Source organism: Symsagittifera roscoffensis, chromosome 5 (genome assembly GCF_963678635.1).
Source record: "Symsagittifera roscoffensis chromosome 5, txSymRosc1.1, whole genome shotgun sequence".
Classification (NCBI taxonomy): domain Eukaryota; kingdom Metazoa; phylum Xenacoelomorpha; order Acoela; family Convolutidae; genus Symsagittifera; species Symsagittifera roscoffensis.
The window spans coordinates 19,672,887-19,744,975 of record NC_087066.1 but is presented as its reverse complement, the minus strand read 5'-3'; the positions used below and the strand labels follow the sequence as shown (position 1 = coordinate 19,744,975).

The 72,089-nt window shown below is 33.5% G+C and overlaps 2 protein-coding genes across 3 annotated transcripts in view; one reads left to right on the top strand and one right to left on the bottom strand.

The window, feature by feature from the left end:
- Positions 1-42,585: 42,585 nt before the first annotated feature.
- LOC134846028 (uncharacterized) lies at positions 42,586-47,713 on the top strand. Its single transcript, XM_063863197.1, has 4 exons — positions 42,586-42,761; positions 44,098-44,193; positions 45,687-46,506; positions 47,115-47,713. Exons 1-4 carry the CDS (start codon positions 42,690-42,692, stop codon positions 47,459-47,461), a joined length of 1,335 nt encoding a protein of 444 aa, XP_063719267.1. The 5' UTR covers positions 42,586-42,689; the 3' UTR covers positions 47,462-47,713.
- A 19,885-nt stretch (positions 47,714-67,598) lies between these two features.
- The window catches only part of LOC134846051 (striatin-interacting protein 1 homolog), a 20,897-nt gene continuing 16,406 nt past the window's right edge, over positions 67,599-72,089 (bottom strand). Inside the window, exons 10-16 of one of the 2 annotated variants that reach the window (XM_063863230.1) lie at positions 71,837-72,089; positions 71,532-71,632; positions 71,065-71,191; positions 70,490-70,672; positions 69,157-69,300; positions 68,788-68,944; positions 67,599-68,221 (exon numbers count right to left, since the gene is read on the bottom strand). The exon at positions 71,837-72,089 is cut by the window's right edge and continues 39 nt beyond it. In XM_063863230.1, the coding sequence (XP_063719300.1) occupies positions 67,938-68,221; positions 68,788-68,944; positions 69,157-69,300; positions 70,490-70,672; positions 71,065-71,191; positions 71,532-71,632; positions 71,837-72,089 (1,249 nt within the window). In that variant the 3' untranslated portion in view covers positions 67,599-67,937. The remainder of the gene's footprint in view (positions 68,222-68,787; positions 68,945-69,156; positions 69,301-70,489; positions 70,673-71,064; positions 71,192-71,531; positions 71,633-71,836) is intronic. The other variant, XM_063863231.1, reaches the window with a different exon arrangement.

Below are 72,089 nucleotides of genomic sequence, written 5' to 3'. Positions count from 1 at the left end.
GAGAGAATCTCATTAAAACAATAAGCCGAATCATGTTTTTTTGAAAATGCCAAAATTTTGTTAAAAAACTAACATCATGTACCGAAACAAAGTGAGGACTTCATTTTTCTAGTTTCTGTAGTTTTTGAGCGTTTTTGAAAATTTTTTCCTTTTATCAAAAAATACTTTTTATCAAAAAATTTTATCATGTTTGAATATGACGACTTTGGCTCTGCCGTAAAGTGAGTAGCAAAATTATTAGGTTTGTAATTTCGCGTTTTCTTGATTATTTTGTCTGTAAAGTTTTCTTCATACAATTATCAAAGAGCATTTACAACTCTCAAATTACAGGAAAAGCTCATTTTGAACCAATAATGCGGTAAAACTGTCAGAATTCAAAACAGAAACAGAAATTCAAGCAGTTTTATGCTTTCCTCTGCTTTCGAATGCTCCAATAGTTCTTGTTTGATACCATGAAAGCGTCAGAAATTCAAGCAGTTTTCTGCATTCCTCTGCTTTCAAACAGTCCAATAGTTCAGTTTTGTAGTTGCGCTAAAATTGAGATTCTAACAACAATGTGAAATGTTCTTTGACTACCAATTTAGGAAAATCCGACAAACTTTTCAGCCAAAACTTTTGACATTTTTTTAATCTTTATATTTTCTTTTCTCATTTTTTCACAACAATTTTTTTTTCAGTTTTTCAAAATTAAAACTTTTCTTGCCTCGTTGTTTAAGCAGCAAAAAACAAGTTTTGATAAAAATAAAATAATTTAAAACGTCGTGGACCAAAAAGGCAAGAAAAAATGTCCAAATTGTAACCCAAATAAAACCAGGACAAAAACTACCGAAAAAGAAAAAATTGTGAAAAAAATTCATTTTGTCTGAGACAATCTCAGTGAAACAGTTTTTTATTAAAAAATGAGTTCACCAAAATGAGAAGAAAAAATACCTAAACCCGATATACCAGAACAAAGAGAGCACTTCATTTCGATAGCTTTTGTAGTTTTTGATTGTTTTTGAACAATTTTCTCTGACATCTATCAAAAATTTTCAAAAAAGTCAATTGGGCAGGGAGTGACAAGCTCGGCTTTGCCCCCAAAGTGAGTACGGAAAATACCAAGTTTGCATTTTTGCGTTTTCTTGATTTTTTCTATAAGATTATCTTCAAACAACTGTCAATGGGTTTTTACAACCCTTAGGCTACAGGAAAAGCTCACTTTGAATCGTGAACGCGAGAAATAATGTACAAAGCGTAAGCTTTTTGATAAAGAATCAGATCATCAATTTATTTTATGCTTTTGTCTGTTTTCAATCACTCCAAAAATTCAGTTTTGTAGTTGCGTTAACAAATTGAGATGCTTAAGACAATGTGAATTGCTCTTTGGTTAACAAGTTTGGAAACGCCGACAGTTCAATCAAAACTCTTGGCAGTTTTTTTGGTGAAATTCACCTGTTTTAGAACAGTTCAAATTGTTTTCTTTTTTTTTCAGAACAGTTTTAAGTTTAAATTTCTGAAATCAACAAGCATTCTGGCCTCGACGCTCAAGTAGTAGGGAAATCAAGTTTTGAAAAAGATAGAAAGTTTCGTACGTTCAGCTTTTTAAAAATGAAACAGAAGTTCAAGTAGATTTATGCATTCCTCTGTATTCAATCGTTGCAATATTTCAGTTTTGTAAACTTGGTAACCTCAAGATTTCTAACAGATTTATTTAGTGTTCTTTTGCTGCCAAATTTGGAACAGTTGGCAGATTTTACGAATAAAAACATTGGCAGCTTTTCTTTTGAAATTGATCTTATGAGATTTCTATTTATTCAGATCAAATTGATTTTCAATTTCCAAAAAATCGTTCTTGCCTCGTTGTTCAAGCAGCAAGGAAACTTCAAGTTTGATAGAATTGAATGAAATATTTTTAAGAAAGAAATGTGTTTTCGAAACTGACTCAAAAATTCAAAAGTGTACAATTCTTATCTCAAAAACCTGTCATTTTATTGATTTCTATAAGTATCTAAAAAATCGAATTTGCTTACAACTAGATGTTGTATACTTTTACCTCTCAGTTGTGTATAATTGACAATTTTTTAAAAATAATAATCATGATTTTTTTTGAAAATTTTCTTTCGAATTTGATTTGTTACCTTTTCTCAATCAATCAAAACTTTTCTAACTTCAAAGCCAATTGCCATTACCAGCAAAGCATCAAACAAAAACTTGTCTTATAGTGAAACTGATATTTTTCTAGAAATCCACGGAGTGAAAATTGCATATCTATGAGTTCATCAGTTTCGAGAGAAATTTTTTAAAAACCAATTTCGTTATCGTTTTGTTTTTCATATAAAATTGACCTCTTGCGTGGTATGAGATTAGAAATTTCTTTTTGAAATCTTTTTGACTTGAAAAAAAAAACATTTTTAAACCCTAAAAAAAGAACTGAAAAAAAAACGTTTTTTTTTTTCAGAAGGTAAACTCTCAAAATCAATTTCAATCAGAATATCAAAAAGAAATAACCAATGTTCTGGTAAAATCCCTGAAATCACAAATTTTTTTTTGATCTTTCGAGAAACTTTGAGGTTTTGATCATTTACGTCTTCGATACGACGGAAAACAAAATCGATATTTTTTTGCTTTACACAGACAAAACCAGGACAAAACTATTAAATGAAAAAATCTTGAAAAAAAAATCATTTATTCTGAGAATCTCAATGAAACAGTTTTTTCGTTAAAAAATTCACCAAAATGAGGGAAAAAATTACCTACATTTGATATATCAGAACAAAAAAAGGACTTCATTTCACTAGTTTTTGTATTTTTGAGTGTTTTTGAACAATTATCTCTGACTTTTGTCAAAAATTTTTAGAAAAAAAAACAATTGGGCAGGGAGTGACAAGTTCGGTTCTGCCCTCACAGCAAGTACGGAAAACACCAAGTGGGCTTTTTTGCTTTTTCTTGATTTTTTTTCGACAAGGTTATCTGTCAATGGGTTTTTACAACACTTAAGCTTCAGGAAAAGCTCACTTTGAACCGTGAACGCGAGAAACAATGTACAGGGCGTAAACTTTTTGATAAAGAATCGGATTATCATTTTATTTTATGCATCCGTCTGCTTTCAATCACTCCAAAAGTTCAGTTTTGTGATTGCATTAGAAAATTGAGATGCTAGCAACATCGTGAATTGCTCTTTGGCTATTAATTTAGAAACGCCAACAGATTTTTCAATCAAATTTCATGGCAAGTTTTTTTGTTGAAATTGACCTGTTTTCTTTTATCATTTTTTCAGAATAGTTTTAAGTTTACATTTTTGAAAATAACAAGCATTCTGGCCTCGGCGCTCAAATAGTAAGGAAAACCAAGTGTTTACAAGGATAGCAAGTTTCGTACGTTCGTTGATCAGAAATGCAGGAAAAAATACGAATTGTAAGCTTTTTTAAAAATGAAACAGAAGTTCAAGAATCTTTATGCATTACTCTGCATTCAATCGTTTAAAAACTTTAGTTTTGTAATTTTGGTAGCCTCAAGAATTTTGGCAGTTTTATCGAGTGTTCTTTTGCTGCTAAATTTGGAACAGTTGACAGATTTTTCACACAAAAACTTTAGCAGTTTTTTCTTTTGAAATTGATCTATGAGTTTTCTTTTTATTCAAAACAATTAAGTTTTCAATTTCTGAAAAAACTGTTCTTGTCTCGCTGTTCAAGCAGCAATAAAAGTTAAACTACGACAGAACTAAACAAAATATTCCTAAGAAAGAAATATATTTTCGAATCTGATTCAAAAATTCAAAAGTTTATAATTCTTATCTCAAAAGCCTGTCATTTTTTGATTCCTATAAGTAGTTAAAAAACTGCATTGGCTTGCGACTAGTTTTTGTATAATTTTACTTCTTAGTTGTGTATAAATTACAATTTAAACAAATTATTAAATCTTTTTTAATTTTTTTTCGAGTTTGATCTGTTACCTATATCTTATTCAATTACAAATTTTGTTAACTTCGAAGCCAATTTCCATTGCAAGTAAGTCATCAGTAAAAATCTGTCTCATCCTGAAACTGATATATATTTTTTAAAATCCACGGAGTGAAATTCGCATATCTATGAGTGCAACAATTTCGAGAGAACTTTTATTAAAACGATTTCGATATCGTTTTTTTTTAAATTGACCTCTTGCGGGGTATGAGATTAAATTTTTGTTTTTGAAGAACTTTTTTTGATTTGAAAAAAATAATTTAACCATAGAAAATAGAACTGAAAAAAACGTATCAGCTTTTTCACAAGGTAAACTCCAAAAGCAATTTCAATCAGAATATCAAAAAGAAGTAACCGAAGTTCTTGTAAAATTCATGAAATCACAAATTTTTTTGATCTTTTGAGAAAGCTTGAGCTTTAATCTTTTCCGTCTTCGATACAAGGGAAACAAATCAATACTTTTTTGCTTTAGTACCGATTAAATGAAAAAATCTTTTTAAAAAACCATTTGTTCTGAGAATCTCAGTGAAACAGTTTTTTTCGTTAAAAAATTCACCAAAATGAGGGAAAAAATTACCTACATTTGATATATCAGAACAAAAAAAGGACTTCATTTCACTAGTTTTTGTATTTTTGAGTGTTTTTGAACAATTATCTCTGACTTTTGTCAAAAATTTTTAGAAAAAAAAACAATTGGGCAGGGAGTGACAAGTTCGGTTCTGCCCTCACAGCAAGTACGGAAAACACCAAGTGGGCTTTTTTGCTTTTTCTTGATTTTTTTTCGACAAGGTTATCTGTCAATGGGTTTTTACAACACTTAAGCTTCAGGAAAAGCTCACTTTGAAACCGTGAACGCGAGAAACAATGTACAGAGCGTAAGTTTTTTGATAAAGAACCAGATTATCATTTTATTTTATGCATCCGTCTGCTTTCAATCAGCCAAAAGTTCAGTTTTGTTGTTGCGAAAGAAAATTGAGATGCTACGAACAATGCGAATTGCTCTTTGGCTATTAAAATTGGAAAACGTTGACAGATTTTTCAATCAAATTTCTTGGCAGGTTTTTTGTTGAAATTGACCTATTTTTTAATTAATTTCTCAGACCAGTTTTAAGTTTACTTTTTTGAAAACAACAAGCATTCTTGCCTCGACACTCAAGTAGTAAGGACAATCAAGTTTTGACAGAGATGGAAAGTTTCATATAATCGTTGACCAGAAATGCAGGAAAAAAATACGAATTCCAAGCTTTTCAAAAATGAAACAGAAGTTCAAGTAGCTTTATACATTCCTCTGCATTCAATCGTTTAACATTTGAAACAATTGACAAATTTTTCAAAGAAAAGTATTGGCAGTTTTTTCTGTTGAAATTGATATTATGAGTTCTCTATTTAATCAGAACAATTTCGATTTTCAATTTCTAAAAAAAAACCGTTCTTGCCTCGTGTTTCAAGCATCAAGGAAAATTAAATTTTGACAGAATTCTTAAGAAAAAATACATATTTTCGAAACTGACACAAAAATTCAAAAGTGTACAATTTTTATGTCAAAAACCTGTCCTTTTATTGACTCCTATAAATAGCTAAAAAACCGAATTTTCTTGCGACTAATTTTTGTATAATTTTACTTCTTAGTTGTGTATAATTGACAAAATTTTTTGAAAACAATTAATGATTTTCATTTGAATTTTTTTCTTTCGAGTTCGATCTCTCACTTTTTTTGACTCAAAAAAAACTTTTTTAACGTTAAAGCCAATTTCCATTGCTAGTAAAACATCAAATACAAATCTCTTTTGTAATGAAACAGATGTTTTAAAAAAAAAGCCACGGAGTGAAAATCGCATATCTATGAGTGCAACATTTTCGAGAGAAATTTTTTCAAAATTGATTTCGATATCGTTTTTTTCTTATTTAAAATTAACCTCTTTCGTGGTGTGAGATTGGATTTTTGTTTTTGAAGAATGTTTTTTGCTTTGAAAAAAAAAAACATTTTTAAACCATAAGAAAAAACTGAAAAAGAACGTATCAGGTTTTTTCACTAGAACAATACCCACAAGCAATTTCAATCACAACATCAAGAATAAGCAACCGACGTTCCCAATGACGTTTTTTTGATCTTTCGAGAATGCTTCAAAATTTGATCATTTCCGACTCGATACGATGGAAAGAAATCAATACTTTTTTGTTTTACTCAATGCTTCAGAAAAGTTTCTCACCTAACCTGAGCAACTTGAGAGAGTTTGCAAGGTCCTCATCATCTCGGCACTACAACATTCTTGCGTGATTTTTAAGATTACAGCGGTTTCAGTTTCAAAAGTTTGCTGAGTTTAACGAAAATTCGTCCCACCGATTCAAACATATCGGCACTGTGCAGAAAGTCGTACTGAGGATTTTGCATCATAGTTTTTTGCTTTCTTGTTTTTTTAAATCTTTGGTTTTCTATGCAAAAATAGTGTCCATATATAGCACCATAATTGTTTCAACGTAAGATTTGCATGGTGAAAAAGGAAATTAAAATCTCATTAAAGCGTATCGTGTACTAAGGATACAATTTTAAAATTATTTTGTCAGTTAACCTCTACTTTCACGGTGCTTCAGAGAAAAAAAATGTGAAAAATAATTTTCATTCAAATCACCAAAAACAGTGCGGCAGATGATTTGCATGATGATATTTGCATGTTGAAATTCTGATTAGCAACAAAATGAATCATGATGCAGCATAGTTTTTTTAGCAATTTAAACCGTCAAAACCTGCTTTGAAGATTTTCGAATCAAGTGCATGTGCAGCGCTTTGCTTGATTAGACATTTTCCTAACAAAACATGCATGGATGGAGTTGGTTGCGTAATATTTTTTATGGTTGGCAACCGGGAACTTAGTTTAATAAAAAAACACGCTTTTCGGGGAAAGGAAGTCTCGAAAGGTTAGCGATATGTTTTATTATTTGAAATAATCGCGTTTTACATCAAAACGTTAACTTTAAAAATTTGCTTTGTATGTTCTTTGACTGGCAAGAAATTAGTCGGTAATAAGATTTGAGCAAAGATTTGACCCAATTCACGATTTTCGAAAAATGCCAATTTTTCTTCAAAAAAAATGTATCACAAAAACTGGAGCGATTTACCCTAGAAATAACAAAGCAAAACTACAATAATGGTCTAACTACAGCAAAAACAAACCATGAACATTTTTCCTGAACAACAGGAAACTAATAAAATCATGAAGCAAATCACAACTTTTCGAAAAATGCCTAATTTTCATCGAAAAAGAAAATTTGAATAAGTAGAAAAACTAAGCAATAAACCTTTGCGCTAAGCAAAGCTAAGATAAGGGTCTAGTGAGCGCAAAATAAAATTCGGTAAAAAACCTTAATGACAAGAAACTAGTGAAATCATGACCCTAATCACAATTTTTTGAAAAATGCCAAAATTTCTTCAAAATCACAATTTAACCGACAGAGATTTAACCAACACACGATATTGCAAAACAAATGCTACCATAGTTGTCTAACGATAGCAAAGTACAACTCTAGGGAAAGTTACCTCAAAGACAACATTACTAAAAAACTTTTGAAAACTATTCAAAAAAACTGAAGAGAATTACCCAACAGACAAAAGAGCAAAAAAAAACTTAAGAAAACGTACAATAATGTTTTAGCGACAGCAAAATAGCACTCTAGAAAAAATACTTTGATAACAGAAAATCGTTCATCACTTAACCGAATCACGATTTTGCAAAAAGGCCCCAATTTTGATAAAATTATAATCATCAAATCTGAAAAGAATTTAGAAGAAACCTAAATACTCAAATGAAACTAGGACAAAAAACTACGGATTAATTGAAAACATTTTGAAAAAAAAAATTGATGATTTTGAGAAAATCTCAGTAAAACATTACCCAAATCTTGGTTTTTTTTCGAAAATGCCAAAATTTCATTACAAAACTAGCATCTAACCTGATGTAACAGAACCAAGAGAGGACTTCAATTTACTAGTTTTTTTTGTTTTTTAGTATTTTTCAAACATTTTCTCTGACTTTTATCAAAATTTTCAAAAAAGTCCATTTTTGAAAATTGTTCCATTTTTATCGAAAAACTTTATCATGGTAGGAAATGTCGAACTCGGCTCTGCCATAAAGTGAGTAGGGAAATTACTAAGTTTGTAATTTTGCGTTTTCTTTACTTTTTTCTGTAAGGTTTTTTCACAATTATCAAGGAGCTTTTACAACTCTCAAAGTAGTGAAAAAGCTCTTTTTGAACCAATAATGCGATAACAATGTCATCTTCAAAAAACGCGTCAAAAATTCAAGCAGCTTTATGCATTCTTCTGCTTTCAATCAAGCAGTTTTTTTGTTGAAATTGATCTGTTTTTTTCTCATTTTTTTCAGAACAGTTTTAAATTCAAATTTCTGTAAGTAACAAGCATTCTTGCCTCGACACTCAAGTAGTAAGGACAATCAAGTTTTGACAGAGATAGAAAGTTTCGTATAATCGTTGACCAGAAATGCAGGAAAAAAATACGAATTCCAAGCTTTCAAAAATGAAACAGAAGTTCAAGTAGCTTTATGCATTCCTCTGCATTCAATCGTTTAACATTTGAAACAGTTGACAAATTTTTCAAACAAAAGTACTGGCAAATTTTTCTGTTGAAATTGATATTATGAACTCTATTTATTCAGAACAATTTCGATTTTCAATTTCTAAAAAAAAACGTTCTTGCCTCGTGTTTCAAGCATCAAGGAAAATTAAATTTTGACAGAGTTCAATGAACTGTTCTTAAGAAACAAAAAACATATTTTCGAAACTGACTCAAAAATTCAAAAGTTTAGAATTCATATTTCAAACACATGTCTTTTGATTCCTATGTGATTCCTATAAGTAGCTCAAATCGAATTTGCTGGCGACTAAACTTTGCATACTTTATCCTTTTTGAATTTTTTCTTTCGAATTTGATATGTTACCTTTTCTCATTCAATGAAAAACTTTGTCTAACTTTGAAGCCAATTTCCATGTTCCATTGCCAGTAAATTATCAAATGATAATTGGTTTTAAGATGAAACTGATATTTTTTTAAAAATAACTTTGGAGTGAAAATCGCATATCAATGAGTGCAACAATTCTGACAGAATTTTTTTAAAACGATTTTTAATTCGTTTTGTTCATTTAAAATTGACCTCTTTTGTGGTATGAAATTGGAACTTTTTTTTTAAAGAATGACTTTTGAACCAAAAAAAGAACCGAGAAAAATTGTATCAGCTTTTTTTACAAGGTCAATTCCCACAAGCAATTTTAATCACAAGATAAGCAATTAGTAATCGACGTTCTAGTGAAAACCGTGAAATCTCAAAAATTCTTTTTGATCTTTTGAAAGTGCATTAGATTTTGATCATTTTTGTCTTTGATACGATGGAAAGAGTTCATTACTTTTTTGTCTTTCACAATGCTTCAGAAGTGTTGCCCACGTAACCTAAACAACTTGACGGAGTTTTCAAAGTTTTTAACACCTCGGCAGTTTGACAAAACTCCTGCGTGCTGCGTAGAGTTTTAGTGACTAAGGCTTGCTCAACTTATGAAAGATTCGTCCTACCCATCCAAACACATCGGTACTGTGCAGAAAGACTGTGCAGAAAGTATCACTAAAATATTCCGAAACCTTTGCCTGAGTTGCTTTTAACTGAAATTTTTTATGAGATATCTCAACATTCCGGTACTAATGGAGAGTTTCACAAACAAGATTTTGTAATTGAGTTTTTTTGCTTGTTTGCAAATTGGTTTTTCCATAGAAAATAGTGTTCATAAGTAGCATCATATATGGTTGCTCTGGTGAAAAAAAATCTCGTAAAAACGTATCGTGTCCTAAGGATACGTTTTCTAAATCACTGTTGTCAATTAACCATTATTTTCACCGTGTTTTGGAGAAAAAAAATTGTGACAATTCTTTTTCGTGCATATCACCATATATGTTGCGACGTATGATTTGCTTGTTGAATTTTTTTTATAACTTACCAACATAATGATGACAAATCGTTTTATTACTTATTTAATCCGTCAAAAAGCTTTTTAAGGGTTTTCGAAACAAATTTATGTGCTTCGCATGATTAGTCATTTTCCATATAAATCATGCATGGATGTTAATAGTTGCGCATTATCTTCCATGGTGGGCAGCCCGGGAGTTAAGTTTTGAAAAAAAACACCCATTTTTTTGTGTGAAAGTTTCGAAAGGTTCGCGATATTTTTTCATTATTAGCAATAATCGTGTTTTGCATCGAAAGTTTAATCTTAAATGTTTGCTTTATATATGTTCCATGACTGTTTCAGCATCCTGTTTAGTTAAACAAATTCAACACGCTGTTATAACATTGATTGTTGTCTTTCGAAACCCAGTACAGATGACTTTTCTTCTGTGATGTGTCCTAACTAATAATTCTCTTTGTTGTTGCCAATGTGTAGCTAAGAAGAGTAAGCATAAACTAATATTTTCTCGATTTCAACTTGATAGAAATTATTTTGCTTATAATTTTCTCATAGAAAGGCATAGCGATAGCATGTTAGGCATTTTTGGCAAGTTTATTGCTGCAAAGTGATTAGGAGACAACTTTTGGTAGAAAATGGTTTCTGCTTGCTCCATCTGTTTATAAAATTTAGCTACTGCAGCTTTGTATTGATGTACAACTTGTCATTCGGGAAAGAACGAAGCTTCAAGTGTCGAGTTTCTCTGCGAAGACTGTTTGGTTCCGCATATCAGAAAGGGACATTCGGTAACTGATTCGAAAGGAGACGAACCACTTACCTGTAATGAAAATAGTTTGCTATGTCTTCAATACTGCAAATCAAGCAACATTCCATTTTGTTGCAAATGTCTTCAAATTCACAGTGAGCACAAGTTCCAATCAATGGACGGGAAGGCTTCAGAAGTAAGAGCAGAAGTGTTCGAAGTGCTGACGGAACTAGAATCGAAGGAAAAACCATTGAGAGTCAAACAGGAAACCTTGTCAAATGCTCTGCAGAAAAACATCGGTCTTATCGGTTATCACCCCTAAGCGAAAGAAGTTATATGATTGGAACTAGGTGAACAAGATCCCCCTACCCTTAATCCTTTTAAGGGGGGATAAAGTTTAATTCGGTTACTGGAGCAAATTGTTCCTTTTTGCGGTCTTAATCAGAAACGACCCTACTTAGCAATTCCCCTTTCAACAAGACAGGGGGAGATTGCTAAGTAGGTTAAGTTTGTCGAATTTTTGTCCAATTGGAATGCAGCAAAGTTAGAATTCTCAATCGGAAGCTCTCCCGGGTTGACCTCCATACACCGAAAATGCTTATCATACAATTCCATACAACAAAAATCTTTCGAACGCTGAAAATTCCTCTTTCTTTTGTATGGCGTGCTTATGTATGCCTTGATCAATGTCTGATAATTTGAAAACTCACTAATTTAAAATAATCATCATTGAAAAACTTTGCCAAAAATTAAAAGTTCGTTACTTTTGTTATATCATTTGTGAAAGACAGCTCGAAGACAATTCAGGTCGTTTTCTATGCATTGTAAATTCAAGACCGTCCAACCTTTGGTGCTTTGAGTAGCCAAAGTCTTTGTCACTTGTGTTCGGTTGCAAACACAACTGAAAATTTGTCAGAAAATAAATTTACGGACAAAAAACAACTTTTTGGTTTATGGAGAAAATATCTATTATACAATTTCCATTTATGGGAAAATACTTATCATAGAGTTTTCATACAATTTTCTGTACGTATGGAATTGTATGAAATTGTATGAAAAGAAATTTCCCATTTATGAGAATTTAATGATTAGCACTTTTGGTCAACCCGGGCTAATGCTAGAGTCTACTGTTTTTATTTAGAGGGGTGGATTTTCTTAAGTAGATGCCATTGGGGGAAAAATGTTAAGTAGATCCTCAGAAACAAAAAATTTGCGAAAAATTAAACGCGAAACTTTAGAAAACGAAGCCGATTTCGTGGTCTGAATTTTACATCCGTAATGGATTATAATCGATTATTTTTGTCTCGGAAATCCATTATAATCGATTAGAATCCATGGGCGCTCGGTGCGGGGAGGGTGGTGAGGGTTGTTTACATGGACCTAAATTTGGCTTAAATTACTCGACCATCCATTTTAATGAAATGAAATAACATAAAAGTGCAAGCTGAAGTCAGATGTAAGGCTACGAGGGGTAACCGAAAAGACCCAAAACTTAGATGACGGAAAAGATATGAGCGAATTCATTAGGAAAAAATGTAAACAGTTAGAAAAAAATCTAATATTGTTTGTCGAACAACAGTCGAAAATCAATGCTGAACCTAAAGAAGTGGTGGAAAAAACGAGCGAAAAACTAGTTCAAATGCAGAGCTCCGTTCGGAAATTACTGAGTCAGTCCGCACCAAAATTGATCCAGAACTACCCAGCCGTTTTGAGCGAGGTTGAAGATTATGACAAACTTCATGAAAAAGCTATGCTTGTTGATGAAGAGCGAGTTTCTGCGTGCTCATTGGACCTTTTCAGCCAAAAATTTGATCTGTTCTGCACAGGCTTGAAAAAAGTGATCGAAACTTTCCCGAAAGATGAGGCGGTTGGAGCGGTTGCAGCAAGGGATGGTCATATTTACCACGTTAGCAACATAAATTCTTCCGAAGTCAAAATATCGTGTTGTTCGCTAAATGGAGACGAAAACGACCTCGAATCGAAAAGCTATGTCTACAAGACAACATATAGTGTTTTTGCGACACACGTTTTCCCAGTTCGTAAAAATGTTCTTGTACTATTCAGTGACCGAAGTGCAAGATTGTATGGCAAGTCATACGATTACTACCCTACTCCTTGTAGGTACCCCGACCATGAATTTTTCCTATGGCCTTATTTTTATTACGATCATGATTTGCACTGGTCATTTTGGGATCCTACTCGAAGCAGCGTTTGTTTCACGCACAACAAAAGATTTGGTTTCAATTGTTTGGAATGTCCCAAGATAAAAATGAGCAGTTCCAAAGAACTTTTTTGTTTTATCCAAGAAAGTGAAATGAAGATCATTGTCGTCACAATTTACCCCGAAAAAACGTTCGAAATCGACAAAAGCGTTCATGAGTTAGATACAATCGACTGTATTTCGCAGGGAGAGCACACGACGCAAATCCTTTTGTGGTCTGTTCATGAAAAGTCAGTCTCTGTATTAGAACCAAATGGCTCAAAAGGCATTGGTCAGTTTTCATGCGTCCAGCGAACTTTGTGGCAAAATGAACTTGATTTATTCAAGCTTGAAATCACATGCAATGACAAGAAAGAAACCGCCGGCTCACTCTTATTGGCGGTCGAGAAGACTGACAGCGAGGACAAGTTCGTTCGAGAATACATTTTTGCATTTGCTCATACATTTGATGATGGTTATGATGATGAGGATGATGATGTTGATGATGATGATGATTGATAATCATCATCATCATCTTTTCACATAAAAATTTCATCGAACTAAACTTTTCCTCTATTGCATTAAATTTTTATCAAAACGTTTTGTTTGTTTTTCTATTTTTTTAATCTTAAATCCCTGATAAAACTATGCTAAGAAAATGTCAAATAGCTGACTAGTTCCAAATTCTTTTTGACTACAAGTATCAGTAGATTTCCCGGGTCGATATCCTGCTCAAAAACCGCTCAAGATTTGAACGGCTTGAGCGGTTTTCCAGCAAGATTTGAGCGGTTTGCGCGGTTTTTTTTTTGAAAAAAAAACATTCAAACCACTCAAAGCTTGCTGGAAAACCGCTCAAAGCTTGCTTTAAAAAACCAGTCAAAAGCCGCTCATTTTTTGCAGCGGTTTTTCACGCAAGATTTGAGTCGTTTAAAAAAAGCAGTAAAAATCTTCAAAAGGCCCGGAAAAGGAAATGTGACGCTAAGAAGCAGTTGAAGTACTTTCTACAACTTGAAAATATATGCTAGAACGTACTCGACCCGAGCAAGATCGAGCACAAAAAGTATGCAACCATTGCGACCCAAACTGGATATGTTGCGATCATTGTGACTCAAATAGATATGTGGCGTCTTTTCGCGACCCGAATAAAGGTATTTTGCGACCATTGCGACTCATAATGGGTATGTTGCGACTTGGTGAGACCTAAATATTTGCGCAAATTGGATATGTTGCGATTATACGCGACCCAAAAAAAAATTGCGCGACTTTACCCGACGAAAAATAAAACATTTTGCAATTTTGCTCAGCTCAAAAACAACATGTTTCACATCTGCAGCAAAGTTATTTGCGCGACTTTGGTTTGCAATTTACGTTTTAACCGATTCAGCCGAAAACAATGGTATATTCCGACTGTCTCGACCCAGGCTCGATATGTTTTGTCCGATTCTACTCAAGCTGTCTATGTTTCAACAAAGTGCGATCGATGAAGAATAATTCGACCGAGATTGACTGAGCAAAAACGTTTGGACCAAGTTCGATCAAAAGTTCGGAAAAGAGTGAAAGATGTTAGCACGCTCAATTAAAAAAAAATTAAAAAGAAGAAATCGAGGATTGCTGATTTCACAGCTAGCGATAGCATAGACTATGACTTCTATCTAGCTCAATTCACTTTTTAATCCATCTGTAGAAATGGCGATTCTACTGTATTACATGCTATAGTAACCTATGCGTAAGTTAAGTAGCCTGATTTATCATTAAGTTAAGTAGTACGGCAAACAAAGGGTCGAGTTCAAAATAATTCATTCTTCTATATATTGTCCCTCCTATGCAAGAAAATTAAATTTGACAAAATCGGCGAACATTCCTACCCCCCCAAATCGGGGGAAGCTAAGGAAGCTAATGTTGAAATTCAGAGGAGTGGTACCAGAGATGATTCGACCTTGACCCGGGCATACAAAAAACGGGAGCCCTCAGACCCTTGAGGGCAAGTGATCACGGTCCCCAGAAGTGTAAATGGCCCTATCAGAACTCGGAAACTAGCAGCGGTATTGAGCTCAAATTTTACTATGTTGTAAGCCTAGTTGAGGGAAGTTTAAGATTGGATCCCCAGACCCCTGAGACCCACAGTTTTAAGCCGTAAGTAAACAAACCCACCACTAGAGCAGAAGATGATAGCGCTATACATTGACATTGTAACCTTGGATTAGTAGAATTAATTCAAAATGGACTTGGTAATTATCGAGTTCAGTTTAGCTCGGCAAATGTTCTATTAGTAGCAACTCAACGAGACTAAAGTAGTCCCAGAGGAAATTGATAGCAATAGGACAGCAGCATGAGCGTTAGGTCTTCTAAAAACTATGGACGGACGGGGATTTTATTTGGCTCCCCGGAGGTGACTTTTTGGTTTAATTTGGCCCCTAATAGACCAGCTACGTTCCCCTGATAGCTTGAAGGTCGGGATTGGAATAGAGTACACATAAAAAATTTAGATGCCTGAGATGAATTAGCAACCCATGAAAAGGAGTTCAGATAAGTTTTGCATTTGAATCAATTGACAATTGGAGATTTATACAATTGTATTGAAGAGACAGCCCTGAGAACAATACACAGAAGGGCCACCAACATAACCCTTTAGGGATTGTAGATAGTAGTGAATCTCCGTCGCCCCGCTGAATTGACTGCCCACGGGACCACTTGGGAAGCAATCCCCTAAACCTACACCACCGCAAAATTTGGAATTAATGAGCTTCTAATTATTTAACAGTTGGTAAAAATTTAAATTGATTTTTTTTTACTTTATCAGGCCTGAAATCCACAAGTTTTGGTCTCTTCAAGAGTGGTTTTATACAAAAATAATGCGTTGATTTAAATAACGAATGTATCTTAACCGGAGATATTGGAAGCTTCTGAGGCTCTGCTTTCTTCTTATCGTCTGAATTACTTTGATTGACTTTTAAAGTGGACTACTGAAAAACTCCGTCAGCTGTTTATTCCTGCCTGAAGTTTGAGCTGACGAAATCGAGACCTGCGCAAAAAATTGTTGTCCTTCTTGCTCGTTTTTTTTCAGCAACCTCTGGCGGACCGAGTTTTACAAGCAACCCTAATAAGCAATTTAAATGAAGGATAGCCAGACTTCCCATCGAAAGCTTCCCGATTAATCACTACCATCTCCGGACATTGTAATAAATCGAATTCGAGTTTACTTGTGTCGGGAATGTCAATTCTTACTGTACTCTGAGGCGCAGTCTCCTTTGTCTTTAGACCTTCCTTAGGCTTTCCACGGCCTTCTCTCTGTCATTTTCCTCTGCGCTTTAGATCACTTTTAATGAGATGAATATCTTTTCTGGAGATTGCAGACACTCTTCGCCTTTGTCAAGTTCTTGAGTGTCCTAAAACTCGCATTTCTGATTCACTTTTCTTGATCTTTCATGGTACATCTCTACCAGCCCTGTCTTTCCTGACCTCTTTCATTCGTGTATTGGATTTGGATGATGCACGTATCCCTTCTGGCCTTGACTTGGCCTGTTCTTGTTTTTAATCTAATATTGCAGAATTTATTAACTGATCCCTCAACTTAGACATCTCCGGTTTGGCTTTTCTGCCATAGTGCATTTAAAAGTGAGACGTCGGAAAGATAGCATCCCGCGTTTTTACGAATGTCTTCTACATTAAATTTCACCTCTGATTGGACATTTTTGAATGCCGAGTTCAACATTGCAGTACCCACATTCTTCTTTATTCAAATGAATCTCTTGACTAGACAAATTTTTGATGGTCACCATCCGCATACCTCGCTTTAACTCCCCTCGTTTTAAGAAAACTTCGTACTTAAAATTTTTGATACTCTTTCTAACGCTGCGTTGACTTATATAACCGTTTAAAAATTTGTTAAATGTATCACTGCTTGACGAAATATTGACTACATAATAACATTTGATAGACATTTGTGAAATGAGTCAGACGCGACTATTATGAATCTTTTTACTCTCTGAATTGAAAAAGGACCTGTAATTCCAACTGGTGACTTCATTATGGCCGCCAAAATTTTGCAAAACGCTGCAGATGCAAAAGGTTTGAAAATTCTAACATTTACCATACGCAGAGCTTTCCTTCAGGTTTAAAATATTTCAGGATCTCCATATGCAACTCAAAGAACGAAAGGAACTCATCCGGAGATAGACTGGAAACCTCCGAGGCTCTGTCTTTTTCTAATTCTAGGATGAACTTTGGCTGAGTGGACGACCGAAAAGATCAGTTTGCTGTTTATTCCTGCCTGAAGATCGAGTTGACAAATAAATGTCTTCCCACTTGCTCGATTCATTCAACGACCTCTGGTATGACCGAATTTTACCAGCACTTGTTCTGAACTTTTTGTATTCGGCTCATCTCTGCGCACTGTACTTTTAGAAAATTACTCTGTCCGCGAAACTTGAACTTTCCCCCATCATAGTACTTTCCACCCATGGTGGGTGGTGATGCGTTGGTCGCGAAGCCCCTGATATTAGGCAAAGTCCTTCTCCTGTCTCTGGCACTGTGTCCTGACCCTCCTTGTGAGTCATTATTTGATCTTGAACTAATTTTACAGGCGAGACAAACTTGAAGTTACGTCCTAGATTTTGTGCTCGAATGATTTTTTTGCCCAAACTTGATCTATGATCCCTCAGCTTGGATCATTGAATCACTAGATTAACGAGCGGGTTTTTTATCTTCTTTGACAGTGAAAGTTATAGGGTCTGTATTTTCCCCAGCATCTTGCTACGATCACTCTCTATTCTGTGCCCGTGTGTCCGACCCCTCTTTTGCTTACCAGACCGGCGCTACATCTCGGCTGGGAGTAATTGTGCAGGCTTGCTTGGATGCTTTGAATAACACTGATGGAGAGGCTGTCTTGAAGTAATGCTTGATGCACTACTTTAATTAATCCATATCTCAAAATGTGTACGACTTGAGTTTGAATCTGTGACATTTGATTCCTGCTTACTAATTTATTTTTATCTGTGAACTCAAAAACTAGTTGAAGTTTTATTTTTTATCCTAGTAAACAGTTTAACTGAAGGGTAACCAGACTTCCTCTCCGAAGTTTTCCAATAAAACATTACAATGTCCGGATAATGCAATAGATGGAACTCGACGTTACTTGTTTGGGAACTATCAACTCATGTTCTACTTTGAAGCGAAGTCTCCCTTGTCTTAGGTTTTCCTCAGCCTTGCCACTAACAGTGGCACTCTCCGTGTCACCTTTCTCAGCGCCTTGGAGCACTCTTACTGAGAAATTTTTTTTCTGGAGATTCCTGGGCATTCGATTATTCCAAGAAATAACTAAGTCCATACTTTACCGTATGACACAGCGCAACCAGCAGGATACCAGAAACCGCTGAGTACCACACAATTTTGTCAATAAGCATCCTTAGAATGAACAAAGTGGGCCTCGATTGCACAACTGACTATTAGTGCAAAAAACGGCCTTGAGATAAGAAACCTGCAGTGATCGAGATAAATCACCAATTGTAGAACCGACAGAACCGGCGAACAAACTAAGATTTACCGGAGAAACAGAGACACAGAATAAAACTAGAGAAATCCGGAGAAACGAGTAGCCATTGAAAAGAATATCATAAAAGCGAGAAACAAGTCGTGCAATGAAAACCTTTTATCTGGGAGGAAGCCTACGAAAATTTCAGAAATTATCAAATATTTTGTCTCGGAGCAGATTTCAAAGACAAGTACAAAAAATAGACCTGGAAACGATTTGCAATCAGTAACCACAAAAAAATTGGTTGGTCAAAAAATTGGAGGATATAATTATTAAGACGAAAACAATTGCTTTTGAAGGATATAAACTCGTATGCAGAAATAGAAAAAAATGAGAATCGCTAGAACAATTCCACGTGGATCTGTTAGAGTGGGGACCCGTTTCAGATTGCGAAACCGGAAAAAAAGGAGACATGTTCACAACCTACATCAATAAAAACAAAAAAAGCGGGAGAGATATTAGCCGAAAAACGCTCACTACATGAAAACGAAAAGCAAAAAAAAATAGTGCATAGTAAAGATAAATTCAATCGCTTCATTCGCAGGTTGTAGCCTCATCTGTAAAAAAAACATTGCCAGACTATTGAGTCTCTCTGTGCGGTCAGTCGAGATCAATAATGCTTACGGTTCCAATATCTTTTTGTAGTAGATTGTGATAAACTTAAAAGTAAAAATAAACACCATTGGAGCGAAGATTGTTTTGAACGCCCCTTAATTTTCCAAAGAAACAGTTATCGATTGAAAAAACATTTGAAAAAAAATTAAAGAGTTCTTTTAAATTTTTTCTTGATTTTATGTCCCAGACGTTTGAAAATTCTAATTGATAAACTTCGCGTCTTGTAACAAACGAAAAATTTTTATTTTTTAATGTTTTTAATGAGACCATTGTTTTCTTTTCGTTTATATTTTGTCTAGTCCATATTTAAGATCTGTTTAACAATAGAGGGCAGCTTGTTTCAAAAAAATGCGTCAGTTCGATTTATGTTGTTTTTGAAAAAAATGTTAGTCACAAAACTATGCTTTTAAGAAATAAGAGTAAACATTTGCTGTAAAATTAAATTACAAAAAATGACTTTCTGTCCTATCTAAATAACAATTTTAACACTTTTTAAAATTTCCTTTCGTGTATCACTTTCCTAGCTATCATTTCTTTCTGGTAATTTTTTCTGTAGTTATCATGTTATTTTTCGAACTCCTGTTTTTTTCATTAGTGTACTTTTACTGTTGTACTTTTTCTGTTATTAGTTCTTAGTTATAATTGTACTTTTTCTATGTTTTGAATACCATACGTTGCAAAATTCCAAATGGTAAATTTTGCGTTTTGTAACGGCATGCCTCTATTCAGTGTGGAAAGAAACAAGTCTTCGCGTACGTTTCAATAGGATAAAAAGTATCATCACGTTACTTATCCAAAATTGTTTTTTGTTTGGAATCCTCATAACTTTTCGAACACTTTTTGCGAGTGAAATATTTTTTCAATTTAGAGCTCAAGAAGACATCAAAAGCTGAATTTTGTCTTAAAATAGTGCGAGCGCAAATTTTCCGTCATTTCCTTCGAAATAAAAAACAATAGTATCAATAATCTTCTTATGCTTACTTCTCGGAGTAAAGTGAATCAATTCATTGGTTTCGTAGAAGTAACAGTAAGGTTATGCTGAGATTAATCAAGTTTTATCATAAGTTATTTTTATTTGTAAAATTACCATCAAATTTAATTCCCTTTGATTTTAGCAAAACTTATTAGCTTCTTTCTATGATTTTTCTAAATTTTTACGGGCAGTATTATTGTGATATTTTCGTCTATACATTGTCTAACACAATTTTGAGATATGTATCAAGATAATGGTCAGCGTTTTTCATTGTGTCGGTTCCATAATATATAGTTTCCGAAATCACTTTAAGAAACAAAATTTATAATTTACAAAAAAAAAATATTTGATGTACAATAAAGCTCCAACAAGCAATTTTCTACCCTAACTAAATAGCAGTCTAATATTATTTTTTATTTTGTTAGCTTTTACCCTTTTCTCATCTAATAATTTCTTTGCATACTTTTTTTTATTCGTGCTTGCGAATTTTATAGTGTTTTTCAAATGTTTTTTTTAGTTTAGTAAGGTTTGCTTGTTTCTTTGTCACATTTTTTCGTCGTAGTTTTATGTTTTCTTGACAAATCTTACTTCAAGATGTTATTATGACAATCGTTTCCAATGTAGCTTGGTAGACTTTTTCTGTTTTTTTTTGGCGCGGTACTACAATGATTCTTTTTTGTTAATATTGAGTAGTTTTTAAAGCACGTTTGCTCGAATTAAACCAAAAGTTTTTAAATTTTTTTTTATCCTGATAATAACTTCTGGACTCTTTTTATTTGGTTTCACCAAAAAAAAAGTATAACTCTGACACTCATTTTCGAAACAAGTTTAAACTTGTGTTTTTGGTAATAAACTGTCTTCTGAATGAGCCATCTGTTTATCAATTTTAAACACAGCAAATTTTTTATCGGTGCAAATATCATACAAGGGAATACGATAATAGATTCAATAGAATACAAATCGCTTACCCCGACTGAGCATAGTTGATTATATGTTTTGAATACTGCCAAACGTGCAACACTCTTTTTTTTGCAAAACTCTGTAATTTCACAATGAGCACAAGTTCAATCAATGAGCGAAAAGGCTTTACAAATCACAGCAAACTTTTTTGAATTGCTTACGGGATTGCACTGCAAAAAAGAGATAATGTTAACAATATTAACGATTTCCTTTATGAAAAAGCAAGCCGTTGGAGGAGATTCTTGTGTTGTTTGACAAACAGCAATTGGAAGTCAATGAGGCTGAACATGAAGAAGCTTTAATTTCACTCAAAAGAAAAGACTTGGTTTCAAGTAATTCCGGAGATTATTTGTGACTTGTCCATAAAAGTTAAATCAAGATATTTGGCGTCACAATGAACAACCACCGATTGTTCGAAATCAAATAAAGTTTTCATGAGTTGGACATTATCGATTGTATTTTACAGGGATCAACTAGCTGTGAGCAATATAACTTATGGTCTGTTCATGAAAAATCAGTCACGATAATAGAAGCAAGGTACTTTGGCGATTTCATTTGTTCTGACGGTTTATGTTGAAATATGAACTTGATCGCTTCACTGGCGTTTTGAGAACTATCGATGACACAACTATGTATTCGTGATGACTCTGTCTACGAAGCTCGCAATAGTTGGAGTTATTTTTGAAAGGAAAATTATCCATTCATTGGAAATTTATCCATTCAAACAAAAACCAAAAAAAGCAATGCTCATGTAAAAATGATGTTGCTATAAGGTCATAAGTATATCGATTATTTTACAAAGCCAATATAAGCATAAAAAAGTTTGATGCAGCCAATAAATTTGAAAAATTTAAAGATAGCCTGGCTTTAGTAAAATGACATACAGAGCACAGATCATAGTTCTAGCTATATTCAATTATTCAATCGATGATTTACTGGATAATTTATGTAATCCAAGAAATGTCTTTCCCTTACTCTCAAATAGCACAAACCTTGATTCAAAGCTGAAGTTTTAGCCATATAATTTTCAATAAAAAAAAACTTTCTACTTGGAATGTGGGTAATAAGAAGTGTTTACACAGCTGGTTCATTAATCATGAACAATTTAGGAAAATTAACATCAAAAGATACTATTTTTTTCTTAAAAGATTTTTAAACGCCAACAGTGTAAACACTTCATAATACACACTGTTAAATTAAAACTGTTTTTCCACTTTTCTAAACAGTTAAAGCTGAATTTTTGGACTATTATTCGTGCTATATGAGAAAAAATAATGATAAAATTGGCCTTATTTTTTGTCCAGACAGTCGTTGAAAATCATTATAAATAACAAGGATCCCTGGTTGACCTCCATAGACTAAAAATGCTAATCATACAATTCCATAAACTAAGTCTATGAAAAAATACTAATCATAAAAATTTCATACATTTTGCTAAAATGGCGCCGTTGAATTTTCTAAAAACTTTTCTCTTGTTTTGGCATAAAATTCGGTGTATCGTACTGAATAAAAAAGAAAAACTTTTTGTCAAAAAAATGCGAATCATACAATTTCTATTTCTATATATGGAAAATGTATGACCAGCATTTTTTGATGGCGAAGACAAAAATTTTGAAGTATTTTTGAAATTGTCCCCAAAATTTTTTTTGTGTTTTTTTTCAACCGCATATTTTTTTTCGTACTCAAACAAACAATTTTTTGGAAAAAAATTGTATGCAAAATATAATTTTTTCTGTGTACAAGGTAGTCCTGGATATACTAATATTGAATTTTTTTTCTTTTCCTTTTCATAACTTTTTTCGAAAACGCTTAACTACTCTTTCTTTTGTATGACATATTTTTGTATGCCTTGGCCAATGTCTGGTAATTTAATATAATCAATTTTTAGAAATATTTATCTTTGAACATGTTTGCCAAAATTTAAAAATTCGTTACTTTTGTTATACTATTTGTTGGAGACAGAATTAAAACCTTTCAGGCTGTTTCCAATGCATTATTAATGCGAGACGGCCAAACTTTTGGTTACTATGTTTGAGTAACCAAGGTTCATGTCATATGTGTTCGGTTACGAAGCACAACCAAAAAGTTTTGAGAAATTAAAACGAAGAAAAATCAATGATTTTTGGTTTATGGAAACGTGCTAGTCATACAATTTCCATATATGAAAAATAGTTATCATAGACCTTTCATGCAATTTTCTGTACTTATGGAATTGCATAAAAAGTGTATGATTAGCATTTATCCATATATGAAAACTGTATGACTAGCGTTTTTGGTCAACCCGGGATAGCAGGTTATTGTGCAAGTAGCACAGTATGTTCCGACCAGTCTTTAAAAAATTTTTTCTCAAATTGGTGTCATTTATTGCATGTTGTGATAAAAAAATCCGAACAAAAAAATGGAACATAGGCATATTTGAGAGTCATATTAAAGTAATTCAACTGCAAAACAGTTTTTGCAGAAAAAGTCAAGAAAAACGAAAAACAAAATAGATTTTCAAGATTTTCAAGATAGAAAAACAAAAACGAAAATTTTCAAGATTTTGATTTCCAAATTTGCGCTAACAAACTCCAAGAAATACCTTTATCTGACTAAAACGTAGTTTGCACGGCTTAAATTAAGCTTAAATAAAATAAAACAATTAGCTCGAAATTGGACCAAAAACTGAAAATTTCAAACCGTTTTTTCTCGACACTGAAAACTTTTTCGAAATTTTTAATGTCCTTCAAATCACGGGCTTTAAAATGATATATTACTCAACCATGTGCAATGATTATTTGAGGTAGCTGATTTTGCGTGGAAAACAAAGAAACTAAAACACACCCGAATCCAAAGTTCTCCCAATTTTCAGTGGTCGGAACAATAAACTGATAACTGTTTAAGTTATTTGTGCTCGGAGTTTTTTTATTGGCTTCTTTCACATAGGCTATTTTGACATTGGAACCTAACTTTTTTTCTTTTTTTAAAAAGTTTTTTGCAAATTATTAGCTTAAAAAAAAGGTGTTTCCTAGTTTTTTTTTTAGTGAAGATTTATGAGTACAGGATTATTGATAACTCATTCTTGCAGTGGTCAGCCCAGAGCGTCTAGTTAAGATATTTTGATAATTGATTCTGCTCAGTCTGAGAAAAATTGGTTTGACATAAAAGGTTATGCTTCACTGAAAGCTTAAAAAAAGTTAATTTGGTGCAATAGATGAGTCTAAGTTTTTCCTGGAATGTTTTTTCCTGGAGTTTTTCAAAACGATCATGGTTTCAATTGATGATGCAATTCCTAGCTTTGAAACTTTCCTTTGTACTATTCAACAATTTTCAATATACCTTAAATTGCACGTGCCTAAACAGCCATGACAAGTAACGATGGGCAAATTTGACTCATTGTTTATTTTTCAATTTGAATGCTGTTTATTTTGCCCTGCAGATAACAGCTAAAAAATGAACTTCTTACAATAACAATAAGTCCATACGGTGTTTCGAAAGATGTTTTTATTTCAGAAAGTACGCCAAATTGAGCTCATCAACTTCCTTAACTTTTTGCAAACTCGTTTAGAAACCTTTTTTGCAAACTCGTTTCTAAACTAACTATGAATACAAACATTCAAAGTTTTGGAATAAAATTTGAAAGTTTTTCACTCTATAAAACATTTGTATTCATAGTTAGTTTAGAAACGAGTTGCCCAGTTTGCACCAATTTTGATATTTTTCATGACAGTAGACGTAATGTTTTCATTTGTGTTTGTTACAAAATTGATTTTTTTAAAATCTCTGATTTAGTTACTGCATCAAGATTGAAGTCCTTGGCTGCAATGTTAAAGGAGTATGGGTTCCATTTTAGTACATTGGGGTACTCGTTGGCTAATTTTAGCTATTACTGTTGCAATAAATCCACACATAATGAATTATGTTTGGTTTTCCAGAGAACTTAGCATCCAGTTGACAAGGAAGGGATTTGCCACTGATAAAAAGTAGTTGTGATTATGATGAAAAGATTAAAGATTAATTCTATCAAACATTTTGAGGTTCTGAATCTTATCTTTGGCCTTAAAGGATTCCAAACTTAGAGAATTGAACTAGAGATGTTAATTTCCAAAAACGAATAGCTCAAAAACGCAAAAACCCATTATATTTAAAAAAACACTACTCGCAACTAATTTTTTAGACAATCTGGAGACCAGAAGACAAGCAATTTCAAGTAAATGTCATTTAGTTCAAAGTTTTCAATTGTATGCATACTAACTAAAAGAAAAATGATGTCTTGATGTGCAGAAGTGATGAAGGAATTTTAATTTTGCAAAATTGAAATGTTGCGATAATTTGATTAGATTATAGCCAGCCAGTGATTCATATATCAGCAAATTTTTCCATATGGAAAACTTAAGATCTCAAATAAAACAAGACTGCTCGTATCAGGGCAAAGCCCTGAATGTTCCGACTGCCTTTTAAGGTTTATGGAGCAGTAATAACATTCAAAAATTCAATGAAATAAAACAAAATCAAAAAAAAATTTCTTAAATTTGAAATTTTTTATGAAAATCATCCCCCCACACGCCATACAAAGTACAAAAGGATAGATTTCGCTCCTTGTAACAAACCAATTATGGCACATAAGCTTCTTTTAACCAATTTGGAACGATTTCTAATAGCGCGAAATATATCGCGAGTTAATTGTCCCAAATTGGCCAAAATGGCAATCTTTAAACCCCCGTAACTTTACGAAAAATGATCACAGGTGAAATATCTTTTCAAATTTGAGCTCAGGACAACAATACTTTTCGAATGATGTAAAAAAATTCTGTCAAAAATGGCTAGTTAAAAAGTCGAAATTTGTCTGAAGAAAAAAAAACCCACCCCGAGCACAAATATTTCGTTACTTTCGTATCGAAAGTCGGAACAAAAACTTGATGTATTCGTATGAACTGTTATGAAATGTGGTGGACTCTCCGTTCAAACGTTCAGTTTTTCTGCCTGTCCCGATACTTTTTCAACCAGATTCAGGATTTAGTTTCAGAAAATCCTGGTTTACTGCTTCCTCTGGCTCGCTGGCACTCGTTGGTTTGCTGACTCCCCCTATACTTAGACTGGGAAAGCTACTTCAACATTGTTAGCACTCTTCGATCTTTTTCATTTTGTTATATTATGTAAATCTGTTGAATCTTTTGTTCAATTGTATCGCATGTCCCATCAAGGATCACAAACTTTTTCGAATGCTATAGGGTTTTCACATAGATAGGGTTATTGTTCCGACTTTCAAAGAAAAAGGGCAAGCCTGGGTTGGTTTTTTTATTCAGTCATTTTTTAAACTGTTAACAGAGTGTTATCGGAGGAATTTCTTACCATCTTAAGATATTGTTGGCCTGAGCACAAATTCAAAAAAATTTGTGACCATTTTTTGTAAACTTACGGGGGTTTGAAAGTTGCTAGTTTGGCAAGTTTGGTATAATTACCGCGCAATGTTTTTCGTTCTTGTAGCACGCGTAAAGGGACAGATTAATGGGTTACAAATTGAATTGAGGCATTTCATTTTGTCTTTGTTACAAAAACCTCCTCCTCTTGTAGTTCAGATTAGCTTGTGGGGGAGATGAATTGCAGAAAAAACATGATACGATTTTTCTTCTTTTTTTTCCATTTATTTTGTCAATTTTTCAATCATAAGACTTTAAAATTGGCCTGAAGAGGCAAATAGAATAATTAAAGCGTCTCTCTGATATATGTAACCTGATCTAAACTACATTTTATAATTGGATAAATTGCGTATTTTACCACTGTAAAATTTTTAATATTAACCAATCATAATCCATCTAACTAACGACCCACTTATTTGTAAGTGCTGAAATTACTTGTAATTTCAGCACCAGAGAGATTTGAATTTAACTTAGAAATTAGTTGCCTCTCCAAGAGAACTTCAGCAGCCGCAATAAACCAGTATACCCTAGATCTATTGAGCCTATCAGAGACTAGTTAAACACCCTGAGACTAGTAAGTATAAGAGTAGGATTAGGATCGGTATTAGACTAAGAAGTTGCACGAATCTATCCGGCCGAAAATAAGATAGCGTGACGAGCAGACGGTGTACCCTATCCAAAATTACTCTATGAGTTAACCACATCGGTCCTAACTCATCTGGTGCGACCATAAGTCTCGAATAAGACCTGACCTTAATAGCTTAGAACTAACCAAATATAGATTAGAATTTAGACAAAATATTTTCAAAATGTTACACGATAATAATTTTACTTGAAATGTCTCTACGACTCAATAGATCAGAGCCGATATTCCGAACGATACTAGAACTACCCGGAATTGGAAGAAGACCTCGGACAAGAGACGATATACGACTAAATAGAAACTTACCATTTAATTTTATGGTTGTACGGCAAAAGCCAACACAAACTTTTGTATTCAGAATCTTATTAGCAATGAATTTAGATTTTCATTTGCAAACATAAAAAATTTTGAAGTAAATCTTCATGATCATTTCAGGCGCTAAACAAAAATTATTAATGTACAATAACGATTGATAAAAAGATCTCAGATTGTTTTCTTAATTTCTGCAGTATTATATAAAACATATTTGAAAATATTTATTGAAAAAGAAAATAAAAATTGGTAGCATGACAATAAATCGTTAGTAATCATAAATCATCCGTTGTCCCAGCTTCATCACCTAAACATTACAGCAATCATAAGCTCACTAATATCATTGAAGAACTAAATCTTTTTCTTAAATAAATTTAAACCATTTTAAACTTAAATTCACTTAATTTTAAAAATCAGATCATCAAAGCTTATCCTTGGATCTTAATAAATTTTCTATTTCACTAAATTTAAAATCTGTTCATCAAGGCCGATCGCTGGATCAAAAAGAACAATTTTGTTCTCCCCCACCCACTTAGCAAGTGTCTAACGACCTCAAACGTCGATTCACTATCCAACCTTTCCAAAAGACCCAGGACTAATAGAAATTTTTCAATAAAATTAACCATTCAAATTAAGATAAACAGTGAAGAACTTCGGTTATTCATCCTTCACTTGAACCCTCCTCTTACCAGGCCCAGGATAGATCTTAGACTTAGTAAGTTTAAAATAGTATCTAACGAACTACTTGCGTTCTAATTATACCTGAACCTTGTGGATCGATTTACTATTCTCCAACCCTTGAACACAATCACTACCCCTAAGTAAGATTAAGTAAGTTAACACCTTAGCTTAGACTAGCCACGAGACATTAAAAAATCATTCTTTGGAATCGATATACTTTTCTCTACAACCCTGAACAAAAAGACCCAGGTTAAGCCAGGTTAAGCTAATCAAAAAATTGTAAGGACTAACAGTCTAAGGAAATAGAAATAAATAACAACTTCTTGCATCCCTCATCCTAAACCTTATGTCATTCAAAAACTTAGGAAATAAACAAAAAATCGTTTTACACAACTGTGAAATAGATAACAAAAAATACGATCTTGTAATCACACCTCATACACAAACAGTTGGATAAATTAAAACAAAACGACAAACAATAAAAAGGAAAATTATAAAGAAACAAAGACAAATCACACAAAAAAGATTTTCAAAAAATAGAAACGCATTTTCTGAATCAGAAGCCAGCAGTTTAGATGAACTCTATAAATTAAAAGAATCAATAGATAAAAATTGTCCCATCCATGATCAATTGTATTTTTCCGACTCAGAAACAACTTCAAATTCATCAAAAAGAGGAAAAAGAAGAATAAAAAAGCAAAACAAACACAACCCAGTACACTTGTATAATTGGAATCAACCAATTAGACACATCGATAGTTATATATTAACAGTCATCAAACGAAAAAATGAGCCCCACTCAAAGTGACGATAGTCCAGACGACGAAGCAGTTTATCCCTTTCTTATAGATTCACTCGATGATCAACGACAACACGATTTTTGCAAGAACTTACTCGTAAATTTGTTTGAACCAGGAATCAGTCTATGCAAAGCAGAATTCCCAGATGTAAAAATCAAAAGACAAACTATTGAACATTATTTGAAAGACATATGAAACCTAACACAACAATATGGAATCTACACCATAGAATTTAGCACACCAAATACAGCCCATCGCAAATATGTAATTCAAGCAGACGATATTGAATTAGAATTTTCAAAAGTATTCATAGAGAATATCAAAAGCATACAATATCATAATTCACAAAGAGCAAACTCCATCTTCACTAACAAAGTTTTTGCAATAATATATAGTTTAATATCTATATTAGAAAAAACAGAATTTCAAAGTATATCACCAACTGAAACATCCAGACATACAAAAGTAAGAAATGAAATCACAATATTTTCAACATTTCTACATATAATTAAAGAAAATTTCACAAAAGATGATGTTTCACAACACACTAAACATGACTTGCAAAAGATTTTAGCATGGTTTATAATAAATTATTTCACCCACAATTTAGATTTAATTTCACAAGCCAGGAAAAATTTCAGACCTCAAAATACAAATGACGACACTGCTCTCTCAGAACAATCAGACTGCGTTTGGGACCCTGAATGGTCTCATCCTACATTTCTAAATATCCCACAAGCTATCTCAAGTCAAGCAATAAGTACAATATCTTATCATAGAGATTATGTAAAAGTAATACCATTAACCATTGATGCAACACCATTGAACTATAATACATTTTTACCTGATACACGATATAACAGTTTAAGTTCGACCGTCATACGTAACGAAAACCTTAATGGAACTAGAAATCTTACACAACAAGATATTCAAACACCATCACACTTCATAAATGAAACAACTACACAACAAAGTATTTCACCAATACACCCTAATTTGACAACACCAAGAAATACAAATACGTCACTAACACAGGTAACCTTACAATCAACCGTTAAACCTTGGGTTGCTCCAAAATATTCACATATGGATTATCAAACGTATAGATCATTGACAATACCGTCAAAAACCCGAAAACCATTCACAAGAAATACCTTTGCAGAACACAATTATAATTATGCTCACAAACCAAGAACAAACCAACCTCCACGAAAAAACACACAAAAGTTAAATCACGTATGTTCCCATTATTAGAATCTCCCGAAAACATCGACCAATTCAGTAAATTTTCCAGATAATCCACAACCTACACAGGATTATACTGAAAATTACCCATTCTTTCAACAAAATAAAAATAACCAACATACACCGTTTAATACAAACTATTTATCATCCGATGAAGATGATTATCACCAACCAGACATTTTTGCACCATATGCTAAAGAATATCGCACACAGAGACCGCGACAATCTCAACCATCTCGAAATATAAAAATTTACCCACAAAATCCAACAGATATACAAAATCCACAACAAATTCATATACAAAACCCATTTAACACACAATCTTTTCAACCAATACAACCACAAAATCCAATGTCAATGCATTCTTATCAACCAACTCAAATGCAAAATGAAATACTGCTTCCATATTACCTTCAACAACACGAAATAACAAAAAATAAACTTTCAAATTTTTCACAAATACCAAATGCCGCAGAATCACTCCAGATGACAATGAATCCATACCTCATGGGTGGATCATCAATAAAATCCAAAAACCACTGATGGTATTCACAGGAACAGACCCTGAATATTCTGTAGAAGATTATCTAAATGCAGTAACAGCAAATTTTTTTTTAAATATAGGACCTGAACCAAATACTACGCCACTACATCAAAATTGGATACATAGACGCACAGCACTAATACAAACAACAACCCTAGATGACGCAGCTCAAAAATGGTTTTCAGTATTACCTATAGAAATAAAATGAGACTGGAAAAGATTCACACAAGATTTTTCAAAAATGTTTGACTCTGAAAGAAACAAACAACACCAAAGAGTTTTATGTAATGAAATTCGCAGATTACCAAATGAAACAATCAAACAAGTAGCAGTACGTATCGAAACACTAGTTCGCAAAGCATATTCACTTAATACACATGACTATAAAAACACAAAAATGACAGAAATTTTAATGATGACCTTAACACCTCAATTAAGGAAACCAGCGATAAAAAAGAGAGCATCTCATCCTTCCTCAATTCGAGAACCAGACTTAGATTTTCGAAAACTAGTAGATAAATTAGAACAAGCAGAAATCACAATGAAACTCGAAGAAACAGAAAATCTAAAACTACAATATGTTAATCGAATTGAAACAAACACTACACACATAAATAACATACAGGAATCAGATACAGACCTGATTGAAAAAATCACTGAAATACTAAATATCTATGAAAAACATCAAAACTTTAAAGGCAAACCATCTTTCAAAAAATAGTGTAATTATTGCCGACGACATGGACACAGTATTTCTGAATGTAGACAAAAACAACAAGACAATCAGAATAAACCTCAAAAGCATAAAGAACCAAATAAATCGTTCTATCAATACATGAAAAAAGAATAAAATCTACCAGACAAAAATATATATAGTAATAACAGTTCAGGAAAACCACTTCCGAACAACACCAATTACACAAGGAATCACTCGCCATAAAACTCAAGTTATAGAGGAAGATCACCAGAACGAAGAAATACACGAAATTCTTCACAAAATAGATATAATCGATCGAATAGCCAAAATAACCTAAATAACTTTTCACGATCAAATTCCAATTAAACACATTTTGTTTCTGGATCCAGTTCCCAATCAAACCCAAGGAATAGACACTATTCCAATAATCAATCACGACACTCATCATACAAAAGAAATAGAAGCTATTCACATAATAGAAATAGAAGTTATTCAAACAATCGAAATCAGCATTACCCGAACAATCGATCAAGAAATAATTCATATAATAGATCAAACTATCACAGAACTAAAAATAAAGCAAAGAAGACCTCCCGAACACCATAAAATTAGCCCCCAACATCTTTTCACAAAACTCAACCCACTTGTCAAAAAATCAATAAATAACTCGACCACACTTGAATCTCGCCTCAAACAACAAAAAAAATTCGACAAAGAAATCATTTTTTAAATGATTTTCTCTCGATCAGTCAAAATCTTTAAAAATACAATTTTCAAAATTTTCATAAACTTTTTTATACTACTCAAAATTTTATTCATATTTCTATTTGATACTTTTGAAGCTTTTATAATCATTTTAATTATTTTTTGCAACATTTTGTTAATTTTCTACTACCTATTTGAAATATATCTCCAACTTTCCCAAATCATTGACCATATTCACAGGTACGATAATCCAAAGTTTATTTAAATGATACGAACAATTTTTAGTAGAACAGATGTTTTTTTACTAAAAATCCAGTATCACAATGCGAAACAAAACCACCAGCTATATAAACTACAAATGTAATAGCAACATTGTATTCAAAAGCCCGAGCAACAACAGTCACAGGATATAAATTTACAGCAACATTTTCCGAAAAGAAAGTACATTGTTCACAAGTTTCAAACGGAAATATATACCGACTTGATAACGAATCATTCTATCAAAGTAATATAAAACGACTTCTCATCTAAACCCCGATGATTGTAAAAACAAACTACTCAGACCAAACATCACAAGAAATAAAAACACAGTTAGAAAAATAGGAAATTTTCAAGTCTTTGCCGATTCTGTACATCAAGCAGAACTTGAAAGATATCAAGGACATATAAGACTAGACGAAAAATACCCATACAACGGCGTACACGGAAGATTAACCTATGACATACATGATAAACACTGGATACCACACATTGGAATAAATAACCCCTCAAACTGCAAAGCAGACATAAAAATAAAGGATATCAGGAAATAATGTTTTTCGATTGTAAAATACAACTCGAAAAAGTACAACTCACAGGAGATTTATCAGATAACACAATGATCTATCAAGGAACTAGATTACCTTGCAAAAACGATCAAGGTTATTGTGACCCTACAACACGGACACAAGCAACAATTGTTTGGTTTCCCGAAGATACATGCACAACATTTCAAGTAGCACAACATTCCATGGTAATATCCATTATGATATTCACTTAGATATGAAGTTAGACTATACAATTAGTCGAATTTTTCAAGAAATGTCACTCTCCGAATTAGAAACACTTCACCAATTATGCGAATTAGAAAGGACACAAATCCTACAATCACTCGCACTAGCAGTATTAAAAATACCCTACGCAGGATACTTATTGTCAGGAAATAGATCAAATTTTCTAGACTACAAAGGAAATATTTTATGGTTTTATACTTGTATCAAAAAAGTATCACCACTATATGTTTCTGAAGATAAACGTTGTTATTAAAAATCCCTATATTTTATAAAAATAAAGTACATTTTGCTGACACACTCTCAAGACGAACATATTTTTGAGATACCGCAGTCCCATGTGGATCAAAAAATAGCCACAATGTAGTACAGTTGAATCCTGATAAATATAAATATTATCTCCTTACTCCATACCCTACGTTAATGCATCCAGTCAAAAAATTTTCACACGAAAGCATCAGAGCTATTGCAATATATATTGGAATATATTCTAAATCAGATATTCAACATCACATTAGAACACAACAATTTCAAGAATTATCAACACAAATGGACACTATACAAAGACAGTCATTTGACCAAAATTTAAGAAAACTTGCCGGAACCGCAGGATTTGCAGATGTTTATACACAAGATTATAGCGGATATTTTAAAGACGTTAAAGACTATATATAATTAAACGGCGAAACATACAGACCACAAGATATTTCACCCATAAATATTTTCAGTTTTGTCACCCTAAAAAATGAAATTCTAGTTTTTCTAGGATGGCCCTATTACATCTTAGAAAAAGTAACTATCTTATACGCAATGCTTAACTTTATAGGATTTCTTTTTTCACTTTTAAAAGGAATCTATAACACATGCGCTACACACACACAAGTAAACAGACAAGCAAGTGTAGCACGCATACTGTTTGCAGGATTTTTTGGAATTTTTTCATCATCAATAAACAAAATACTTCTAGACGCACAAATAAAAGAATATTACACGAAACTAGCCACAAGACAGAATACTTACGACGAAGAACATAATAATATAGAAGTAACACCTACCGCACCACAGTTGCCACCCCTACCACAAACCATCCATTATCATTAGTCCCACGTAATTTCCGAAACCTAGCATTCACAAATAACCCAAATTCTAGACCAAATATACCACAAAGTCCCATCCAACATATAATGACACATCATTCACAAAATGATAATACATACGAATAAATTATAGAACAACCCCACACCACCACTTTTCAGTCTCAAAATAATCATTTTTTCAGCCCACGATGAGCCGACAATTTGGATCCCTACACCGCTCAAATTTTCACCCAGTCAACCTCCAAACTCCAATCCCAATAATCCCACTTTTTGCTTTCCCACCACCCGATTTTCCGATTATTAATATATCATCTAGCACGAATTCTGATACTAACTCAGATATTTCAGTTTTATACTCCACCTCACAACTTAATAACCCTAATGTAGAAACCCCTGACGAATTTGCAGACTCCGAATCATCTCCATCCAATAATTTTCAGACCAATTCCTCAGTTTTTTCAAAACCTCCTTTCCAACCAATCCCAACAAATAATTCACTCCCATCCGTTTCCACTCCTTCTTATGCTTCGGAAATGACCCCAGCCTACTCTCCACTTCATTCCGACCGATCATATAGTATTTCTCCAGCTACCCCCAAAATTTCCCAGGAACTCGATAATTTTATTACCCTACAGTAACAGTTAATACACCCTAACACCCTCACAATATATCAACTTTCATCCACAATAGAATCCTCGAACCCACCTACTCCTAAAACCTCCTCAGCTTACACTGCATCATTAGCAGAATCATCCACATCCACCGAAACACCTAGTAGCACTAACCGAGCTTATCGCACTTTTAAAAGAAAATTCCCGAATCATCCATTCCCGACCAAACCAGGAACAGCCTGCGAATATATTGATCACCCAAAACACACCAACACGAAAGATTTTCTAGCAATCACCTTACCCTCATTTCCACAATATACATTAAATACACCTAACGACACTAATGACACACGTAGCTTCGTAGATGAACATGTTTTGATGCCTACACTTCATTGGACTACTTATTATCATTTTACTAATCCCCTTTGCCTGCCACTAACTAATACTCATGACGACGTAGAAAAGAACAAAAACATGTTGTTTAGACTCACTGCAACACTAACACCTAGACAATTTACTTACGTAGGATATAAAAAATTACTAAAAACATTCACTGCACCCCGAGCTAACGAATTTACAATAGAATATTACGACCATAATATCATCCGAACTAATCAGGACCAATTTTTAGATTAAGATCGCTTCGCTAACCCACAACTAACAGAAAAATTTTTCATCAAAACGTCATACGTATTCACACTTAATATTTTTGATAGAAAATATGATCACATCGTTTCTGAAGCACTAAATGATATTCAAGCTTACGAAAGTTTCCAAGACAAATTTCATTTATTTTCACTAACCTTCCACTTTCTTGCACCACATGAACGCGATTTGCACTGTTCCCACGATTTTATGTTACGCACTAAACAAACTCACACATATACATACTATTGTTTCATACAAAGTCATTTTGATTTGCATACCCCATCAAGACAACCACATCACCGTTTTCAGTTTCTTAACTCAAAATACACATCACCATTTTTCCTTAATTTCACTTATTGCATCAAAGATACTAACCTCCACGGCATCCTCTGCAATTATGACCCAGTAACACAAATGTATATATTTTGTCCCATCACGAAGACCTTTAACGCCGAAGAATCCAGACCCTTCCTTATCCCGCTTGAATTTATCCAGCCGATAGAAATACCAATATTAGAATTCATTCACAATACTAAATATAATCACAAAATTTATAACCTCATTCAAAACACACCTTACGAGTTTGCAGTAGGCACCGAAGAACTAAAAACCATTAAAGCACTTCAATTGCTTCGGCCACTGCTCCAAACTAAAAACATCATTCGAATACTAGCCAAATTACTAACAACATCAGTTATGATACACGACATCTTCCCCCACGGCTTTTTACCAGACGATTAACAGGTAAGTATAATTTAAACTACTCTTCACTAAGAAATTTAAATTAGTACTAACCATTTTTTATTAATGTTTCTTTTATATTTCTAGTCTTCAAACCACGATCACCTACAAAAACAGAAAAGAAAAATAAAAATACAAACTTGTTAAAATTCTTTTCAAATTCATTAGTATCTTGCAATAAATAATGTTATAAAATTCATACCCAATGTAGTAAATTAATCTATAAATTATTTCCCATGAAGCAGTAAAATTAAGTACGATGAAAATTTGTAATTTTAAATTTCCCCCAAACGCAGTAAAATTCAAATTCTATGTAATAAATTGGTAAAATGAAAATGCAGTACTAACCTTTTGATATTTTCATTCACTCGCACAAGAATTCTATCCAAAATCGCACAGCTCGCCCACGAAGAATTGTTTAAATAATAATTTTAAGTTTCAAGATTTCACACTCAACAACTCTAACACACGATAACTTTCACGATAAGTTTCAAACTTTCCTTTAACCCGGTTGGAAAGGAATTATATACTAAACCAAACTAACCAACGCAGCTTACTAAACACCACAAATCATAAAACAACAGCATGACTAAGAAAAGAAAACCAACGGTACCCAAACCGGATTAACCCATTTTAAAACTGGATAATTTATTCTTTTGAAGACTATTATAAAGTCTAAGAAAGAAATATTAAAAAACAAAAAAAGTCGCAAGACAAACCCATACCAAAAACAATTTGATTTTTGAAAAAAAAGACACGACCAAAGTAACATAAGAAAGACCAACATAAACCCAACATAAAACGTTATCACATAACAGGTCCTCTCAAAGAAACAGCACGAAATCATACTCCCACTCCTGGCCTAACCCACCAGAGAGGACGTCCTGAGCATGCTCTATAGCCGGCCTAACCCACCGCGCTACATCCACGCTTTGTGACCAGACTTCTATTTTTAAAAAGAGGTACTCAAGGGTTAGTAACTCTTCAAAATAACCAAACTAAAACAAAACGCTTTTGTGAAAACGATTAACTAAATTCATGATTAAAAAACCGAATTAACATAATTTTATAAAATGTAAATCATAGTTGCAGTCTATAGATCATACGCAACAACAAATACGAACATCCAAAGACTAGATGATCTCATCACACTCGAACAAAAGAATGGCTAAGCACAATCGATATGCCGTCCACAATCACAACTCAAAGGATTTAGAGTAAGACTTGACTTCGCAGAAAAGGACTTCATTGAACTAGACCAATGAACACCTCGATGTGTATACTGTGATCAAGTATACGTACAGATCCGAGTTACGAGGCATCCCTTCCACACACAATCTCCACGCCATTCCCAGACGAGGTTGAACACAAAAAAAGTTCTCTACATAATACAGAAAAGCCCGTCATAGCAAATCATTTTGAAATCAGATTGATTTCATTGGGGATGACAGTCGTTGTCACAAGACGACGCAACGATTGTATATCCCTAACTCCAGCGTCCTGGAACTTCTTTAACAGGAGGAACCGGACAAGAAAATGATGTTTGCCAAATACCAACGTTCATCATCCATCCTTTGAATTGCAGAAAGATAATTCTAAAAACTCTGTAAAATCCGGATGGGTGGAACTTGATCTAAACTACATTTTATAATTGGATAAATTGGATATTTTACCACTGTAAAATATTTAATATTAACCAATCGTAATCCATCTAACTAACAACCCACTTATTTGTAAGTGCTGAAATTACTTGTAATTTCAGCACCAGAGAGATTTGAATTTAACTTAGAAATTAGTTGCCTCTCCAAGAAAACTTCAGCAGCCGCAATAAACCAGTATACCCTAGATCTATTGAGCCTAGCAGAGACTAGTTAAACACCCTGAGACTAGTAAGTATAAGAGTAAGATTAGGATCATTATTAGACTAAGAAGTTGCACGAATCTATCCGGCCGAAAATAAGATAGCGTGACGAGCAGACGGTGTACCCTATCTGAAATTACTCTATGAGTTAACCACATCGGTCCTAACTCATATAGGAGCAGCCTTAATTATCTCTGACGAGAGCATTTGATTTCTTCACGCAAATTTCATAGGCATATTAACATACGATTGGAAAACGTAACTTAAAACAATTCATTTTTGGTGCAGACGTTCTACATATTAGCCATACTCAATTTTTTCAGCCTGAAAACGAAAGCCAATACAGAAAGTCAATTAGAAAAACCTGTGTTATAATTTTAGTTCCAACTTTCTCTGTTGTTTGGTTGAGAAGTTTTTTTTTGTGTTGGAGAAAGCCTGAACTTTTGTTATAACCTGAGCCTAATCTGAAAAAAGAACATAAGAAAAAAGAATCAATCGGTTGAATTTTAAATTGACTAAAACTTAATTTTTTTGTCTCGAATTTAATCGATTTTATTTTGATTCAAATAGATTTTTTTAGATCTTCGCTACAATTTTTGTAAAGAAAAGATTGCGATCCATTTTTATATGTACGGGTGACTAGCGCAATCCATAATTTCTGTTTCTGTATGTCGAGCCAATTTAGCTAAATTTTTTTCCCTTATTGCCGGTGTAAAATTTGAGCTTGAATTCGGCATCTTTCTTCTTGATCTGAAGAGGAGTATGTCCAGAAGAGATCAACACCTGTGGTGTCTGTTCAACAGTTTATGCTGCAGTTAATTAAAATTGTGCTAATTCAGAGCGCTGAAAACCAAAAAAAGTCTATGTTTCATGCTTTGCTCTGCTTTTTTCATTCAAATATGACTTCTTGATGAAGTACCCTGGTTGACCAAATGTGTTAATCACCCGGATTGACCAAAAAAGCTTTTCCTACAAATTTCATATATATAAAAAATATTTATCATACAATTTTGTACAATTCCATGAATACAGAAAATGTTCAGAAAAATCTAAGATAAGCATTTTTTTAATACGGAAATTGTAGGACAAGCATTTTTTTCATAAATCAGAAAGCTGATTTTTCAAAACTTTATTTCTCAAAATTTTCGGGGTGTGTTTGTAACAGATTATAAGTCACTAAAACCATGGTTTACTCAAAACTAGAGTCACTAAAAGGATTAATTGTCTGGCCCTTACAATTCATTGGAAACTACCTGAATTGTGTAAGTGCTTTTTCACAAATCATATACTGAAAGCATGAAATTTTCAAAATATCAGACATTGATCAAGGCATGTATAAACAAGCCATACAAAAGAAAGAGGAGTTTTTAGCCTTTTTGAAAAAAATTATCCAGAGAAACGGAAAAAATCCAACTTTTGTGTATCAACAACTACGTTATGCACGTTTGCATCAAGTTTTTTGGAAAAAGTTTGCTTGAGTGCAAAATTCGATTTGCGGTTAAAAAATAAATAAAGTTTTGACGCAATTTCAATATTACTTGGAAAGTTTTTGTTCTAGCGATCAAAAAATTACTACTAAAACAATTTTAATAAATGGAAATGGTATAATAACCATTTTTTCCATACCCATAAACACAGTTTTTTTTATTTGGACTGTTTTATTAGGTTCAAATAGCTGCAGAAACTAGTTCAAATCTTTTTTCGATGATTTTTTGAAATTGTATGAGTAGCATTTTCCTTAAATGTATGGAATCATATGACAAGCATTTTCAGTGTATGGAATTGTAAGCTAAGCATTTTCGGTTTATGGAGGTTAACCCGGACATAAAATTGTCATATATGGAAAAATGCTAGTCATACACTTTTCAAGCAATTCCATAAGTGAAGAAAATTGCATGAAAAGTCTAGTATTAGTAATTTTTTGAATATGGAAATTTTATGACTAGCCTTTCTCATAAACCAAAAATTCTTCCTCTGCTTAAATTCTCAAAACTTTTGTGATGTGTTCGTGACCGAACACAAGTGACAACAACCATGGTTTAATCAAAATTGGAGTCACCAAAGGTTTGATCGTCTTGCAATTACCATGCATTGAAAAAGCCTCAATGGTATAAGAGTTTTGATCAAAGCATACATAAACATGCCATACAAAAAAGGAGTTTTTAGCGTTTTTGAAAAAAAAATTATCCAGAGAAACGAAAAATTATCCAATTTTTGTGCATCGAAGACTACGAATTTTTGTAGTTGCCTTCAACAAAATGCTATTCACACAATTTCCATAGAAGAATTGTATGGTTAGCATTCTCTTGGCAATTTTTTTAAATTATTTAGTACGATACACCGACTCTTATACCAAAACAAGAAAAAGATCCTTTGAAACTACGATGACACCATTTTAACAAAAATTATGAAATAGCATTTTTTCATAGAGTTAAACTAGCGAAATGTATGATTAGTATTTTTGGTCTATGGAAGTCAACCCGGTTGTTTTCCTCTAACCGTATCACAACTTTAAAGTTCTATCATATTCTCGATTTTTTCACATTTTCGATTAAAAAACATGACTGCTCGTATCGGGTTGAAACTTTAGTTCTTATGCTTAACTTTTACGGCCTATAAGGTAAAAAAAAGTGAAGAATGAGTGGATTTTATTTTTTCCATCCACATGCTACAATAGGTACAAAGTATTTATTTCAGATTTACAAAAATTAGTCCTCTTCTAGGAACACGTGCATTAGACAGGAAAGAGTGCGTCTGAAAAATTGGAATGATTTCTTATCCCGATTGGTTTGACGCTAAACCTGGAATGAATCTGAAAATGAAAATTGGTGAATAGCGCGCACTAATTGAAAATATGTCCACCATTATGCGAGCTGAAGCATGATTGTATAAAAAACTTTACCAGGGTTTATAGATCAAAAAAACTACTTTGGCTAAATAAACCATATCTTGATCACAAATTTTAAGTCACTTTCTTCTACAGTCGGAACAAAGAGTCAAGTCAGAGATGAAAATCTTCAATTTACAGTTAAATTAATCAGCTATTGCCATTCACATGGTTGCACTTTCAAACTCAAAAATGCTGTGAAGTCGGAAAAATTGTTTTGCAATTATTAAATTAATCTCACACATCCCAAAAACTCAGTGCAACGTCAATTTTTGGTCGTTTTTAGAAAGATACTACTTTTAAATTGGGTCTCATGCATGTGCAAAACAAAGCTCATAGAATATAAAACTTTCAAAGGAAGCTACTGAAATCTGGTGTGAAAACAAAACAAAAAACGACTGATTATACAAAATTGATTCTTGTCAATACTTTGATAGAGTTTGAAAAACATGTTGAGCAATATATTTCTAGAAATAAATATAATCTGAATTGATTCAGTCTTCAGATAACTCTTTTGTTAAACTCTGATGGTATTGAAAAATTGAGTTTCAGGTTGGTTATTTTGTAGCTGACATTGAAATATGACTTATGTGCTGGAAATTAGCTTACATTATGTTTTTTTTTTTCAGAATACTTTCGAAGAATTTGACGGAATTTTATTGAATTGTAACTTGCAAAATTTGGTTGAAAGTCTTTTCTGCAGTCTGAGAGTTTTGATTTCTTGAGCTCAAACTAACAAAAAAATCTCTGATCAATTTTGGAAATTTAGGGGTGGTCAGTATTTTTTGCTCTGTTAAAATGAGTATTAAGAGTCAATACATCTAATACATCTAAGAAATTGCGGAAACTACTTGCATTTGCCAAATCAAGAACAAATGTTTTTTTTCTCGTGGCTATTTTGCGTCACAAACAAATGCTGACAAATTTTACGTTACAGTTATTTGCGCGCGGAATCTACTAAAATATTGAAGTGAAAACCCTTTATATTTTATTTGTCACTGGATTTGAATGACCTACACACATCAAATAGAGCGTTTTTCCAGTAGGCAGTTTGGCCTCGTAATGCTGATTGAAGATTTGATTCTGTTAAATCAGTCAGCGTTTGAATTTGATTTTTATCATGAACTACTTAATAAATACTTAATTAGTTAAAACAAAAGGGTTTACCCCTATTCGAGCAGTCCTATTAAGTAAAGTTTTTCTATTTTGAAAAAATATGGTAACTGTACGTTTATTGCAAAAAAATACCCTATGAAAAAAAACGTTACTGTTTTTGTTTTTTTTTTAAATTATTTTTTGAATGAAAACTAAAAACTAAATCACTTTATGAATCCATATTTAATAATTTTAGGTTTCAGAATGCTTGAAGTAACAAGGAACCAGGTAATTTGTTATTTTTTTTACTGTTCTGCTCAATTCTCAACTTTCAATGACATTTTCATTTGCGCAATTCAGGATGTAAACAATAAACAAAAACCATTTAACATTGCAAATTATATATTTAAAGTTAACCGTTTTTTGATTTGAGATCTCAAAGTCTTAGGTTCGAACAAGATTCAAGTTTCAATAAACGTTTTATTTTGCTATTTAATTGAAAACAAATTAATGTTCGTCAAACTTTTCTCGAACTCTGGGTCAAATTTTCCGATTTGCGCAAATGTCACTGACGACATCTCTTGCGCAAATCAGGATGTAAACAATAAACAAAATCACGCGTTACAATGACGTCAATTTAAACACTTTACCATTGTGACGCTTTCGTCAAAGTTTTCAGTTTGGCAGCTAAAATCACTAAAGTTAGCTGATCAAGTCAATATACTCAGCTCTGAATTTTTTAAAAATCTATGCGGAGAAAAATAAATTTATTAGATTTCGCATATTTTTTTTTCAAACAAATGAAGATGTTGGCAGTAATAGTAAGTCATGTTGCTTCAAATTCTCAACAGATTTTTCCTTAGAATCTTAAAGATTGCATTTAAGCAATTTTGGATTTAACACTTTTTTATCTTATTTTGGCGTTTCAACGATGAACCGAAGAGTTGTTTTTTTTTATAGATTTTTAAATGATTTTTTAATTTAGATTTGATTGTATTTCATTGTGAATTAGTCGATTGTTAAATTTTTATACAGAAGCAGGATAAAAAACATTTAAAAAAATCATAACGAAACAGAAAAGGCAAATTTTCGGTCAAATCTACAAGGCTACTTGTTAGAGATTTTTTTGATAGAACACCAAAACATCATGCAGGAGGTATATAACTCGAGTCGCATTTTGTTTTGGCAACAGAAAGCATCAAAAACAGATATTAACAACGATAGCTGCTTGCTGAGCAAGACGCACATAATGTTCCGACCACTTTCACTAAAAAAAAAACAAAAAAAAGTTTTGTTTTTCCAAGTTAACTTAGCTTTTTTCGGCCACCCTATAAAAAACTCCTCTATCTTAGAACTTTTTATCAGAGTTGTTGGAAGTTTCCGCTATCTTACAACCTTCTTATAAAAAAAATTTCTAAGATAGAGGAGTTTTTTTTCTAGGATGGTTAACTTGTTGTATGCACACATCAGTAGCAGCAAACTTTAGTCGAAAAAAATGGAAATAACATGTTCTGTGTTTTTTAAAATATTTTTTTTGTATAATTTACATTTCTTCTCGCTGAAAAATGCAATAGTATATAAAATGTTTGGACTCTCGAATGGAAAAAATTTCTTCTGAAACGTTATACCAAAAATTATCATCGGTTTGTAAGAAAAGTCACCATCTTATAACTTTCTTGCAACATTCTTACAGCCTAATTTCTTAAGAAGTAGTAAAAAGTCTTTAAGAAAAGTTCTAAGGTAGCAACTTTTGGTCATCTCGGGCAATTATTGCTGTTGGTTTTGATGAAACTTAAACATGTGAAGATAAACAACAAGAAAAATTTTTAGTTCATCCTTAAAATTAGCAATTTTAGCGTGCACCGCGGGCCAATAATTGATTTCTGGTGGTTGCGTTTACAGATTGTGTTTATTTTTCTATCACTTAGTTCGGATCAAGTTAACATCCTCCCCCCTAATAGACCAAGTTAAGATCTTCCACCCCAGCGCTTAAATTAAATTAAATTTGCTAAGCGCTGCATGTAAAATGCTCGATTCTGATTGGCTGAAAATTCCCAACTTAGAACCAAGTCAACATCCACCCCCCTAAACGTATTTAGGGGGAGGGTGTTAACTTGGGCCCTTTAGTTCTGTTCAATTGGAATTATTGTTTTTCAGGCGCTGGTTTGTGTTGTTTCTGTGTCAATCGATGCTGCCGGTGACCAGAGAAACTTGAACAGCTCACAGCCGCTGAGTGATGATATTTGTCAAGCGGTACGCCAATTGGGCCTAGACCTAGGAAATTAGACGATATGCAAATTAGACGGATGCTACAAAAACTTAATTAGACGGAATTTATCTTTTACAGATCTGGCATTTTAGACGAAAAAGCTATGAAAAAGAAAGGGCCAACAAAGTTTTTTCTTAATATTCAATTTTCAAAATACAAAAAGAACATAAAATGTCAAAACCTATCAAAACAATTAGTTTAAATGAACAAAAAATTTCAAATCCGAATATAACAAAAGAATTCGAACTGAATAAGTTATGCATGATTGACTTTTAAGTTTTTGGCTACTGAAATTTAACTGTTGTCTACAAACATTTTTTTCTCGCGCAATTTTTCTGCAAACAATTTTAACCTCTCTCACTTTTGTCTATTTTCTCACAATTCCAGTTTTTCAAAATCGTCTATATTCCTTTTAACATTTTTCATCTAGTTTGATCATCGTCTAATTTCTCAACCTCCACGCAAATTGCCGTACTATAGAATTAAATGTGACAAAACTGCTCGTATCAGGGCGAAGCCCTGAATGTTTCGACTGCATTTAAGGTCTATGGAGCAGTAATAACATGAAAAAAATGAACTGTTATATAAATTGATGTAAGCTTTTTTTCGTAAAACTTGTGAAAATCATCCCTAACACAAATATGCTTCCTTCAACAAATTTGGAACGATTTCTGAGACGGATTAAATCTCGGCTTACGCGTTATTAGCGCCAAATACATGGCGCGTTAATTGTCCCAAATTGACTTAAACAGAAATTTTTAAGCCCCAATAACCAGGCACGGATCTAGGAATTTCTCGAGGAGGGGGGGCGGTTTTCCAAAAAATGTGGAATTTTTTCGTCGAGCTTTTTTTTTAGGTAGACCAAAATAATTTTCTGAAAACCCCCTCAAAATTATTATAGATTGGCGCCGAAATTCAGTCAGCCAAAAATGGATATCTCAAAATAGTACAAAGAGGGGACCCTTTGGGTCGGCAGAAGGTCGAATCGCTGAAAGGGGAGGCGTCCGCCCCCTTCCCCTAAATCCGCTACTGCCAATAACTTTACGAAAAATGATCACAGGTGAAATATCTTTTCAAATTTAAGCTCAGGACAACAATACTTTTCGAATGATATAAAAAACTCCGTCAAAAATTGCTAGTTAAGAAGTCGAAATTTGTCTGAAGAAAAAAGCCCCACCCCGAGCACAAACATTCCGAGCTCAAATATTCCTCCGTTAATTTCGTTACGAAAGTCGGAACAAAAAATTACTTGCACAGAAATTTTGATTGATTCAAATTAACGATAGCAATGTTATAATTGATCATCATAGACAGAAAGTCAATCATCATAATTTCCTTTTTTTTTTCCTGGAAAAGTTATTACAAATATATCAAGCAAAATCTGAGCTTACTACCTCAAAAATAAAATAAAATAAAAACTATAAAAAAAGTCCAAAATGTTAATTTTTAACAAATAAAATCTGCTTTTCTTGTGCAGGCTTCACAGATGGGACCCGCTCTATCGGATTGTACAGCTCAGGATTGCGTAAACGGTTTGTGTGTTCTGCGACATGACGGTTCCCTGACATGCGAATGCTACGATTCATGGACAGGACCTTATTGCACTTATTGGTGTCCTTGTCTCGATTTTGAATGTGGCAATGGGACATGCGTTTGGGATAACACTGAGGAACAAACCAAATGTGAATGTGATTTGGGCTTCACTGGAAAGTACTGTGACCAATCCTCGGGCTGCGATTTCCATTCTTGTCACCACGGAGTTTGTCAAATTAACGGAGAGGAATCGACCAGCTGTAGTTGCGAGCAAGGCTGGGCTGGTGAATTTTGCGATGAGTCCGCTCTGTGCTCAGTTTTGGATTGTGAAAATGGGTATTGCTTGTGGGACGAAGACAATGTTGCCCTCACTAAATGTCAATGTGATTGTGGTTTCTACGGAATACGATGTGAACTAATCAGTTCAACAACAACTGCAGCTCCAACTACAACCGAGCTACCTACTACAATTCCGACCACAACTACAACCGAGCTACCTAGTTCTACAACAACTGTACCATCAACTACAACGCCTAACGTCCCTCAATCGATAATTTTTCAAAGACGGACGATTTATGATGTAGATTTCAATGATCAATTGTTTGCCGCATATGAGAATGGATTTGGAGATGTGAATGATGAAAAAGGTGGCGATCTCTGGCTTGGTCTGGCAAAGATGAGTCAACTAACTTCAACTGGAAATTGGCATTTGAAAGTCATGTTCACGGATTTCGATAACAACTCATGGTGGTGCGAATATTCAGGTGATGTTTTTGAGAGTAGTACCACGTCGAACATCTCGATTTGCAAAACGAAACGCTTCGCTCAAAAACTTCAATATTGGGATGTAGAGAAACAATGAAAGTAGACTATTTTAGACAAGCTGCGCAGCGTTGGATAAGTCCTCCGCAATATACGGATTCCGAAGTTTTTACAATAATTACCTAACTATGATTCACAAAAAATAAAGTATTACAAATTATAAGAGAAATTCAACCGTACTTTGAATGAGCGTAAGACCACTTGTATGATGCCTTGTTCAGATGATAACTTCAAAGTTTTTTTTTCTGGCTATAGCTAAGAAACTGTGACAAGTCTCAGAATTACCAATACCCCTTTTTGCCTGTATTGTATATTTGAAGAGAAACCTGGTGAATCTGCTATTGGAACAAGCAACGTTTCAATTTCTCAAAAAACTTTGATAGTTTAAACATACAAATTTCATTTTAAAGTGATCGAAAATTTTCATTTCAATTCCCAAGAAACCGGAAATATAGTTTTATATCATATTTAAACAGAGATTTTTGCTGACCACTTTCTGTATATATATATATATATACAATCAATTGATTAAGAAATGATGTATTTTCAGGTTTCAAGATCCTAGCTGGTTCGAATTACAACTTGAAATTCACTGGTTGGGTTGACGGGAACTACGACAGTGATTATGGGACTAACTTGGGATTGGACTATCAACGCAACATGGCATTCTCTACGTCTGATCACGATAACGATCTGTGGAGTGATAATTGTGCAGCTGCATACGGTGGTGGATGGTGGCATAGAAGTTGTTTTTATTTAAATCTGAATAACGCTCAAGCTAACTCTCAGAGTAACGGCGATACTTCTCAGATGAGCGGCCAAATTTCTGTCAATGGTTCTCTTACCCGTTGGTTTTCCGTGCGCACGAGTGAGATGATCATGATAAAAATGGATTGAGCAAACTACCCATCAATCACTTCAGGTTATGATGCACGGAGCCAGAAAGTTTTCCTTGCAGTCAACAACTCAAAAAATGAATTCAACAACAAAGCTGCAACTTTTCCGTGTAAATTACCGTGTTTGAGGCTCTAAATTGGTGTTTATATATTCATAATGGTTTCCAATAGTCTTCAAGGATCATAAATTTCAAGACAGTACTAATCTATCACTGTGGCTTTTAGCTTCTATCTAAGCAACTGGTTAACTTAAATGCTGAATTGTTAAATTAATTTGATTCGAACTCAAAATACCTAACTACTTAACAAATACTTAACTCAAAATTCCTTGCTCATAAAAAACGATGAAAAGCATGATATAAAATAGAAAACAGTTTGATTCAAAATGAATAATTGTTAACATTTTTAACAGTGAAAGCAGGGGCGGATCTAGGATTTTCTCGAGGTGGGGACGGAATTTTAAAAAATCGAAAGTTTTATGGGCCTTTTTTAAAGTGAACCAAACTGATTTTTTGACCTCTACCAATCAGTTATAAAGACCTATTATCAGGGCGGATCTGGAATATTCTTGAGGGGGGGGGGCGAATTTTCAAAAAATTTTCGAAAATTTTGTCGACCTTTTTTTAGGTCGACCAAATTAAATTTTCGAGCACTCTTAAAGCATTACAAAGATCCTGTTTTAGCTATAATTTCTGCGCCGCAGGCAAAACAAAAAGTTGAAAAAACATTTTGTCGAAAAAGGCGTTTTTAGGCAATTTTTGGAAAATGTTGGCCAAAAAATCGCTTTTTTTTGACGCACGCTCCCACCTCAAATTTAGTATATATTGGCGCCGAAGATGCCTTTAGTAAAATTTTAGGGTCCGCCACCAAAAAATGGATGTCTCAAAATAGTACAAGGTGGGGACTGTACTAATTTAGAATCAGTCGAGCTTTGGGTCGGTAGGGGGTCGAATCTTTGAAGAACACCTATATCTGCTACTGAGAAGAAGTTTCATAACCTGTTTGAAAATATATTTATAAAATCAATAATTTTGCATCCGATTCTTCAATCGGTTACCAAAGCTTACAAACCAGAAACAAGTTTTAAATACAGAAAATTATTTTTCTTCTTTTAAAAATGATTTTGGGTCTGTGATGAAGCTGTTTCCATACCCTTACAAAAAAATGACTATTTTATTTCGTTGTAAGGTCTGCATCCGGTTGTTTAAAAAACGCACCTATTTTGGCTTTGTATTGAACTTGTTTTCTGCGAAACTTGCGAAATATTTCTTTTTCGTTGCAACAGCCTCCTCAACAGCTTGAAGGCGCATCACCTACATCTTGATTATTTGAAACTTCTTAGAAACAGCGCAAACTCTCCTTGCTTTTTATTTTGAAAAGCAAACGTTTTCAAAGAATCTAGAACCAATTTTAAAACCTAAAGCTCATTCTGGAAAAGTTATAAAAACCTTGAAAAAAGTCTTAAGCGTGTATACGCCATGTTGTTCAATTGCCATTTGACTTTCGCTTTCTCTTCAAGTCCAAATCATGTTCATTTGTTAAAAGCGAGCAAACTGTGTTATGCAATTGCAAACGAAGAAATGGCGCAGAAAAACAAATTTGACATCTAGTTTCAATAATGGGTATTTTTTTCTCAGAAATGCCAGCTAAATTAATTTTTCTCGAATTGATTTTTTATCAAAAAATTTCAATGATAATTGTTCCTGAAACTCCAAACGCCTTAGTTTCATATACAATTTTAGCCAAATCTAAGCCAAATCTAAAGTTCCTTCGGTTGAATAACGGACGGAACAAATTTTATATGCATGTCAAATACATTTTCCTAATTTTGAGCATTGCTTCTAGATTGCAATCATTTTTCGCTACCTTTTTAATTTCTCCGCGAACTCTTAGAACTTTTTTCCTATTTATGCCGAAAAGTTTCAAAAATTGGAATAGCCAAATCGAAAAAAATTTTACTCGAACAACTCCGATTGTGATATCCAGGGGATGTTTGAAATAAGCATGTATCATTTTTACCGCTACCTTTACCGCTATGACCATTGTAAAAAAGTTGCAATTTTGAATTTTCCAGAAACTTATGAAAATTTGTTCTTTGATATTAAGCGGCTCATTTTGTTGCATGTAAGGCTAAACATGTTGCAGATTTCAAAGCCATGATACAATTAATTTTGGAAATCCGCACTGACAAAAATAGATTAGGATCGATTTTAGTATGAAAAAAGTATGTTGATTAAATTTAGATTGATTTTAGTAGGAAAAAAGTACGTTGATTAATTTTAGATCGATTTTAGTATGAAAAAAGTACGAAGATAAAACAAAAAAGATGAAGGTTGATTTGGATCGATTTAAACTCGACTTAAATTGATTTTAAATCCCAGCTAAAAAAAATTGATCCAAATCGTTTTTAAATCAATTTAAATGTTTTTTTTCCAGTCTGAGTTTGTTTTTAATTTTAAGGGAATTAAAACGGATTTAAATCAATTCAAATCGGTTTTTTTTATTTGAAATTTATCAGTTTCGAAATTTGATTGCAATTATTCATTGCCTATCACTTTTCATTTTACATCCATAGCGTATTGTAGCATAAAAAGACCAAATAAAAAGACCAAAATATCGATAAAATTCTTTCATTTTCTTGCATATTTTGAGTTCAAAAATTGATCTATATTGACCCTTTTCTTGATTCGTTTTATAAGTTTTGCCCAAAATCTGATTCATTATCATATCTTTCTATGTTATAATTGCATATAAACGAGATCAAGTTTTAATTTATTCTGACCTTTTTCTTGTTTGTTACATGGGATTTTGCAAAATCTGTTTTACAACAATTTCTATAATTTCATTGCCTTTTTTCGAACTTGAAACTGATTTATGTGGATATTTTTATTAAATTCTATAACATCTGGCTCAAGTGTTTACATTTAAAAAATCGAGAATAAAAATTTCTAACAATTTTTCAAAGTGTATGTTTTTTTTCGCCTTGTTAGCAAAAAAAATCTATTTTCGTGTGTCGGAAAATACATCGAAATCGACTTAAATCGATTTTTAGACACTTAAATTGATTTATAACTTTCAAAAAGATCGATTTAAATCGATTTAAAATGGATTTAAGTGAGCTTCTGATGGATTTAAGTGAGATTCGGATGGATTTTAGTGAGTCGGAAAATCCATCGAAATCGATTTGAATCGATTTTTTAGACACTTAAATCGATTTAAAACTTTCAAAAAGATCGATTGAAATTGATTTAAAATCCATTTAAGTTCGTAAAATGTACATGGTTAATCGATTTGGATCGATTTAAAATCGATTTAAAATCAATTTAAATCGACCGGAAACCATTTCTGTCAGTGCTGGAATGACGAGTAATTTGTTTGTTTTCTATAGTGAAATCTTGTTTTTTGACTAGTTGAAAGTCGCTGAGTAATAGCACTGCAGAACGGTTTGAGACTGATTACTTTTTTTCGGGAACGACACGTTCCCTTATTGAAAAACGAAAGGAAAACTCGATTTTCTACGTACATATTTTTTCTTAATTGCAACTATTTCGGACTGATAATTTATGCACTAGCTATATACCAATTAAGTTGGATGCAACATTGTATTTAGTTGTTTGCAACATTTGTTATGTGCAACAAGTATTTTAATCGTCTGTGTTTTTGTTCCGACTTTCGATACGAAAGAAACGGAATATTTGTGCTCGGGTGGGTTTTTTTTTCTTCAGACAAATTTCGACCTTTTAACTAGCCATTTTTGACGGAACTTTTTTATCATTCGAAAGGTATTATTGCCTTGAGCTCAAATTTGAAAAGATATTTCACCTGTGATCATTTTTTGTAAAATTACGGGGGTTTAAAGATTGCCATTTTGGCCAATTTGGGACAATTAACGCGCGATGTATTTCGCGTTATTAACGCGTAAGCACAGATTTAATCCGTCTTATAAATCGTTCCAAATTGGTTGAACGAAGCTTATATGCCATAATAGATTTGTTACAAGGAACGAAATCTCTCTTTTTGTACTTTATATGGCGTGTGGGGGGATGATTTTTATAAAAAATTTCAAATTTTAGAATTTTTTTTTTCATTTTGTTTTATTTCATTGATTTTTTTAATGTTATTACTGCTCCATAAACCTAAAAAGGCAGTCGGAACATTCGAGGCTTCACCCTGATACGAGCAGTCTTTTTCAATTCTCAATTCACTCTTTCAAAAAATGTTGATTGCAAGAACAAAACATAGGGCCGCATGTATCAGGTTCTGAGAAGCACCGTAAAGTTAAAGTAATCAGCAGGATAATTTGAAGTCATCATTTAACTACTTAGTTAGTGGCATTCTTTTTAGTTGTTCCGACTTTCGATACGAAAGTAACGGAATATTTGTGCTCGGGGTAGGTTTTTTTTCTTCAGACAAATTTCGACTTTTTAACTAGCCATTTTTGACGGAATTTTTTAACATCATTCGAAAGGTATTGTTGTCCTGAGCTCAAATTTGAAAAGATATTTCACTTGTGATTATTTTTCGTAGAGTTATGAGGGTTTAAAGATTGCCATATTGGCCATTTTGACTAATTTGGGACAATTAACGCGCGGTATATTTAGCGCTATTAACGCGTAAGCGGAGAGTTAATCCGTCTTAGAAATTGTTCCAAATTGGTTAAAAGAAGCTTATTTGCCATAATTGGTTTGTTGCAAGGAGCGAAATTTGTCTTTTTGTACTTTATATGGCGTGTGGTGGATGATTTTCATAAAAACTTCAAATTTTAGAAAACTTTTTTTTTTCATTTTGCTTTATTTCATTGAATTTTTTTAATGCTATTACTGCTCCATAAACCTTAAAATGCAGTCGGAACATTGAGGGCTTCGCCCTGATACGAGCAGTCTTGTTTTCTTTCGTTCTTTTTAAGTAAATTACATTAAAAATTAATACAAAACCGTATGAATGACAATCAATTCTTTTAAAATTTGCAATTGATTCCTTTTCTGCAGTACTACTATCCCTCATTTTGTTAAAATGCTATTTAGTTTGATCATGATTTTTGTAAAAATGAAGATATAAACATAGACATTACAAATTTATCAATCCTGCTACTACTATGAAAACTGAATTTCGCAACAAAATCTAAAACGGAAAATCAAAACCCTTCAAAATGTATAACAGTACTTTACCAGGTACTTTTAACAACCTCGTCACCGCTTCATTTTCAATAAGTTTATGCGATTAACTTAATTGCGACCGCAGTTTTTTTCTCGTTCATTTTAGAAAAAAAAGAGTTGGCAGCACCAATTCCACCTGAACGTTGCTGAAAAATTTTGAAACTTAATAATCGAAACATCAGAAAACATATTCAAATTTTAGGGAAACTGACAAAAACTTATTGAAATTCTTTAACCCAGTAGCATTGATGCACGCATACCAAAAAAGAAATCAGCGAGCTCAATTTATTTTTAGCCAAACCTAGGCACTCAACTTCTTTTCAAATTTCGAGGAAGCTATACGGAATGATTTTGAACATGTTTTGAAGCATATCAAAATTGTGGCAAAGTAACTGATCGAGTCCCAGATTATCACTTTGATTTTGACATAACTATCGAGTGTGCAGTGAAATTCCTACTTATCTCAAAATGTCTAGAAAGATTGGCTGCTTTAAAGATAAACAACTCAGGATTAATCCCAGCAGACGAATGAAACAGAAAACTAAGGGAGCATTAAGATACCAATATGTATTGCTACTGCAAGGAAGACAAACAAGTTGGCGTATCTCTGCAAACATGTCAAACTCCGGCTGCGCAGAAGACAGTCAAAACATTGAGCCATTTGAAAATGGAAAATTTGATCTCAATTCCAGCCTGGAGCAAAATGAAACGTATCACACTGATGATGAAAATGAAACCGAATGATCGGGTTATTATGAAGACAATCGGGTTATTATGAAATTGGCAACTATCATTATAGTCATGAATATTGCTCTGGATAATAGATATAGGAGCGCAACCATCTTTCCAATGAAGAATGACCTTCGAAAGTCAAAGATAACTGGGTCGACCGGACATACACAATTTTGTTGTTTTGTAAACTGTGCAGCAAGTGAATCTCATCTAACAAAAGAGTGGGCAATATGTCTCTCCTACCTCGACTAGGAATGTGAAAAAGCTTGATCTGTTTCGGCAGTTCTGTCTACCTTTTCATTATTATTGATCTTGTTGCGCTATGGTAAAACCTCTGGACACTAATTCTTGTACGAGAGACTAAAAAAAAACAATTTTAAATTGTAGTATGCAGTTTCATCTTGTCTAAGATTACTTGTCAGCATAATTCCCACACCGTTAAAATCTCGAATAAAAAATTAAAAAATGATGCAAAACCACCCGTTTAAAAGTTTACGAATAAATTGATAGCAAAAAAATGTATATATAACTCTCCCATCACCACAAATTTCACCTAAACGCGATTTTTTGTGTTTGTGACTCACTTAAAAAAACAGAGAGTTTTGAAGTTTTTGTCTACTTTTAGTTGATTTGGCTGCTTATGCTTTTTTCTGCACCAACTAAAACAAAACCATAACCACTTTTTTTCCTAATTGATCTCATTTTTGAATCTCTTTACAGGTGTGCTCCTAAGTTTACCAAAATTTACTGTCGTGGAAACATGGCTCCGGAACACAAAAAGGATATTGCGTAAAAATGTACAAAACAACAAATAGCCGTTCCTTTTTGTTCAGGAAAAAAACGCAGTTTGAGGAACGACCCCTTGCTTTGTGAAAATCAGAACTTAAACCCAATTCTCTATTCGCAAGTAGAACTACTTCTGACTGATATAAAATATTTAATTAAATATATTTATGGCTGTATGCGCTGCAATTTATGTACCAAATGTTTGCATTTAGAAAGTTGGAAAGTTTTTGTGAAATAAAACTAACTATAAGCAAGGATATCAGGTTGCTCTGCCAATAGCAAAGATTGTTCTGACCACAGTCTTTGAAAAATACAAAAAAAAATAAGATTTTTTTTTGTCAAATTAGTGTCATTTTTTTCTCCATAGTGTGATAGAAAGATCTGAACAAAAAAGGACTTGGGCTTATTTGACAGTCATCGTATAAGAGCTCAGTATTAGACCAAAAATCAAAAACTTCAAACCGAATTTTCTCAACACTGTGAAAGTTTTTTTTTCAAAATTTAATGTCCTTCGAATGATGATTGAAAGCGTTTTAGTATGATATATCACTCAACCCTTTCCGATAAATGTTTGAAGTACCTGAAAATTAAAAACTACTTTCGAAACTTTAAGTCAATCACGTTTTTGTGCCTTTTACACTTTTTCTGCTCGAAAGTGGAGTTTTGTAATAATCAAACTTGCGTCTGAACAAACTAAGACTATTCTTGAAAAAAAGATCAAAAATATCACGATCGATTGAGAGTCTTCATTACGCTCATCGACTTTGTTTTTTTATAATCGCAATATAAAACCCACCACTGCTTCAGAAACTTTCTAGAACTATCAATTAAATAAGCAGTTACATATGATAATAAATAGCAATTGCTATTCAGCAATAGAGCCACCAAATACAAATCAAAATACTAAGTGCAAAACTGAGCCTGTGATATGTAAATTAAGAGTCTTGCCTCCGTTCAACTTTCAACTGCAAATGCTATAGACCGTGATTATAGCAACAAACACCACCAAATAAGCACTTTCATCTGCGAGTTGCGTTGGAAAAAAGTCGATTATTATAACACTTGCACAAAAATTTGATTGAATAAGCTTCATAAACATCTTCGAAAGCTAAAAAAAAGATATGAGGATTATACAATAGATATTTGAAATTAAAGTTTTAGTAACGATTCACTTCATTCTCTTAAAATCTAAAATCATTTCATGGCAATCAGTTTCACCCATTCCAAAAAATAGGGAACAATTTAAGTTTCCCTACAACACAAAATGCTGACACTATGCAATCGCCGGAAAATTGAGCTGCCTCTTTTATCAATTCCAGTTTGATGTCTTTTTTGAAGAAAAAGAAAAGCAAGCCAAACTAAGCTAGAAAAAAACTTTAAAAATGCAAAAAAAAATTGAAGAAAAATCAAATTGAAAACTGATGCAAAACAACTTCTTCGAAAAGTTACAATTAAAACGATAACAAAAAAAAATTTCTCCCATCAGCACAAAATGCTGACCCTCATCAGAAACCAGAAAGTGGGGCTGCGATTACCTCCTATAACAAACGTCTACAAATAATTTATTGTCTTTTTTGACCTAGAGCTCAAGAAATTGAAAACCAGTTAAGTTGTGCGGTATTAAAACAAACTAGAAAAACGCGAAGATTTCGAACAAAAAACTTAAAATTTTTTTGCAGCACAACAATTTTTTTTCGAAATTTTGTGAAGAAATTTCACACAAACGCGGTTGTTCATGTTTGTGACTCACTTAAAAACACAAAGTTTTGAGATTTTGTCTACTTTTAATTGATTTGGCTGCTTGTTTTCTTTTTTGCCCCAACTAAAAAAAGACCATTACCACTTTTTTTGCTATTTGATCTCATTATTGAAGCCCCTTACCAGGTCTGCTACTGCTCTAATTTCATTAACTATTCAGTTTACCAACATTTACTGTCGTGGAAACATGGCTTCGGAACACAAAAAGGACATTGCGTAAAAATGTACTAAAAAGATTAACAGCTTCTTTTTGTTCGGAAAAAAGCTTGCAGTTTCAGGAACGACCCATTTTTTATTGAAAATCAGAAAGAACGCCCGATTTTCTATTTACAAGTGAGATTTTGCAACTACTACTGCATCTCTTTCTAACTGATCAATAATGTTTAATTAGTCATTTTATACCAGTGCTGCATACTATAATCCAAGTGTTTCCTTCTGGCTGTACAACTGAATTCTCCATCTTATTTTGAGAAAAAAGTTGATCGGAAGAAAAAATACTGAAACGATCTCTCGTATCATGACTGAACACATTACAACGATCAAGAAACTTTGAACTTATCATAGCATTTCACTTCATTTGTTCCGGGAAGGTTCAAGATAGCAGATATTGTCATTTGGACAAGGAGCGCAAAAAATATTGTTGCTAAAAGTAACAAACAAAATGAAATTGAGGTAATTGTTGAGTTTCCCAATTTTGAAAAACTAAGGATACCATAAAAAATTTTATGCATTGAGAGATAAAAACTCAGATGGGTTCAACTACAGTGGTTTTAAATGGTTACAAGTTACAACAGAAAAATGACTGAAGAACCAAGGTCAATGAAGACTACTCTGTGAATCACAGCGATAAAGGTTGTTTAATTTTACAGATTCTTTTTGCATTTGTAGTGATCATTGTTGCTCGTAATACAAGCTGCAACAAAAAACAACTCGCAAAAAAGACGACTGGCATTGAAAGACAACTCTCAATAATTTCACGTCAAGTGATGCTTAATATTTGAATAAATGATTTTGTTACCTTTATAGTTCTTAATTAGATAGCTCAAAAAATTGCACTCCTAAAAATGCTACTAACTTGAAACGCAACAAATTTCTCAGTTTTAGTTTGTTTGATAGTTTTAGCAAGAATATTTTCTGTGCTCCTCGTCCAAAGCAGAAAATCTGCTTACTCAAGTCGGAAACTAGGAAGTGAAAAATGTGATATGTTATATAATTAGCAGCGCAATACATATTTGAGGACTACAAAATTAACAAATATCATTTATCCAAAAGTTAAGCATTACTTGACATGATTTTATTGAGAGTTCTCTTTCAATGCGAGTCGTTTTTTGTTGCAACTTGTCGTTTTACGAGAAATAAAGATGGATGAAAATGCAAAAAAAAAAATCTGTGAAAGAGGAAGTCAAGCAATCATTACCGCTGTGATTCACAGAGCGATTCTCAATGACCTTGGTTCTTCGCTCATTTTCTGATGGTAACTTGTAATTATTTGAAACCACTGTAAATTGAAACCATCTGACAAGTATCCATAAAATTATAAAATTGGAAAGCCGGAACAACACTTACGGACAGCGATATTGCAAGTTTTGATTTTAAAGTGATCAAATAAACTAACATTTTTTCACGTTTCTGCCGTTTTCGTTACAAGTAGTGCACATTCACGGTTGAAAACGAGTTGTTTTTTGTGCCAAGGAATGCCAGTAAGCAACTTGAAATTTTGAACTTAACTGTATCGGTTGGGAAACTAAGTATCTAAGCTAGGTCTTACGTAATTTTTCTTTCACATGAAAAAGAATGCAACATTTTGTTAACTTACAGAAATTGACTGGAAAATCAGGTCCTTAGAAAATCAGTTCCTTTGAAAAAATTGTTATGAAAACCCACCCTCTGTAGAGAACTTATGAATGACTAGATTTTGGCTCATTTTATCTCTTTGTTTTGCACAATCAGAAATTAATTCTTATGCAAAATTTTGTTCATTTAATTGTAGAAAATGCCTATTACAGTTTCATTGTATAGAAAAAATTAATTTTCAAACAGCTTTTTTAACCTATGGATTGTATGGATTGGTATGATACCCATTTTTGTCAACCCCGGAATATTGTGAGTTTTTGTCGATTGCAATAAGATGAAACAAGCTTTTTGTTAGGGTATTTTGCAATCTCAAATGTCTGCTAGATGATTCTCACATTATTTTAATTGCCTCTTTTACACTGATACCTTTTACTTTTTTCTGAACTCTTGATAATGTAACTGAGCGAAATTTAAATTTAATTTAACCGGTTTTCTTTTTTGACCTTTAAACATTGGAATTCCTTTTTAGCTGCATCTTCAACTTATTTTAGCTAAATCCAAAGTTCTTTCGGTTATGTGGCGGAAGGAACAAAATTTAAACGCATATCAAGTACGTTTCTTTAATATTAAGCGTTGAATCCAGAATATGATCGTTTTTCGCTACCGGTTTACTTTTTCCGCGAACATTTAGAACTTTCTTTATTTTCCCATAAGTTGTACACAAAAGAGTCGTCAAACCGATAGAAATTTTGCTTGCAAAACTACGATTCTGATATCCAGGTGAAACCTGAAATAAGCATGCAAGAAACTCACCGCTACCCTTATTGCTACCGCCATTGTAAAAACCTTTGGATTTTCCAGAAACTTCAGAAATTTTGTTCTCTGATATTAGGCGTATATGTGGCCTTACGTACATTTTGTTATATGTAACGGCAAACATGTGGCAGATCTCAGAGCGCGATACAATTACTTTCGAATTGATAAGAGATTGGTTTGTTGTCTATGCTGAAAATATCTTTTTTGACTACTTCAAATTCGCTCAATATTTCTCATTGACACAATTAAAGCTGCAAATTTAGTTTTAACTTGGACCTTCCTAATGTTTACTGTCAATACACCACTGGTGTAAAAGAACACGTTTTTACTGACGGTTCTCTTTCAAGAGGTTCGTTAGTTGCGAAAATTTCTCAGTCGTCTGTTAAACGATTTTGAACCGAATCGAACTGATAATATTCGTTTCCTGGTTCATAAAAATTGGCTCTATTCGAATCGTAAACATCAAGTTCCAAGGCGGACTGTACTTCAATTTTATTGGAGTCATCTTCATATCCATATTCGTCAATCCACTGTCAATCCACCACTGGTGTAAAAGAACACGTTTTTACTGACGGTTCTCTTTCAAGAGGTTCGTTAGTTGCGAAAATTTCTCAGTCGTCTGTTAAACGATTGTTTACTGTCAATCCACCACTGGTGTAAAAGAACACGTTTTTACTGACGGTTCTCTTTCAAGAGGTTCGTTAGTTGCGAAAATTTCTCAGTCGTCTGTTAAACGATTTTGAACCGAATCGAACTGATAATATTCGTTTCCTGGTTCATAAAAATTGGCTCTATTCGAATCGTAAACATCAAGTTCCAAGGCGGACTGTACTTCAATTTTATTGGAGTCATCTTCATATCCATATTCGGTAGTGGTGATTTTGCATGAAAACAAACTACAACAGCTAAAAGATATCCTAAGAGAAACATCCATGCAATTTAACTGATGTCCATTGGCGCGCTTCAAGAATTCTTTGCTCTAAACAATCATGTCTCGGTTGAATTGTTCTTTCACACGAATCAAATAAATCATTTGTTAACTTTGTTATATTTCTCATGTTTGGTCTTACGAAGGATCCTAGTTAACAAAATAAAAACACACTCAAAACCAAATAACGTTGATTCACCAATGAAACCCCAAGTCTAACACGATGGAATATTCATTAGATGACTATAGTGGAACAATGTTTCGACCACGTTCATAATAATTGTTGCGAAGCTATTTAAATCAGATCAAAAAACCATTTGAATATTTGACCTGTGTTGGTCAGGGCATCTGTCATTTCGAGCCTTGTTGTCGATTGGTGCAACGCAAGAAAATTTTTATGAACATTAATTTTAGATTGATGAGAGTACAAACTTGCCTCGAATTTAGTTTGTTAACATCGAAGTGATAATAGAGAGATCAGTAAAAAATAAAATTAATAATTATTTAGTTCCACTTCAATCAATCCGGTAAGTTTTTTTTGTTTTATAATTCAACTGAAAATTTTTCATGTCACATAGGGCACCACAAAATTTTCCATATAAAAATGCTGGTCAGCCCGAATTTAATCGATTTTCAATTACTTTTTAAATCAAACTAAAAACGAAATAATTGAAAGCACTCGAACTAACGATAAAAATACGTTTACATAAAAACTGCAATTTGAACTGATGCAGCTTGCTTAAAAAGCAAAGTTCAACTGCTTGAAATCTCTCGTTATTCAGGCAAATGCGTCAACAGCTCGGAATAAGATTGACTTTCATCAATTGCTTGCATCAAAAAATAATTTGTTCGATTTTTTTGCATTGCGTTGTTTTTGAGTTACCCAATGTTTTTGATGAAAAAACAACGTGGTTCTGACATGAAAAACAACTACAGGAAATGTTATGCTTGCTGTTTTTTATCAAACCCATTTCTACAATCAACAACTTACTTTTTGACATGAGCTAGTTCTAGTGGGTTAAAAATTTTCATACTATCGGCTAATGTTAATATTTAAAGTACAAAAACAGCAGGCTAAAAAAACTCCAAAAATTATAAATTTATCGCAAATTATCATCTGAAAAATATGATAAGACAATCAAGAACTCAAACTTTAACTGCTAATTGGAACTTTACAATTTGGAACCTAAAGAAAATTTGCAACTTAACAAAAAGAAAGGAAAACCCGAAGAAGTTTAACTTTTCTAATTTTTCCTTTTCTTTTGCTTGAAAAAAATACTGGGGTCAGAAGTTTCTGTGATACTTTCATACGAATCGATTACTACGGAAGTTGGCCGCTATTAAAGTAGCCGAGCGGGTTCTGATCACAGCCTTGTAAGTCAAGGATAATAAAAATTTGCAAACAAAACTTTGAACAAGAGAAACTCTTGTTCAACATTAACTTCATTTCACCCCAATCTTTTAGGTAGGAATTGTGCACTTATTTAAAAAAATTTTTTGAGGAGCTCATTTAGAAATCGACAAGAAAAGTAATAGTGGCATAAAAACAACCATACGCCGTTACTGGACGGAGTATGCTACTCTGGCTACTCTGGTATTAGTCGCTCAAAAATACTCATTTTGTTAGTCAGTTACACTAAGTACTTGGTTATGCAATTGCGCGGGGACTTAATACAAATGTATGCATTCTATGTAAATGAATTTTTTACATTAGTAAAAAAAAATACTGCTAGTTCCTGTGTCGTGTAGTTGAAGTAAAAACTTTGCACAAAACTGTGTGCAATTTCAGTTGAAACAAACGGGCCTGATCATGCAGTACAATTATTTCACTCGAGTGTGTGGTTAGGCCGAAACATGCAAACATGGGCTTGTCGCTGAAACAACTAATAGTTGCAATATTATCAAAAATGGATTTCAGTCAATCGGTCTCACAATTCGCTTTACTTAGTCTGAAAAACGGAAAATTCGCCTATTTTGTTATTCATTAGACAATTTTTGAATTATGATATGAAATTCGTACAATAAGTGATCTTGAATGAGACTATCAAGGTTGAAAAAAACACTGCGCAATAACTTATTTCAAATGGTTGCAATGAACGTCCTAATTTAAAAAAAAATGAGCTCGATAAATTACGCCTCGAAAAAAATCTGAGCGTTATGATTTGCCTTAAGCATCAAGAAAAACTTTTAAATAACTCTCAAAACCAGTAGCTGAAACGTTGAAACTAATAAAAACTTAGTTCTGCAATGAAATCTACATTGCAGTGGCAAAAATTCAGCCACCTATACGACATTTCAAAAGCTGCGTCTCTAAGGCGAGTACAAAGGTTTCCATGAATAATTTGCAGCCCTCACAAAATTTACTTAATACGGGAACTTTTGACGATTATCAGCAGCAATTAGATCAAAAGTTTGTTAAAAGTTTTTTAGGCATGCGAATTCTTCAGAACCTAAAGCGACGGCAAAAGTTATCAGATTGCTCACACATACAATTTATATTAACGAAGCCGTCAAGCAGTAGTAAACTTTTTGTGACTAATCAAACTAACAAAAAAGAGTATTTTTCAATATCTTTTTGCAACTTCTGATTTTCAGTGATCAATATGAATCAAAAGGGGTTTTACTTAGCCCATTGAATCTGAGGACGGATCTAATATCTCAAAGGGGAAATCTTCAGTCATCTTTTTTTATTAAGTTGTTTAGATTTTTGAGCTGAGTAGGACGCTGATTATATAATTATGCGCAAAACAACAGATGACCAAAATAAATTTGTAATTTAGGTTCGAATTTTGCAAAAACCAATGTTATCAAAAACTAGTCAGTAACTGCACGCAAGAAATCAGAAAAATATGGTTTGCTTTTCAAAATTAACCCACTTCGGGAAAACTAGATCATGGGTAAAATTTTTATTTTGCTGAGAAATCTGAAAATTTTAGTCTACTTTGGAAACTATTATCGATAACGTTTTTCGTGCTCTTTACACTTTTGCTGTTCGAAAGTGGAGTTTAACAGGGACGAAGCTGTGCTCCGCAAACACCAGCCAGAACACGACGAAACAGCAGCTCTGTAAAGTGAAATTTAAAAAATTAGAAGAGCTACGAATTATTAAGAATTCGGCTCCCATTCGGATTCGATCCCTCGACCTAGAGCTTTAGAGTCACACGCATTAACCAGCAGCCACGAAAACGTATGTCCATAAAAAGGAAGCCTAATTGATGTTATTAACTTAGTAAATAGAAAAACTGGAATGTTTGAAAAACAGTCAGTTGACCTTCTTTAATTTATATTCAAAAATGGTTCAAATTTGGTTTCCCATGGTCAAATTTGGTTCATTTCAAAATGGTTTCCTATGGCCCTTTCAAAAAAGCATTTAGCTTGAAAGTGTTTGAGCTTAAACATTAAGCATATATTTCTGAATATCTTTCTATTCTCGTTAAATTGGATTCTGATAATGATATTCGCGATGAATTGGAGGCAGCTCAATTCTCAAGCTCCGTGAGCACAAAAATAGCAGACGAAAAGGTGAACCTAATTCAAAAGGAGTTTGAGGACTTGAAAAAACTCACAAGTGATTAACAGATTCGGATGTAACTTTTGGAAAAAAGTCAAAATGTTATGGAAGAGAGACCAAGGAGCGCAAGAACGATACTCACGCAAGTACAGTATCATTTTTGCTTAGCCAACCATTTATGCCAAAAGAGTAAAAGCTGCAACGCAGATGGGTCACGAGACAGTCACGAACAAATGTGTGGTTTCAGTTGCGGTGAGAAAGGGATAAAATAGCAAAAAATAAACAGTGTCGATGATCTGAAAAAGCTTGAGAATAATGCAATTGAAACAATATTTTCAAATTGCGAGAAAGGATGCAACTGCCCAAAAAGTGTCTTCCCAATAAAAGACATAGCGCTGCCCAAATTTAAGCAATGAAATCTACACTTCTCTACACTAATCTGCTTCTCTACACCAGAAGTCTGCTTCTCTACACTAATGAGGTACTGAAATTTTAAACTTTGAGTTAATTATGACTAGCGTTAACTGTTTGTTTCAGGAATTGAGCATATTTTTTGTTTTTCTCTTTTTTGAGCAATCTATATTAATTTTCTCTTTTATCAAGCTGACTTAACCATGTTCTTCAGTATTTTTTTCTAAACTTGATTCCTAGTTGACAGTGAACTTAACCTATATCATATTTCAAACCAGTGCTCTTTGAACGTATTGAAACGTCCTTTGTCGGCTTTGCTAGTAATTACGCAAGCAGCCCTGACCAGCGTGTGATTTTGCAACCAATAAGTCAGTGCAGGGGTTCCACAAAACAATTTTTTTTGCAAGACTTTTCAATTATAAAAAACATTTAACAGCCCTGTGATTATAAAAAACTCTTTCACAAAAAAAAAAAAAAACGAAAAATCATAAGTCATAGAGAGCGTAAAACTGGCATTTAATTTAATTTTTTTTATCTCAAAACTGTTTTAACCTCAAAAACACTTGACACGTTGAGAGAAGAAAAAAATCGCCCAACGGAAAAAGAGTTTAATAAGTGAACAAGTTTAATAATTTAGTTTAATGAGTATCTTTCTGATAAAAGATAAACATCGCTGCGGCAAAAAAAAAAATTACCTCTAGGTGAAGAACGATTAGCCCTCACTCAAATCTTTTTATTTAAACCCAATGAACACAAAACCAAGAGAAAAAGTGTTTAAAAACTTGAAACAGCCTTGACCAAACCGACTTTAACTATTTTGTTTTGAAAAAACATTAGCCTGTACTTTTGGAGTTGTTGACAGCGCTTTTTCAAAAATGAATTTCTTATAAGTTTTCTCCGGAATTCCTAAAAACTGCTAAACTAATTCCTATACACAAACACGCTAACAAAAATGATGCAGCTAATTTTAGACCAATTTCTTTATTACCTGTTTTCGGTAAACTTTTCGAACAGCTGATTTTCAATAGGTTGAACGTTTTTGTTGGACAAAAGTAACGTGTTGAATCAAAATCAATTTGAATTTGGATAAAAACGTGGCACTAAAGATACTGTTGCATCGCTGGTTGAGGAGGAAATTAGATTTCACTCGAATGATCAAACCATCTTGACCAAATGCAGATTAAAAGACAAGAAAAAATTTTTGACACAGTCAACTATAGTATTCTGCTGATAAATGCTAGTCTTATGGACTTAAGGGGCCTATTTTTAGATAATTAAAATTTTATTTAGCAAACAGTAAGCAATCATTTAGCATAAAGTTTGGTGTCCCACACGGATCATTATTGGGCCCACTTCTATTCATCCTATATATAAATGATATAGAAGAAAGCAACAGCCCTCCACAAGTTGGCAACATTGTACTATATGCGGATGATACAGTCAAAAAAACAACCTCTTCATTAAATAGTCTAAGAGCAGATCACCAAGAAGTTTTACACGAAACTAATGTTTGGTTAGCAAACAATTAAACACCACTTAGGGCAGAAAAACGCAAAATTTTGCTTTCCGGCAAAAATCAGCTGGTAAACATTCTACAGATACAATTAACGGCGATAAAATGGAAAAACGTCGAGTTACTTTGATGCAAATTTAACGTTCGAAAACCACAGGACTTCATTCGGAAAAAACACGCCAGTACTGTGCGTTTTCTACAGACTGAGAAAAATATTGCCGAAAAAGCAGCCTCTTCTGGCCTATAAAAAGTTTGTTGAACCAATTTTTACAATATGGAGTCCTCGCTGACGCATCAACTGTTAGAACGAAATTGTTACGCCTAGAAATGCTGCCGAACAACTTATAAAAACCAGAAAATACAAAAAAGTCGAATCAATTAAACACAACACAAATTTTTTTTATTGCAAGACTTGCATACTTTTGAATTGCTAAATTTTGCAACTTTATACGGAGTGAATGCCAATCTGAAAAATTACAAAAGTAATTACAAATGAAAAGCAACAAAAATTTCAACTGAAAGAACAATAGCGAGAGCTGTCGCAATACACTCAAAGTTTGCATCGAAGCACTTGATGCTGCCACAACACGAGAACTTATCAACACTTTGCTCTTTTTGTTTCCTAGTTTAACAGAAATGATAAAAAAAAGTTTTAATATCCAGGAACTAAACAATCCACCATTAATTTTTAGATATTTGACAGATTACTACTAGCTTGAGCATATATGATAAGCCGTTTTGTAGTTAAATTATTGTAAATCTGTATTTGTCTCAACTATTTTTGACAGCATTTTTTTTCTCGATATTTTTTCTTTTTTTTTCTGGTAAACCCGCAATTTCTATGAAACGGTAAAACTTTTACGCTTTTATTTTTTTGTGATTAAGTTGGGCTCTCATCCCGCATTTCTTTTCCTCTCACTTCAAGGCCACCAAAAACAACAATTTTGATTCTCGCTCTGAGATGCCCTGAAAACAGGCTTAATTCAGTGTTACGGCGATCACTCAAAAGATGTTTTTGTAAAAAAATTCTTCATTTGTTAAGCTGTACGTGTAATGAAACAATTTATCATTAATATTAAAATCGTGATTTGGATTTTTTCAAACAAGCCACTAACTGAGAGAACTTTTATCTGCGAGTTAAGCTGGAAAAAAGAAGGTTCGTACTAATACACAAACGCTGGCTAGTGTAAACAAAAGAAATGATGAACTGACCTAATAAGAAAATCAGACGTCAACACAGGCGAAATAGCACTTCGCATATTCAAGCAAAAAAAATGACGCTACTTGGAAAAACTGAATGAGTAAATTTTTGAGTCTACAAATTTTCTTCTACAATTGTGACGCATTAGAAAAAACCAGTCAATTTGAAAAACGAAATTTAACAACTAACAAGCTTCAATTTATAGAGTAGACTACGGACCACGAAAAAATTAAATGTAAAGAAAATTAAATGCACCCCCACACGCCACATAAAGTAAAAAGTGGTAAACTTTGCTCCTAGTAACAAATCAGTAATGGCACATAAGCTTCCTTTAACCATTTTGGAATGCTTATTTTGACGGATTAAATATCCGCTTACGCGTTCATAGCGCGAAATATATCGCGCGTTAATTGTCCCAAATGGCAATCTTTAAACACTCATAACTTTACGAAAATGTTCACAGGTAAAATATCTATCCACATTTGAGCTTAGGACAACAATACTTTATGAATGATATAAACATAGCCAATGAAGGATTGGAAAAGACTATGAACGCAAGTATACATATAAAAAAAACACTGACTTTCTTGAAAAAAAATCGAGAAAAAACATACCCTTTAAGCTCTTTGACTTTCTAAAGCAATTTATGATTGGCGCTTTTCTGATAGCACGAACCCAACTTGAAAAAACTGGATCAATAGATAAAAAATCTATTCCGCTGGGTAATCTTAAAAATAAAGTCCACTTTCGAAGCTAGTGGACATGTTCACGTTTCTTCGCGCCATTTCCACGTTCGAATTTGGAGAGTTCTTTTTACGTCATTTTCAGCAGAGCAGATGATATTGAACTCAAAACAATTTAACTCAAAAACTGCATTATGCCCTAGTGCATCAATATTTTAAGGCTTTTTCCTGAAAAAAAAACAAACAAAAAATCAGCAAGACCTATATAAGTCGTCACTACGTTCATTACTCTGAAAAAAATCCTGTCAAAAATGGCTAGTAAAAAGCGAAATTTTTCTGATAAAAACACCCCGATCACAAATATTCCGTTACTTTCGTTACGAAAGTCGGAGCAATAATAGTCTGTGTTAATATCCTTAGCATTGGCTGTACTTAATAGCTGGTTATTGATCAAAATGAACACTTTCAAAATGAACACTTTTATCCCAACAATACTTGCACCGCAACAATATTTTCGACATAGATTGGAAAAAAAGATAGTTTGTACACTAACACAAGCTTTGCTTCTGTTAACAGCTAGTAATCATATTATCGCCTGAACAAACTCGAACTTCTTTGAGAAAAAAAAACGAAAAAATTATCACGATATTTTAAGAGTCTTCACTACGTCATCGACTCTATAAAATAAGACAATAAAAAGCCCACCGTCGCTTGACAATTTGCTAACAATGTCTATTAATAAAGCAGCTACATATGCTAATAAATAGCAAAATATAGCGCCACCAAATACAAATTAAAATATTATGCGCAAAACTAAAACTCCGTGTAGATTAGGAGTCACTTGCGTGAAAACTTGATTGAGAAAGCAGCATAAATCTCTTGCAAAATTCAAAAAAATTGAGCATTAAGCAATAAATATTTTAACTAAAATTTTAATTTAAACTAGTATATGAACAAAGATTTATTCAATATTAGTTTATAATTATTTCAAGACAGTACAAGTTCTTCTGACATCTATTGATTTGTTCGATTTCTTTGATAATTGCATCTCGTAAATTGACTCTTCAAGAGCATTGACCATGGACAATACCATTTAACCTCATTTGGAAGACAAACATGCTGCATCTATTTCTAGCTTAGTTTTTTTCCGAAGACAAGTTTTTAACGGAAAATACCAAAGAAGTGGTCTCATTGTTCAAGGAGAACATCCCAGTTGATGTTTCTGAGAAATACTTCTTTTTCCAGCCACTGTTCGTAATTATCAGTGAATACTCTTGGCAACTGCACATCCTGGTTCAAAAGAGAGTGTAAATTGTTGTCCACTGGTTCGTAGGTGGATTCGATACTGCCTGTGGTTCCATTGTTGGCTGTGTTGCTGGAGTGGCTCTCGTATCTCCTCGTGTTGAACTTCTCAACTCTGCTTCTAAGTAGACCCTCTTCTAATTGGAAGTCCCAAGGACGCGAGTCGGGTTCTAAAAAGACAACATTTAATTACAAAGAGGCGAAACTGCACTTTGCAAACACGAGCGAGAAACCGGCAAACAGTACCTTTTAAGGGGCCAAAAAGGGCAAAAAAAAAGAAAACTGATAATTGGGACAGAGATGAGACAGTGTGGCTTATTGGCTCTTTTCCAACCCCCATCACATTTCAAATTTTCCTTTTTCTGAGTTGTCCTATATGATATTATGGCTGAATGCGTGCTGTTACGTTGTAGGGTATGAAGAACAAATGTGTTCACAATAATTAATTTTTTCACCATGCAAAATTTCATTACATTATAACAAAGTTAAAATAGTTTTTCAAAACTGAAAATTAAATCAAGCGGAAAGTAGAACAGCCCGCATATTGAACAGAGAGGCGAAGCTGCGCTTTACAAACATAGCGAACGCGCGACAGAAAATAGCTATTAAGTGAACTACGAAAAAAATTGCAATAAGCCTCGAATTAGTAAAAGTTCGGGTACGTGTCGGAAATGTAGACCCAACACGTTTCCAAGTGAGGTTAACTTCGTCTGAATCAACATAGCAAATCAAGTACCGTTGCCGAATGCCCAGTCGTCGTGTAGTCTGTGGCGCACCTTCTGGTAGATGACACTCATCGTCTTCATGTTACTCTTCCGCCACTGTCGGCCGAGGAACTTGGTCTGCACTTTGATCAGCTTCAACACGTACAGTTGCAGCATCGCTTGACGCACCTACACACACCCAATAAATCAGAGTTGATGTCACAGCCCACAAAACAAAAATACCTGATATTATTAGCCCTTACATAAAACAGTAACATACGTATGCTAATATAGCCAACTTCAGCATGCATTATGAACTACTTTTTTGCAGAAAAAAAACCGATTCCTACTTGCGCTACCAAATTGTAAATGGTGTCGTCAAAAATTGGTTCAAGACATACCTTGAGTGCTCGTTTGAGAATGGGACCTGACTTGAACACTACCAGCATCATGATTCTTGAGTTCTTCCACTTGACCAGTTTGTTCAGGATGCGCAACAGATTAATACATGAGAACAGATTCCGCCAGCAGTAGTATGTGGGACCCTGGATCAATTTACAGCATAACGTTCACAGCCAAACTTACGTATATACTTAATCGAAGTCTAAATCCATTTTAAACAAGGATAGCGGTTACTGCGCAAGTAGAAGAGAATGCTCCGACCATAGTCTTAAAAAATACAAAAAAGTTTTTTTTTTCAAATTAAGTTTTTTTTCCTGCGTGATATGATAAACCACAGAGACGAAGCTGTGCTTCGCACACACTAGCAAGAAAACGGCAAAAAAGCAGCTCAATAAAAAGAAATAAAAACACTAGAAATAAGCCTCGAATTAGTAAAATTCGGCTACGCGTCGGATTCGATCCTCTGACCTAGAGATTATAAGTCTCACGCACTAACCACTCTGCCAAAGTCCCTGAACAATTCACAAACATAAATACAGCAGAGAACAGATGCTATTAAATTTCTAATGCTAAAATTCATGATTATAGCAACAGTGTGAACAAATAATCGATTTTAAAGGTTCGTTCTTATACACAACGCTCGCAAGGCTGCTAGTGTAAAGATCTCAACGAAAAAATGTTTGAATTTTATTTTCAACATGGCGCTAAAAAACTCCAACAACTAACTTTACTCAATTAAAATTAAGTTTTCACGGCTTAAATAAGCATAAATAAGCTATTGTAAGCCTGCATGCTCACCTTATTAGCTCGAAATGAGACCAAAAATCAAAAATTATAAAACCGACTTTTCTCAACACTGGGATTTTTTTTAAATTACTGAAATTGCTTTAATATGATATACCACTCGACCCATTCCGATGATTATTTATGGTACCAGATTTTGTGTGGAAAACAATAAGAAAAAGTTTTTAAAAAACTAAAACACCCGAATACAAAATTCCTCCCCATTTTTCAAATGGTCGGAACAAAGACTTATTATTAAGCACCGTCTCACGCGGACTGTTTTGGATGCCTTGAGCTTTTTGAAATGACTGATAACGTAGGTTGGTGAGTCAGCACAAAAATTTTCCTGGTTCACTTAGTTAATTCAGGGCAAAAACTCTTCGCATGAGCCATATTGTATTGCTTTCATGAGACCTGTCCAATTAATTGTTATGTTAAAGTGTCGGCGAGAAAAAGGTAGACTTTGCCTTTTCTTGGGGGCCTTATTTAAACACTTTCATACAGAAACACAAACAGACACGGAAGCAAATAGACAGTGAGAGTGCTTGCCTTCTCGGGTGGCTTGACGTTCTCCTCGTTAATCTCCTCCCTCTCCCCCACCACACAAGTGGGGAACTGGAGGGGGGCTATAGAGTGGGTGGCCTGGACGTAGTTGCCGATGCTCTGGTTGAAGAACTTCAGCACTAGGGGGATGCAGTTGGCAAAGACCATGTGTTGTGCACAGTGCTCAAACTAAAAAAAAACTTCAAACTTCGAATTGCTTATCGAACCCTTTTTGTACTTAATATTTGACTGCAATGTTAAGTTTTTTCGGATCTCTCTAACTATTCCCCAATTTTGCCGTTAAATTAGTTCTTTATAAGGGTAGAAATTCGTTACTAGGTACCATCGCGGATAGTTGAAGAGACCCGTATTTTCTAATCAAACTAATCAAAGTGATCAAAAACAATTCATCTCATTGAATATTAATAAACTCTGATTTCGTATATTTGACGTTGCAGGAAAATTCAGAACAGAGGCCCTGAGTGTTTTGTCGAAGTCGACAAAAACCTGTTTAGACCCCCAATAAATTTCATCAAAGAAAAGGAAGGCAACTCGTAGTAAAATATATACTTTGACCTCACCTGACAGACGTGGTTTAGTTTGAAGTGTTTGAGGAGAAGGAGGAGTAGAGCGGATACTGCCTTGACTATGATCTCCTTGTGTCTGCTCACATCTATGGTGAACTTCATAGCCTCAACCACTCCCGACCTAAACAAGCTGGATGCTTCAAATCGAAATTCTGAATACACAATTTCATTTCCAATGATCACATAGCAACTTTACTCTGAAACCTTTTTCTCTCAGGTGCTATACTCCAAAAAGTAACCTCTGATTAAGCTTCGAAACAGTCCCATAAAATCTCAGCTGAGGCTAAATTTGATTTTACTCGCATTAAGTGTTTCTGGAATAATCCGTAGGGCAGATTATTCAAACCTTAGCAAAACTTCGTAGGGCACAATGTTTCACACTCTCTAACCCGTTACGGTGGCATAAAATCCTATCCAAATTTTAGAGAATCAACAGCAATAACAATGACAAGAGGACTCACGGCATCTGTGGAGGAAGTAGATCTGAGAGGAGGTTGACTGTGTCACTCTTGCCCTGGGGAGAAGTGGGCGTGGCAGCCAGCAGGATCTTCAGCAGGGCTATCTGCACACGAAAACAGTATAAAATCTGAGTCAAATAGAAACAAAGTAAAATACGATTACGAAAGTCTTGCATACAAATTTCATGAACTACAAACCAGCAAACATTTTTAAAAAAATCTCTGATGCTTTGAACACCGCGTTAATGAAGAAGGTCAAATGCATTTTTAGAAACCTATTTGTAATCGACAAAGCGTGAGCCGCCTACCATGTACTGAGGTAGGTTTGGATGTATGGCTTTATAGAGCAACTCAGTCGGCGTCTCCTCCACCTCCTCCTCCCTGCCCAGAGAGATGGGGTGCTTCAACAACAGATCCTCCTGCTTCAACTGCACTTCACTCAGAGGCACGTACAAGTGTTGTCTCAGAATTGAGATGCTCTCTTTGATCGGCTGAGGAAGTCCGGCTAGAGTGGTCAGGTCAGGTTCCGGGTCCGATTTGAGTTTGTAGCCGACGTATTTT

What these genes read in the sequence shown, in the direction of transcription:
- LOC134846028 (XM_063863197.1), top strand. Translation starts at nt 42,690, where the DNA reads ATGCGGAGAAAAATAAATTTATTAGATTTCGCATATTTTTTTTTCAAA. An exon ending in TGAAGATGTTGGCAGTAATA is followed by an intron (nt 42,762 to 44,097) that starts GTAAGTCATGTT and finishes ATTGTTTTTCAG; the next exon opens with GCGCTGGTTTGTGTTGTTTC. An exon ending in GTGATGATATTTGTCAAGCG is followed by an intron (nt 44,194 to 45,686) that starts GTACGCCAATTG and finishes TTTCTTGTGCAG; the next exon opens with GCTTCACAGATGGGACCCGC.